Raw genomic sequence first — 62,500 nt, forward strand, 5'->3', positions numbered from 1 at the left:
TTTTATGGAGCAAAAATATATATAAAGTTATTCCCAAATCATTTTTTTTATTTTCTATCCTTCCTATTTTATGTAAGAAATAAATATCTGTTTTAAGGTTAACTATGGTCATTTTGCTATCATCCGAGGGAACTGGGTCACTCATAAAAGCTAAATATTAAGCTGTGATGGCATGGAGAAGGTTGAGCTTCAGTAAATGTAGTAAATGCGTCTCCTTGGTTACTAGTCAAATGTTATATTGTGACTACACCTGGCCATCGACTGAGCTGAGAGGGGTTAGGGGATTGTGTGTGTGTGTGTGTGTGTGTGTGTGTGTGTGTGTGTGTGTGTGTGTGTGTGTGAGAGAGAGAGAAAGAGAGAGAGAGAGAGAGAGAGAGAGGGAGGTAAAAAAAATTAGGCTGAGTATGGCCATTCACTTCTCAAGAGGCATAGAACACTGATGCTTGGGATAGATAGATAGATAGGTAGATAGTTAGATAGACGGATAGACAGGTAGGTAGATAGTTAGGTAGGTAGGTAGATAGATAGACAGATAGGTAGGTAGACAAAAATGTGTGTTGGAGAGAGAGGCGTGGGTGTGGGAAGGAGAGGTATATGAGAGTTTCCTTGCCCCTACCCACACACACCTACTCATTAACCACCTGCCCAACACCTGTTCTTAACGAGGCGTCTTCTCCCACCTGTCCCCTACCTCCCACCTCCCACCTACCTCCCACCTACCTCCATCCACCTCCCACCTACCACCTACTTCTCACTTAACACTACCTACCCCCCATCTAACACCACCCACCTCCACCTAACACTACCTACCTCCACCTAACACCCACCTAACACCTAACACCTCACATTTCCCATCTAACTCCCACCTGTGTTATTTCTCCCACGTAAATAATCGAAAAATGCATTCGTGTTTGTGTGCGTGTGTGAGTCTGAGAGAGAGAGAGAGAGAGAGAGAGAGACAGACAGACAGACAGACAGACAGACAGAGAGAGAGAGAATAACCGCAGTGGGGGGATTAATGAAGGCTGTATCCAACCCCCTGTTCGAATATTTTCTTCCAAGCTGAATAAATCGTCTGGAGATAGCAGGGAGATAGTAATGAGGTCTCCCAGCTGAATAAAAGCGTCTGGAGATAGCAGAGAGATAGCAATAAGGTCCCCCAGATGAATAAAATCGTCTGGAGATAGGAAGGAATAGCAGTGAGGTCTCCCAAGCTGACGAAAATCTGTTCTGTCAATGGCAAGAATGAAAACCCTCTGGATCCGTTTGGCGCCACAATTTGTTTTTTCTTTATCCGCTACCAGACGATTTTATTCAGCTAAGGACTGGCCCCTCGAACTGAAAAGATATTTTTGAGACTGCATTTAACTCCTCTAGTCTGAAATTTATCCCAGTATGAACAAAATCGTCAAATTATAGCAAAAAAAGATAGAAAAAAAAAAGACGTCATCAGGCTGAGATGGTATAAAAAATCGTCATCGTATTGAAGGGGTTAATGAGGACTGTTTCTAAATCCCTCACAACCATACGTCTCCCCTCAGCTGAAGAAAATCACAGCAGAAAAGATATTATTATTATTATTATTAAGGTATCACTGCAGTTGGATCGGTAGCGTATACGTTGACCAGTTATCCTATGTGGGTTCAATCCTAACCAGAGGCGAGCAATCAAGTAGGTGCAGTAGTATATAATTTCATGTGTTCTCACGTGTTTGCACCCTATTTTGGTTTCCCCGATTAAATATACAGACTCTCGAATTATTTACCCTTCAGGACTCGGAAAACACAGCTCCCCGTCCATGTCAGGCGTGTAACATGGGCTGCAACAACAACACATACATTTCAGGCTACGAATGTCTCCTCACAGACCAATAAAAATGACTATCGATATCCTCCTCCAACATTTAGAATTATCTCTTACCTCTCTCCCTCCGAATCCCCTTCATCTCCTTCTCCCCAGCTCAGATAAGCCACCTGCCACACCTGAGGCCCAAAAGGTAATTAATTCCTGCCACTGACAACAATCTCACGGGGCGTCATCTTTTCCCGCCATTTTTTCTTACCGTCACGTCACTAAAATTTTCTAATATAGATATTCAGATAACTCTCATTAGGATTTTCCTGTCCATAATATCCATCGGGGTAACATTACTTCACATATTCGAAGCTTATTTTTGCATGTAGGGTGTTTGAAAATGTGCAATCTGGCCGAAATTGCCCATCCCAGCCCCTATTATAAATACGTCCCGTCCTGCCACGCCCCCGCAGTCGAGTTAGAATTGAAGGAGAGGGTGGGTGTTCCTGTCCTGGTCCGAGTCTGGCAAAAAATGGCCAGATTGAAATATTCCCTGGCTTTACCCGTCTCACTGCTATGTCTGCTCCTGGCTCTGACTTCTGTTGCGCTGGTAAGTATAGCATCGTCTCTTTTTGCAGTCATTTGTCTTCATCTGACGGAACTGAGTCACTCCCTTACCTTGAATATTATAAGTGATGGTTGCGTGAATCTCGATGTCCTTGGTACGAGGGTATGAAATTACGAGTCTCCTTGGTTACTAATCAGATCTATCCTTCAGTCCTACTACCGACTGAAAGGATTGAGGGATTTTTGCCAAGTTAAAGCAAGCACACTATATTTCTTTTGTCTCTAAAATTTTACATATTCTAACCCTTTCAGTGACAAAGGACGTTAGTGAATTATATTACTTTATTGACGATGGAGGAGGTATGCACTATCTGAACGTGAACCCGGTGGACTGCTGGCTTAAGTTTCCCCTTTTCCTGCAGTCCTCCACCTTTTTCGGAGATAGGGAAGTAGTTGAGGGACGTTTGTTTAGCCAGGCAGTGGAGCCGCCCAGTCATATCAGTGCCACCACATGAAGGCGTCCCTCTCTAGCTTACCTTTGAATAACTAGAGGGAAATAAGTGAACTTCCTGTATGGGGGTTTATAATAAGATAGCCCACTTCGAAGTCCCTATCCTAAACTCATTAAAGTTGTATAAAGAGTGAGAATAGAATGTAAGATACGTCCTAGGGGTGACGGGATTTAAAAAAAACATACACATACACATATAAGAACACACACACACACACACACACACACACACACACACACACACATTCTGTACAGTACACACATATACACATACAGTACTACAGTTACTACCACTACTACTACTACTACCAGACGATTTATTCAGCGTAGGAATCTCTCTAGTACCAAAGGGGTTAGTGAAGGCTGTACACACAACCCCTCTAGTTCGAAGTCTCCCACATTGAAAAAAAAAAAATCGTCTGGAAATAAGACATAACAAGAAATGAACGCTATAACATGGTGGCGTAGCACTTCTTCGTGACTAGCACCCGGTGGACTACAGACTAAAATTCCCCATCTTTCCCTGCAGTCCACCATTCTCGTTTGGGGGTATAGGGAGGGAGTTTGGGGACGTTTGTATAACCGGGCAGTGGAGCCGCCTAGTCCTTTCGGTGCCACCACATGAAGGCGTCCCTCTCCAGCAGTCTATAATATATGAATACTAAGCCGCACCTTTCTGTTTACAGGAGAGAGGCAACTTCACAGCAGAGTACAGCAGACAAGGTAATCTCTCTCTCTCTCTCTCTCTCTCTCTCTCTCTCTCTCTCTCTCTCTCTCTCTCTCTCTCTCTCTCGTAAAAGCCGTCTAAAAAGAATCTAGCAACAATGTAATAAAGAATGTGAAGAAAATAGACCTTAATACAGTACTAGGATTTATAAACAGGAAGTTCTGGGACTACTACACTTGAGAAGGGATAGTACAAAATTGAGACTAGGTCAGAGCAAGGCAACTAAATTATTGCTGCCCTATTGGAGTAACAAAATATGCGAACAATAATGAATAAAATAAAATTTCCTTACCAGTTACGAAGAGAATAACTTTACTGGTCCTTTCTTTCCCTCACGAAGCCTTGATTCATGTTTACAGGGATGAGTGGAATGAGAGTGAGGATGGGGAGAGAAGCTGGCGATGGCGGGGATATGAGCGGGAAAATGGATGATAAGGACGTGGTGAAGTCCCTCCGCCTGGCTGTGTTTGCAGACCCCACCCTGCACCACCTGCTGGCCACCTTCCATCCCGACAACCCACCCGCGGCCACACACAAATTCATCACCACCATCATCTCTGCTGTAAGTTACCAGTATCTCATTAACTGCTGTGGTCAGTGAGTAGTCCTTTTATGCATCTAGGACTCTGAATGAATTAACTGAGATGAAAGTCTAATATGTCAGTATCAAATCTTATCTAACATGACCTAATGTAACTGAATCAAATCTAATGCAATGCAGCATATTTAGCTTCCCGTCTCCCTACAGACAGGCATGAATGCAGTAGGTCAACTCTGGAATTGTCATCCTCAGTCTGTATTTCCTTCTGTCTATGTCTCTCTCTCTCTCCGGTCTGTTAACCTCAGTGGATCGTAACATTGGTTTATTTTGTTTTTCATGGAAAAAAATTGCCGGCATTAGACCTTTGGTTCTTTCTTCTCTGCATTTAAAATGATGATTTAACAATACAGTACCAAATCTTATTCAGCATTACATAGCCTAATCTAAACGAATCAGACGACCCAAGCCAACTTATCTTCCTGCCCGCCTGCAGGCAGAGAACGTACTACAGCAGGCTCTACGTGGGTCTGGGTTACAGCTGGAGGTGCAGTTGGTGCAGGTGGGGGTGTGGGCTGAGGAGAAGGTGGTGCCTTTCAGTGGCAGGGCCATGGCCAGTGGCACTCTCAGTGGGTTCTGCCAGTGGGTCAGTGCTCGACGTCCACCGTTTGAGGATCCCGCTCACTGGCACCATGCTATGCTCATCACCGGGTGAGTACCGGGTGTATTCTGGAGGATGAAGGTTGTAGGTGAGGGTAAATTGGAGGGTAATGGGTGTGGGTGGGTGTAAATTGGTAGGTAGTGGGTGCAGATGGGTGTAAATTGGCAGGTAGTGGGTGCAGAGGGGTGTAAATTGGTGGGTGGTGGATGTAGATGGTGTAAATTGTGAACAGTGGATATGAGTGTAAATGGGTGGGTAGTGGGTGTGAGTGGATGTTAATTGGTGGGTAGTGGGTGTAAATGAGTGAACAGCGCTTGTAAAAAGTCAGGAGTTTGGTGTGTGTGGGTATAAATGGGCGGATAGTGGGTAAAAATGAGTAGGCAGTGGGTGTATAGAAGAGTGGGTGTGTGGATTGGACTGAGCTGGCATGTGGGTGGGTGTTGGTTGGTGGGCAGTGGGTGTGAACAGGGTGGGCATGTAGATATGTGGGTGGGTGAAAGTTCAGGGGTAGTGGGTGTTCAGGTAGGTAGGTAGGTGGTAGAAAAAGAGAGAGAGAGTTCAGAAAATAGGATGGGTCTGTTGGTGGGAGGAAGTGAGCATATTACTAAACAAAATATATATATGTAGGTGAGTGGGTGTATATGTAGGTTGGAGCAGAGTCGTAGGTTTATGTGGGTGGAAAAGGAAATGGTATGGGTGGGAGAAAATGTGTATAAATGTTGAAGGATGGGCACAAGGTGGATAGTGGGTGGGCATAGACAAGTGTGGATGCATGTACTGTAGTGTGTGTGTGTGTGTGTGGTTAAGGGTATGGGTGGGAAGGTGTGTCTGGATGACGGTGAGGGTATGTACAGTGTGCTTTGTTGTATATGACTGCTTGAGAGAGCACTGATGAATCGCTCTGCTCTAAATGCATGTATGTGAGAATGTAACCCACACAAATACCAGACTATATAACACGTATACTGTATATGCCTAGGGGAAGTTGTTACTGTATTATTATTATTATTATTATTATTATTACTACTACTACTACTACTACTACTACTGCTGCTGCTGCTGCTATTATACGATATCACTTACTACAAAATAGGCATCACCACGTCTCCCTCATTAACCCTTCCAACTCTGCCACAGGGAGGACGTGTTTGACTCCTCCCCAAGTGCACTGGGAGCGACCTACGTGGGTGGACTGTGTCACCCTCAGGCAGGATGCTCAGTGGTAGAGGGTCACTCCTTCAGGGCAGCGTACATCATTGCCCACGAACTGGCTCACTCCCTCGGTCTGCCTCATGATGGTGACGACATTTCCACACCTGACTGCCCCGCCGAAGGTCACCTCATGGGTTTGGCACTCACCCCTGGCTCTTACAACTGGTCAACTTGCTCCCAGAAAAATCTAGCAGCCATTGTAAGGTATGTATCGGCTGTACCCACTCAGGTTGACATTCCCATTTATGCTAGCACTCATTAACCTTTATTATCACAGCCATCGTTCTTTACCTTCCATAATTTACTCATTTCTGTATTGGATCAATGTACAGTATTTGGCCAATCTTTGCCATATAGCTCAGTCCTACACCCTCTCCGCTGTCAGCCCCTTCTCTCTCAGATCTTCATTCACAAAATCCATCCACCTCCTCTTCCCCTTCTCATTTTCTCCACTTTATCACGGTGATTCATTCCTATAAAGAGTCTCACATGTCAACCACTTATTATACTTAGCCATCGAACCACATCCTGCAGACAACAGTTTCTGCACTTCTCTCTGGGGGAGAATACCATTTAAGTGTGATAGTTAAAACAGATATTCAAATTTGCAACTACTAGTTTGTACCAAATTATAATGATGTACACATTCTGAACACAGCAGTCATCTGCGTTTTATGTAACTATGAGTATTATTTAGTTCTGTGATATTACAATGAAATAACAAAGATACTGAAGCAATAAGATGTAAATCAGGAGGCGTAAAGCTTAGAATATTTTAATTTTGGAATTTTGCCACACAAATAAAGGGATTGTTCTGTATCTGTTCCCATATATGGCAGTGTAGTGTATAGTCTGCACTGTACCTTTTTTATCTTTACGTATTATTATGAAGCGTTTTTTTAATCATTATCATTTCTTTAGCAACAGTGCATAGAAAGGGTTAAAATGTGTTACATCCACAGAAACCACACCTGCCTAGATACCATCGGAGCAACAAAACAAAAGGATGAGGGGATGAATCAAGACAACGAGCAAAGAGAGGAAATAGCAGGTCAAGATGAGATGCAAGAGAGTGCAATGCAAGGACCGCAACGTGTTGTGCCCCCAGAGCTGGATCACACTGCTGGTGGCCTCCCAGGAAAGAGGTTCTCTGCTGACGAGCAGTGTCATTTTGCCTTCGGGACAGAATACAGAGCTGTTGCTACAACCACAGTTAGTAGAGCATTCATTTAACTGTTTCACCCCAATATGAGTTTTCCAACAATAAAATACCATATTCTGCATTATAACTGCCTATAATATTGCCTATAATAGCCTCCCTTCTCAATCAGTTTCCCATCCAGCCATACATAAAGTTACAGCAGGTCTCTTCCTTCGCACTGTATTCAAGCTCCTAGTTGCCCTTCTTTCCTCTTTTGGGGAAATACAGTATCAAAACTTAACAATTTACAGTAAATATATCATCATCTCCATCTACAATATAATTTTCCTGAACTCCACATGTACATTCCAGGATGTGTGTGGATATCTGTGGTGTACAAACGGTATGATTAGCCGAGGGGCCCATCCTGCCCTACCTGGCACCCCCTGTGGACGATCACAGGTGTGTTGGGCAGGTCGGTGCGAGCGAGAGGAAACTGTATCACCCCCATCCACAGCTGCACCACCTAACCAGCCACCTACCAGTCGACCAACCATACCACCCTTCCGACCTAATCAGCCACCCTCCAGACCACCTTACCAGCCACCCTCCAGACCACCTTTCCGGCCACCCTCCAGACCACCTTTCCAGCCACCCTCCAGACCACCTTTCCAGCCACCCTCCAGACCACCTTTCCAGCCACCCTCCAGACCACCTTACCAGCCACCCAACAGACCACCATTTTTGCCTCCCACTGGCCAGCCAACTCGCCCACCCCACCGGCCATCTGCCAGGCCACCAGCTGGCCGACCCACTCTGCCACCATATTTAAGGCCAGAAGAGAAACACAGATTCCCCCCAGCCACAGTCCCTGATGAGGTGAGGCTAAGGAAAGGTGTGGGTAACTTGATAGTCAGGGAGGAGTGGGAATACTAATAGTTATTTTTTGAACAAGTTTTAAAACAAAACACTAGAACAATCCTATTTCTTTATAGTATCTAAATGTGTACAAAACTTCTCTATTCCTCATTAGGTATTCTCCCTTGTAACAGAGTTCTTGTTTGCTCTCCATCACCATCATCATAACCTCCCCCCCCTTTTTATTTATTTATTTATTTACTTATTTTTTTGAGTGTGTGTGAATCCAGCTCTGGGCTTATGTTAGTCAGTCTGTTCATATGGTAAAAGGATATCTTGACTAAAATTCATTGATTTCTCATTGATTTCCAAGGGAACATGAATCAGAAAAATAAGCCCCAGGTTGAACCCCTCCCTCTCCTGTGTAATATGAGATACAGCTCTGTTTGCAATACTGTATTAATGATGAGCAGTGAAGTTCCCTCATAACTGAAGTACTACTGATGAGAGGTAGACTTCCATCCCCCACTGCCACTCATTTTAATCACCTTTTACATAAGCTAGGGAATATACAGACACTATTGTTTAATAATGTATTTATCAACAGTCACTGCCTATATGCTACAATATTGAAAGAAAAAAGTTGTTAAAGTAGTCATTTATTGTCTGTCATCTTTTTTCCTCTTACAGGTGAGCAGCATCCCTGTGCCTCTCCGCTGCCAAATCCTGCCCCCATTCCTTCACCGCTATATTGAGTGTCCATCCGCTGTAATCAACCCAGTCTCACCTGCCCTCCCTCCCTCTCCACAAACTCCAATAACCACAGAGCCCCCAACTACAGCCATACGACCCCAACCATACCTTCCTGAAAGAGATTCTGGAAATACATCTGCTGTGATAAAGAAGATGGAAACTGAGGGTGCAGACATGACATTTAATAATTCCACCATGCCAGTTACATCCTCCTCAGTTAGGTCTTCAGGTGTGGTAAAAACTCTTCGTGATAATTTCAAAGTCTCTCCAAACATCTCTCAAACATCTCCTCCCTCCTCTCTCTCCAACACATCCTCAGTGGTGCCCTCTCAAGCAGACTTTCATGATTCCTCTGCAGGTGAGACAGTGGAACATGCTGCAAGGAGTGATGAATACAATATTAATTCATCAGCAAACACAAGCCACACCTATGAGCTAAAGGAAAATAATGGTAGCGATGACAGTTCACAGAACCATCCTGAAGGACTAAGTGACATAGATGAACCTAGGAAAGGTAAAAAACAGGCCCTGAGTAGTTTTAATACTGAAGAAAAAATGAAAATGGATGAAAATGTGCAGCTGGGTGAGAAAAGGCTCAATTCATCAGACAGCTTTATAACAAAAGATATTCATCAAATTCTTTCCTACATAGAAGACCAAAATTCCAGTAATAACAGTAACGCTTTAGATACTATAATGAAGAACAAGAAGGATGAAGAAGAGAAACCAAGAAACGAAGACAAAAAAGAGAAAGAGAAGAATGGGGAAAGTGTAGAGGGACAAAAAATGAGACTGACAGAAGAAACTACTGATGTTCCCCTTTCTGTCCGAGCCATAAGCATTTCTGGACCTAACCTCCAAAATTCTCTCCACAACCTCATCTACCCTCTCCTACGCTGGATGGCCAGAGAGGAGAAGGAAGGTGTGAAAGAGGGAGAGAAGGAAACACTGACAATGGAAGATATGGAAAGGATGAAAGACGGGGAAAAGGAAGGAGTGAAAGAGAAAGACAAGGATGGGATGAAAGAGGGTGAGAAGGAAAGACAGGGAAACCAGCTTTCATCCACACCTGCCAATACTTCAGCAGCTGTTAATATATTCACACTTGCAGATAGACCCACAATTTCCACACCTGCCTTTACCTACTCTTCCCAGGAGAACCATCTTAAAATGCAGTCTATGTTTGACAGGTAAGGCTGTTCACTGTTTGATTAAAAAGACATTGCAAATATCAATATCTTAGGGCCATCAATGTACAGAAAATGCAATATCCATAAATGAAGTGTAAGATCGGTACTATATAGTTTATGCAACAGAGCACTTTAACTAAGGAGTATTCTCAAAGTATTTTGGACACTCATTTGCAGGTTCAATTTCTTCCAGACAGGTACAGTACCTAGATACTGAGATATTTTATATAAGGTATGTTAGACAAGTTTATTCATTTTGGTGAGAATTATTGGATATAGTTGATTCTACTTCTAAAATATCTGAATTTCTAAACTTCTGTATTCTGTACTCCTGCAGTGAGCTATGTTGGATTTTTCACATATTAGCTGTATGTCTTACTGACCTTCATGCAGTCAATAGGCACAAATCTAAGTCAACTTTTTGTATCTTGTATGTTACTGTGTTGAAAGGCTGGCTGTGGTTAATCTGCGAGAAGGACCTGCAGAGCCGCTCACTCTAGCTGCCACTGCCCCCAGCCACACCCGCGTCTCCACCTACGCCCCCTGCACTCGCTCATGTGGGGGCGGCACCCAGCTTGTCACTCAGGTGGGTATAAGAGGATGGGAAAATGTGGATCAGGGCAAAACACAATGAAGGCTGGTGGGACTGAAAGCAGGTAAAAGAACTGAGTTGGTGGGAATGGTTGGAAGAGGATGATAGAATATGACTAGGGTGAGTATAGAGTTAAGAGAAGTGGGTAAAGGAGCAGTATGCTTTCTGCTCAGTGACATCACAATATATAAGTAGACTGTGCCTGTGTGTGGAAGTGGAACATACATTTATATAAATATATTGTTACTTATGGCAAGTATCAGTTAGATGAGTATGGTTTGGGTGCTGTGTACACCAGTGAATGTCAGGTTATGGGCAATAGTTACCGGTAAGTGACAGATATTGGTATGTATAAAGCTGGGTTTCTGTACAATAGGACTGTGTAATGATAGAAGCATCTGACTATGCATGACATGTGTGGAAATGCATTTGGAAATAACTACATGAACATTTACAGGTGTGTGTGGAGGTGACATCCCCAGAGAAAAAAGTTCCGGAGGAAAAATGTGATGGTTTACCCAACTACCGCTCACCATACACTCGCCCCTGCAACACCTTCTCTTGTGAGCCCCCTCCAAGGTATGGTCATTCTACTTCAATGTTCCTCTATTTCCTTTGAACTCTAAAATATTTTATTTATTTTTTTTTTATGTCTGCCTTTTATCTTGTAGTGTATCACTTCTCCATTTTCACTTTTCTTTCTGTTATTTTTTGCTTCTCTGCTTGTCTGTCTGTCTACCCAAGTTTATTAATATGCCTATTGATTCCTGCCATAAAATGGGATCTCCAGTCTCGTCATCTTTTGTCTACTTTTCCATTCATCTATTTGATACCTAAAACTGTAACCTTTACCTGTTCTCTCCCATTTCCTGTCTGCCTTTAGAGTAAATGAGGAGTGACAAGCACAGTCAGTGAGAGTGGTCACTGGAAGGATAGGTAGACCAAAAATGACATGAAGCATGAAGGAGTAAGCTGACAGAGAATATGAGGAAGGGTACTGTATCATTGAAAAAGGGGTCACTCCAGTACAGAATTTGGAGATAGACCAAGGAGCGAGTTAACAGAAAATGTGAGGGAGGGTAGTGTATCATTGAAAAAGGGGTCACTACAGTGCAGCGTTGGGAGAGAAATGTCTGAATAATATTTTGCCAAAGTCTTTCCTCACAGGATATGTCATCATGTAATAAGGTGATGGATTCTGTTGATTCCATATTTCAAAACACAACCTTCTACCCTGTTCTATGCTTTCTCTTTCTTTGTTTCTGGATCCTTCCTTACCCTGTCGTTTGGTAGAAATAAGAGTTTGGAAAATGATGATGATGTTGATAACTCTCTTTACTTTGCATCAGGTGGATGGAGGGGACTTGGGGTGTGTGTTCCGAGTGGTGTGGTGTGGGCCTGCAACAACGATTGGTTGGCTGTGTCCGCCCACTGCTGCAAGAGCTGCCTGTCCCCAACATCACCCTCACTGCTGCCCTCTTCCTTCCTGCCTCTGCCTGCCCAACCCCTCCTCCTGTTGATGTGAGGGTGTGTGAGGGACCCTGTCTGCCTGGTAAGTTTACACAGATTCAGTTATTTAAATGCCTAGCACCAAACCATACTCCTGATGGGGCAACTAAGGTGTTACATCATAGTACATTTATATTTGTGGTGTGTAATTTAGTTGTCTTATTTTTCCTACTAATCATTTATCATTTTTATGGCTTATATAGAACTGTAGGTGCTTAGGTAGAGTGCAAATCAGAAATGTCACATGTAAATATTTTATGTATGCTACTTCCATAATTTCCATACATAATCAACTTTTTTTTATTTTCTTTGTGCTTTACAATGTTTCTAGCAATGGCGTACAATAAAGACCAGTGAACGTGTAATCATACGTACCTTCCTCTGACCATTCCACTTCTTGTACCATACAGTGAACTGCAGCTTGCCTGACACCACTTTCCACCCAGCCTGCACACACCTTCTGCCAGACCCTCCCCTAGAGAGGGACCATCCACACACACAGCCATCAAGGAATTTTATCAACAACTTTGGCCGCCAGGACTTGTACGGATGAGTGTTGATCACATTAAGTGATTTAAAGGTGACTGTGCAGCTGTAAATTAAGTCAGCTGACACAAGTATTATTAATTTTTAAAGGAATTTTTTTGATAATGAGATGATAAAGGGCAATGACTGCTGTTGCATAGATGGTGTGAATCGTTGGCTTAAAACAAAGAGGTATTATGTGGTTACATTCAGTACAAAGTATTTGTCAGGTCCTACTGAGGTTCTAGGTGTGCTAAACTGTACTCTATAATTACTACCTCATACCTATATTGTTTTATTCATTATTGCATACTCACTACCTTATATACCTGTACTGTACAGTATAATAATTCACTTGCAAAGGTTGAACCAGTCTCTGGGCAACTTGAATAATACTGTCCTAGTGATGACTCTTTTTATAAAGGTGTAATACTGTATACAGTACATGTATTTCTCAGTAAAATCTGTCATTATTCATAAGTGTAAAATTATTTCTGCAAACCTTTAGTACTCTTAGAATGAGGGTGAGATTTGGAAGCTTCCGGTGTTGCTGTTTGCTGATGATACAGTATTGTTGAGTGAAGATGAATGGGAGTTGCAAGGTTTGGTGAATGAATTTGGGACAGTGTGTAGGAGGAGGAAGCTGAAAGTTAATGTAAACAAAAGTAAAGTTATGGTGTTTGAGAGGAATGAAGTCACAGAGTGTGCAGTGAGGTTGGATGGTGAGGATATGGAGAATGTGAGTGCATTCAAGTACTTGGGTAGTGTGATGAGTAAGGATGGAACTTTGGGGGATGAAGTGCGTGAAAGGGTACAGCAGGGAAGGAAGGTTGTAGGCATGCTGAAAGCAGTGATGAGAAATAGGGAAGTGAGTATGGAAGTTAAGAAGTCTCTGCATGATGGTATTGTGATCCCTACCCTGACGTATGGAAGCGAGGCGTGGACCTTGCAAGAGGGGAACAAGTCAAGAGTGAGAGCAGTGGAAATGAGTTACTTGAGAGGAGCATGTGGAGTGACATGGAGGGACAGGTTGACGAATGAAGAAGTGAAGGAACGTTGTGGGGTAGATGTGGATGTGGTTGAAAAGATTAGGAGAAATACACTGAGGTGGTTTGGACATGTGGAGAGGATGGAGAGTGAAAGACTGACTAAGAGTGGGTGAGGTGGAGGGAGGGAGAGGGAGGGGTAGACCGAGGATGAGGTGGAGGGATGGAGTTGAGAGGTATATGAGGGAGGGGGGGGTGAGTTGGGGGGAGGGGAGTCAAATGGTGGGTGACAGAGTGACTTGGAGGCGTTTTGTCTGCGGCCACCCTTTGCGGGATTAGGGCGTCGGGCTATAGATAGATAGATAGATAGAATGCTATACCAATTTCACCACTAATGATCACTATACAAATTTCATATAGTCATGCATATTTCTGTTATAACCCAGACAGCAAAACTTAAATAGGAAGTACAGAAAACAAGATGCCTGTTGGCCCATGATGAGGTTACATGTTGGAAATAAAGCTAATACTACCTGTCATGGAAGGGAGATTAGTTAATTATTGAATCAGTTGTAAAAAAAAAAAAAAAAAAAAATCATAAATGGCTAGTGTTTCACAAGTTTGTATTTTAGTCAGTGGAATATTACAGTAGCCAACTCTTTCTTAGTTTATATCTCTTTAACCAACAGCTTAAAAAAAATACACTAGCATATTTCTGCAGTGCTATATCAAAATTAATTCTTCAGTCTGATCATTCATATTGAAGCAAATAACTCCTATGAAACAAGGTATTCAAACATCTTGAAATATTTCATCTCCTTTAATTCATCATCACAAAGCTGATAAGTTTAACAAGACCTAGCATACACTAAATAGTCCTTTCAAAAGTTCAGGAGAATAACCCATCCTCTCCACCCAACTCTTGACATCAACATAATCAGAGTTCTGTCCTGTCTTATGTTAGGATACTGTACATTCCATACCTTCCAAATCTGGTAAGTGACTCATTAAACCTCATTTCTTTAACTGACCCCACATGAGTGATAATCTAATGTCACATAACCCAACAGCTTAATTTATTAACTCATACATGATATAATGCATCTGCTGTCAACTTGAACTTCTTAGAATTTTTCATCGGAATCTTACACCATACTTAAGAATACCTTGGTTACAGTAATCTTTACCATAAGCTGAGCAAAGAGACTATTCAGTGATATGGAAAAGATGGAGGATGAGAAGAGGAGAAGGAATGGAATGGGAAGATCCAAAAGGAAATGAGATATTGAGAATCAGTCAAAAAGTAAGAAGGTGGAAAGAAGTGATACCTGTAGTAACAAACACAAGTACACAAACGGGAAAAAAAAGGAGGGACAGAGGAGAGAAACAGGGAGAGATGTTAAGATGAATAAAGAGTGTGAAGTTACTGAAGTATGGAAAGGAAAGACGCTACAGAAAGAAGGAGAGAAACTGAGGAGAATACAGTATACATTTTGTGACAGACAGACTGATGAAGCAAGGAAAAAATGGAAATAAGAATGCAAAGATGGGGGGAGAGTTAGTATATGACTACTGGAAACAGAAAACAGGAAAGATGTAAGCAGACAAGAGAAGGAAGAAGAAAATGTGTACAGTACAGAGGATGATGAGAAATGAGGGAAAAAAAGAAGGAAGAGGACAGGGAAGGACAGAAAATATGCACAGAGGTATTCTATTTGCAATCCAATTACAGGAACTACTCATCCAGTATGTTAATATAATCAATATACAGTGGGATTCAAAGTCGTAATCAGCACCCCACTAGTTATTCTATTTGTTCTTACTAACACCAACAGTCCTAGAAAACTGAAAGAAAAACTGCAAGTCAAACACAGTCTACTTAATCTGCTTGCTTGGAAGATGCAGTAAAACAAAAAGACATGAAATTCTACTTACAAACCATGAGGATTATGTACTGATAAAAGCATAATGCATAAAAGACAGTAATCTCATCTTCTCACTGTGGGTATGTATGAACTATTTTCTTACACACACATCTACTGTAGTCTGTATAACACATGGAGAACAACCCTCCCACAATCAGTGCTTTGCTCTATGGTCTTTAAATCATCAACACAACTTCCTTTTCTATGCAAATTCTTTTGCTTCCCACTTTTCCAAGGAATATATAGGAGCATTTCAAAGGGTGCAGATTAGGCAATTTTTAAAAGTACATTCCACTTTGACGCATATGATATGAAACCCTTTTTCGAGATTCATTATCCTATGATTTTGGGACTGTGAGTAATCTAGACAAACAAAAAATTATTTCCTGAAGTCACCTAATTTCTCAATGGTCAACTCAAATCAAGGTGGCAGATTAAGGTTTACATTTTTTGCATTATACAGCAGACATGATTAAATCCTTAACCAACAGAAATGCACAACTTCCACATTTAAAATCTCCAAAATTTTATCATCAGTTTATGAGAATTCCTAATGGCAAACTATCCAAAGAAATTTGTTAAATAGTGCAAGGCATATCATTATACCGTCTGTCAACATCAAAGCTTACTCAGTTTTTCTCGGCCACGGAAAAAGATAGATAATGTTTTCATATTTCCCCATTAACAACAACTCTGAAAAAAAAAACATACAATGTAATCTAGTTTCTCAGAGTACTATAGACGTAACATTTTCCGAAGTTATACCGAATCTGCTGACAATTCTAAAGTTAACCAAGTCCAACAATATTCTGTTCTCAAGGCATGACAATGTGCTGCATTTTCTTTACTCCTTCACTGTACAGAAATCTAAGGTGCACAAAATCATCTGATGGTAGTCATTACAAACAAAGGACATTGGTGTGCTGAAGGAAATAAGAAGATTACATCCTCATAATAACTATAACCAGCATATGTAGCTGGTGATTGTGACTCGTCGTGCCTGTGGCACCAATTTCAAACTGTATCAGTCAACATTTTATCTACGGAAAGAGGATTACATTTACGTTTTACAATTATGTTATACAACCACTGATCGTGCTAGCATGTGTAGGTTCTATCACTTCATGTCAGCTCTACATGTATCACTGTCCAATTTCCTTGTTCTGTACCCTAGCCCAGAGGTCTCCCCTCTACATTAATATGAATATATAATAGTAGAAGAAAAATGAGTACACAAAAATTCATGAACTAAACAGTTGCATGAACCACAGTAAATTACCTTGATTACAATTGCACCATTTAATCACTGTCATAATACAGTACAAAAACAGTAAAGACTCACACAATTGATACCAGTGACTCTGTTGGCAGTCTTTCTTACAACAGACAACAGCTCCAGGAAGTACACACATAACTACACTTATTACAGCACAGGACCACCAAAGTTACCAGCCTCTTGGTGTTGATCAGTCATTACCTCAACACTAAATATTCAAAGCTTAATTAAACAGTCTGCAGTAAACAACCTCTTAACTATGCTTCCTTATAACAGGTGAAGTATATCAGTACCCAGTAACACATTACAATCATCAATGTATTCACAGAGGGTTTTGTGTTGGGTCAGATTTACAATAATTACTATAACTGCATAACTGGGTTGTTATCACTTGGTATATGCATTTGAAAACTTTGAATCTTACATCTACCTAGCTGTTACCTGATGCTATACCCAAATCTCTCAGTCAGGGTGGCTGCATCTAAAATACTCCCATGCAACTATAACCTGACTGATTTGCACTCCTACAGTCCATTCCACTGCACACTTCACATAGATTTTAAACAACATACTTTGGATCTTCCAGGAAAATGTTGTCATGTGATCATACTATTGATATAATAATCCTGTGTAGAAATGCACCATACTGTATGAGCCTCCCTAATCTGAAAAAATGTCTGTAAATAGTACTCAGGCTAATAACAAAATGTGTGAGAGAGGCAAGTGCACAAATTCCATCTGTAGGAATGCTGGGATAGTAAAGGCCTCTGGAGCTCACACCAAATGGTCCTACAACACAAAGGTATAACATCTTTGACCAAAATGAAAGTTCTTTGTGATATACCTTTTCATCACCCTGATTCCTCCTGCGTACACTCTTGACATTCTTCTAATTCCACTGAAACCATTAATTCCATCCCCCTACACCCCTTTCTTAGTACTCCTTAACCTGTTCTCAACTACAATCCTTCATTTCACCCCACATCCCCCTGCTCCCTCAAGCATGCCATAAGCTTCTTAACCTTAACCTTCCATTGTACTCGCAGTCTGTTTGTCTAGCTCCTAACTACACCACAGCCATAATGTACACACCTTAATGACCTGCACTAGTTGCAAATGGGGGATGTATACATATTCAAAGAGTAAAAATAATGACACTTATAATGAGTAAGTGAATAAAAGAGAAACATATATAACGTCCATTTCCTACGATAATTAAATAAATGAACACTGTAACTCATTCGTGAGTATACGGTTATAACAGGGATTTCCAGAGATCCATAATTTGTAAAGAAAAAACAAATTCACACAGTAAATACAGATTTACTGTATAATACCAGTAATTAAGAGAATTCATTTATAGTTATTAACTGAGTAACAAACTGACCAATGACCGATCATAACCATATAATTACTTCTGACTTTAAGTGTCATGCATAGACAAAAAAAAGTAATATTAGTGTAAAGTATTTTATATTGCAAAACACAAAAATAAGGAGCTTTTAGTGTAAAGTATTCTATATTGCAAAACACAAAAATAAGGATCTCTTAAATATTGTGTTTCTTACTATAACAACCATATGTGATTTCCTATGTCCTCATTAATTAAAGCAAAACAGAATCTGACTGAACCTTTAATGACTCAGAATTACCTGACACAGTGAAACATAGGGAGAAGCATTACTTACATTATATAACATTACATGACTGTACTTCTTTTGTTGACTATAAAACTTGCTACAAGAATAGTCAAAAGCCAGTATTCTCTTGGCTAAGAAGCTCCCTAACACCTCTTCCTAAGTGATTTACTTGGATTATTACTCTTTATTATCCTGTTTTATGTCACTTAAATCATTCAAATATCACCATCCTCAGCACAAATAACATACAAATTGATACTATCCATCCATCCATCCATCATCCAATCCTACGTTGCCCCACGAGGAGCGTAGAAGCCCAGGGCTAGGCAGTTGGTCCTGACATTTAAGATGAGAGTGAAGCAATATCCCAAAATCAATTCCTAAGGAAAGGGTGCTAGGGCGCTTCCTTAACTGACGGGAATACGGACCAAAGTGATGAAGAAAATACCTACACTGTTCACCTTCTCTACAAAAGGAACCATATTTGCAGCAGGAAACAAATACATAGCTGACTTATGCCCTACTTGCTAAAATCTGTTATTAAATAAAAACTATACACAGTACTGCATAACGAAATATACAACTTAACTAACTCTAATAGGGATGTACAGTAATGAACACTTAGACATTAGTATCAGTAAAAACTATATAACATACTGAATTAATTAAAAGTAAATTATGAATGTCCATATATTACCTGACTCACTGTTATGCTCAGCCAAATTGTGGAAATATTACGGATGAAGCACCAATATTTTTACCTTTCGAATTTGGTCAATCTTAAGCAAAATTTGTCAGTTTAAATACTGTACTGCCTGAGGGGTTAATTTACGAAAAGGTCTTCTGACATTAATTTGGTGTCCCAACTTAGTACAAGCAATTCTCATTAAATGACTGTTTTCTTTTAGATAAATCACTACAAAGATAATTCAAAAGTTATACCCTTTTCAGAATAATGATTAAAAATTGATCACGATTTCGCAACTACCCACCACCCTCTTTCATACCTTGTCTGCCCCATTTTTGCCCTACTCTTTCTGACCATCCTAACGTTAACTATCTATGGCCAGATGCACTAATCCTGGAGAGGGTGGTCATGAAACTAACATCTCCATGTCACTCTGTTCTCCACCATCAGGCTGCTCTTCCTCCAACTCACATCACTCTCAGTCATATCTCTCCACTCCATCCCTCCACCACACCCTTGGTCTCCCCCTCCCCCTCCAGTTCAAGCCCATAATTTCTCCTGGTCAATCTCTTATTCTCCATCCTCAGTATATGGTCAAACAACCTCAAGGTACTTTTCCTTACACTTCCACCCTCCTAAACAGACTCTCTCTCACCAGGCAGCGTATACTGAAAGCAAGGCATGTGTTCTAAAATATCACAACTCTTTACATACGGTACAACTATGACTCGGGGAAAACTAAGAAATCAGTTCTGCAAGTAACGACAAAGATTTAATAGGGAAATTATCTTTCATTTAATAAGGAATTTACAGACAAAAAAATATTGCCACACGAGCAACTGATAATATAATGAGGGCTTCTTGTATTACATATATGAAGGCTGACTGGTCAGGTAAGTTATGGACACCCTGCACTAACTTCTTTCACAGTTTCCCAGTTCCTACAGAGACTCAATATTAAAGCTTAAGAACACACTATAACCACAAAGAAATTAAAAGACCCTTCAAATTCCCATAAGTTATTATAAAATTTAATTCCACCGTACTCTGACACTTACTGTAAGTTCTCAACAAACTAAAGGAAGCAATTATTAAATTAATAAACCTGACAAAGAATTAAACAAATATGCCTTCACCATCACTCACATTCATATGGTGACATTCACCATACAACTCCTCACTATAAACAATGCACTATCACTTCCTTTTCAATAAATGATATTCTATACAGAAAATACACTGCGCTACAGTACAGTAAATACCTAAGTTGGCCAAGTTAATGTCTGACTGAATTATCACAATCTTTAATTATAATCATAGTGTTGTCTCGCAAACTTGGAATGGGATCAAACTAACATTATGTGCAACATAACTATATGAGTCTATCATATTTTTATAGTACCTGTACAGTATACTATACTTTTCTATAACACTCAAATATTATGAAAAAAAAAATTAACACAGTAAATTTGCTTTTGCAATTTCCTTAGGAATATCCACTTCCCCATAATTAGAAAAAAGTTGTAGGAAATTATATACTGTAAACAATAAATTAATGTAGAAATATGTTCTTCAAACATTACTTTAGTGTTCAAAACTACTGATCAATAATCAGAACAGTAAAATCTACATAATACAAGTTAACCAAAATCTTCAGTACTGTTAACTATCACATGAAACGGCCCAATAAAGATTCTTAGTCTCTGGCCTAACCGTTTGATTGCTGTGATCGTTTGTGGGTGCCTGGTATTTTATTATGGCTACTGCCAAACAAATTCATTTCAGATGAAAGTAACCCTACTCTCAGAACATTTAAAAATTATCTCATTAACCATTTAGATGCTGAACTCAGAGGTATATTATTCTGGCTACCATCAGACAATTTCACTCGGCTAAGGAAGCTTTAATACTCAAAAGGTTAACTTGTTTGGTCTTCCTCTATTTAAAAAAAAATAAAAATAAATACTTAATCCAATGCAGCTCCTTTACATCACTCTTGAATAATTCATCTGTGACTGAACAGGCTTAACATAAGACAATATAATGTGAAAACACAGAACTATATTGAAAAATACAAGATTTATAAAAAACACAGAGAATTAAATGAAGTTATCTCTAACACACTTCACAATTTTCATTAGCTCCTCAAGAATCTCGAGTCATTGATTCATTGTGAGGACCTATGTGACAACTACAAAAATAAAAAAAACTATGTTTCCTCACATTCTTTTATCATTACCATCATAACACAACATGCCATTATCATGAAGGGGTGGTCAGGATCTCCCACTCCCCCTCCCCCTCCCCTCAACCAAAGAAAAAAAAAAAAAAAAAGGGAGGGGGGGTAAAAGGAAAACACAAATAACCTCTTAAATAGGCCGAACGTGTATAATACTAATACTCTTGTAACACCTACAACCACAATAATTTTACTTCAGGTGGCTCATATCACTTGATACACACCAAAATGAACTAATTAATTACAATTAATCTTATTACAAATGTTTACCATAATCCCTGAAACACTGTAAAGACAAAAGAAATGTTAATCACATAGTACCTCATCATAGATGACCTTTTTCTTCTCTAACTGCAGAACCATATATGATACAAAGACATTACCTTTTTACCAACACATAACATTAACTCTAGCTAATTCCAGACCTCCTCAAAGCAGACAACTTCCCATCTTATAACATTCACCAAGCACCAACATGCTGTACTAACTGCAAACCATGGGGAATGGACAAGAATATGCTGGCTATCATGAATAATTCCCCAAACCATAAAGATGAATAGGGATAACATTCATCTGTCTTAGCTTTACTTATGCATGACTATATTGGCCAAAGCTAGCTCTTGCATAGTATTAGCTTAGGTAGTGTATTTTCTGTTGTATAATCACAATTGCATTCCTGACTATCCTATGGGGAAGCTAAGTACAGCACCCTAATGCTAGAGTTAATTCTTTATACAGTACATCTACACTGCTGCTGCATTCCACAAGGATATACGTGCTTGACAATATCATCAACATGCATTTCAATCCATCTCACTTTCCACAAAAACAGAGGTAAATACCGTACTAGTAACTAAATATCAAAATGAACTTGCACTGACCTGAGGCCTAAATGTATCCTGCGAAAAGCAACATCACTAAAAATAATCCTCCCACTATGACGATACTTTATTTTTATTTATTACTGCTACCTCAAGATCATTTTACTTAGCTCAGTAAAGACTTCTTGTATGCATCCGAAAAATCCCACTTAGGCTGAATAAAATCAACACAAATAACTTTCTGTTCTTGGTAATTGCAAGAACAGAACACAAATAACATCCTCATACTGAAGTGACTCATGAACACTACTCCATGAAGTGTGTCCCTTCCACAAGGAAATGAGAGGCATTTTCTCCTTCACCAGCTGACACTCTCCTTCAACTGGTGCCACCTTCCTTCACCTCATTAACTTTGCTTCCTTCACTGACCATGCAAGATGTCCGCAATATGGGCTACGAATCACTGCTGCTTAAGTAATTAGCATGCATTCCTTCAAGTACATCAGAAATATACCATGGACATTACCCACCGATTCTACATGAATACCAGAGATAATATGATTCACATAATAAATGAAAAGAGAACATACTAGTGTCCCAAGAAACACTTTATACAGGACAGAAAGACAATAAAACCAATACAAATAAATATAACTAACCCCCCTAAAACAATCTTCAGTTAGATTTTGTTCCAGAAAAAGAAAATTACAATTACTACTATACTTTTAGTATTTATCACTCTTCTTCCACACTGGGCTATGGTTAACCCTTTGAATTTGGATGACAACCTTTGTAGTTTATTTTTGCCGCTACCAAACAATATCATTCAACTTAAGAAAGGCTCTTGTAACAAGGGGTTTTTATTAATGCTACACCTAACCAATTCAGTTTGAAAGTCTATCCTAAGTGGAATAAAGTAATCAGGAAAGAGCAAAAACAGCAAAAAAAAAATACATCACCAGGCACAATGGGCTAATACTCTTCAATTCCAGCGCTGAACGTTTCTGAGTATTATCAAGGTCCAACACTTGATTCTCGTGCCAGAACTAAACCTGAACAGCATCAGAAATGCTGATGGAAAGAGAATGTGAAAAGCAGCAATACATCAAATACACACTGAAACTTTCTTGTAGGATATTTCTAGATCTACCTAAGGTTATAAACAGTCTATGACTTTAATCTATGCACCCTTGGAGGATATACATTGAAATATATAGATTAATGTACAAAAATGCAGGAGAGACTATGTTATACAAGTGACAAAATTACGGCTTACAGTACTAATAAAAAATTGGCTTGCTAAGTCTATTCTACTATTTTTCAATGTCTGCATTATTTTCTAATATGCCTAACTTTATACAACATTATTAAAGTTCAGCAGTATATAAATTTTAAACTATATACTATATATATATATATACTGTATACTGTATATGTAAACTGCTCAGTAAATCAGACATGTTGCTAAAAGAGAACAGTTATCATGGAGGTGAACTGGAAAATAAGACAAATACATAACCACAACACATTATCATTACCATCCAAACCTCTTTCCCATTCAAAGATGGGGGAGATAGAGTCCAGAAAGCAAAGATATAAAGAAAAGGGGAGAGAAACACAATAACACACTACAATACATGAAACATAGCACGCCATCACATTCACAAAAACATGAAATCAATGATCGGTGATTGGTGGTGATATCCGTCTTTCAAAACGACAACAAAGTTCACATGTCCTCGCTATATGTCAGGGATGCTTTTCAAAATATTACAACTCTTTTCCTTACACCTAGTATTGCAAATTGAGGAAAACGGTAAATTAGCTTTATATGAGACAATGGAACGTTAGTAGGCAAACTTTTCAAACTTCAATGTGGCCTTAAGTGTACGTAAAGGACATGAAAAGGGCAACACATAGCGAGGACTTTATACTGCCTTAAGGCTGATGAGGTGCAATCCAACAAAGTAGAACATGTGCTCCAGTCTCTTCTACCTTTCACTGCTTATATTTCAGTGTCATAATGCATTCTAAGGCATATCAGCAACAACATTACACCAAGATTCTGATGTTTTCATTTGTCAGTTTCTAAAAATTCAATTGAATTATGTGTATGAATATAAAACCTGAATTCAGAATCTTATGCAAAAGTTCATTCTTTTCTCTTTTTTAATCAACATTCAAGTATATACACCTCTAATTAAATTAATTTGTTTCATAACAAACTTGGAGGCAACAGTGGAACATTCTGAAACAACTATTCAAGAAGCAATAAAAAACCTAATCTGTCAAAATAAGTAAACATTACAGGTTTTACAAACTGTGGCACTACTGTAAATGATGCTTGCCAACCAGCTCATGCCAACAAACCTTAAATAACAGCCTCCAACATGAACTTCAAAACACTGGAATTAGGAATATCAGTAAATAGGACACTCTCCCCCCCCCAATTCATAAGACATTTTCCTATATAAACGCACAATACTAGACCCATCTAACACTTTCTATATATCCCTGTGGTGATAAATTCCCCTACATGAAAATTGTGAAAAACCTACTTTTCTCATTACTTGACCATCATGTATCTATGCCTTAGTTTTGTTTTATATAATTCAAAATGATGTTAAATTGCTTAGACTTTGATCATGTTACTGGAGCACCTTTACAGCAAATATAAGCATAAGTTTCTCATGATTATAAGCCTTGGCTACAATTAATCCACATTTTGGGGACCCGCATAGAAAAATGTATACACAAAGAGTTTCAGAAACAGAAAATTCCGGCCTTTTTTGCACCTCCAACAAAATTCTCCACACTTCTAAGCACCTGAAATAGCCTGCCACTTTTACCACACAAAGACTTGCCACAGAACATACCTAGGCCTGTATTCTCACTGAGTAATGAGGCTCCACAGAACCTCCTTCTTACCAATTTATTTCTGTACCTGGTACAACAATATGTTATTTATGTAATCTATATCAATATAATATAGATATACACAACACACAAGTAAATAATAAACTATACCACTCAAAAATAATCGTTAAGAAAGAGGTGTTAGAAAGCCTCCTATGTTTATGAGAATGCGGTGACCCAACGCCTAGCAGGATCTAGATGCGGCACGAGGAGCCCATGCACTCGGTAGCAGTCTTGGGGCGCTGGCTAGCAGCACGGTTGAGCCGGCGCAACGTGGTATCGCCATACTGAATCCCAGACCCAATCCTCTCTGGGTCCAGTTCACCTGTTACAGCAGAAGTAGAAGTGCTCATAACCCTTCAGCTGCTGTTGGTACACTTGGATATTTTATACAGGACATCGCCACAGAATTTTGTTCAGATGATAGAAAGCGTGTTAGTCAAAGATCTAAAAATATCTTAAGTAACCATATCATCCTTCTTGATGCAATAGGGAATTTTATTTAGGTTTACAACAGATTATTTTATTCCAGTCCGAGTCACCAGATCAAGCAGCCACATCACCCCTGCTGATGCACGTACAAATTTTGTTTAGGTTAACATCAGATTATTATATTCCAATGACACAGATCTAACCAGTCAAAAGGGAGTGTTAAGCAAAACCAGGATCCTTCTATCCCACGTTCCCAAATTTACATGGAGCTGGAAGATCCAAAGAATGGCTTTTTTATTTCAATGGATACAATCATAAGAAAAAGTGTGCCTTAAGTTACTTCTGCCCACCTCACCTCCTCTCTTCTGTGCCACATGAGGTACAAGGCTACTAGCAATGTGGTGCTGTGCAAATGGATTCACCATATCTGTACATCAAGACAAAGAGGACAGGTATCTGATGTCCAGCCCCTTACTGTTGTCCATTCTAGTTGTCTTTCTGGTTCTTAATAAATGCAATTAACCCAAAATATATGTCTGCATCACTATCTGAAGGAATATGGGAAAATCCAACAGAACTTTATTTAATATAACCTGAGTGGTATGGATGGACCTACTTGTATACTGACCCACACAGATATGACTGGATGCAAAAGAACCCCAAAACATCTATACAGACTAGAAGAATATGAATAACCTAACCAGATTATGAAGTAGTACGAGCATGTGGAGTGACATAGAAGGACAGGTTGATGAATGAAGAAGTGAAAGAACATTGTGGGGTGGATGTGGATGTGATTGAGAAAATTAGGAAAAATACACTGAGGTGGTCTGGACATGTGGAGAGAATGGAGAATGAAAGACTGACTAAGAGGGTGTGTGTAGATGAAGTGGAGGGAGAGAGAGGGAGGGGCAGACCAAGGATGAGGTGGAGGGAAGGAGTTGACAGGTATATGAGGGAGGGGGGAGTGAGTTGGGGGGAGAGCAGTCAAATGGTGGGTGACAGAGCGACTTGGAGGTGTGTCTGCGGCCACCCTTTGCAGGATTAGGGCATTGGGCTATAGATATACATAGATAGATGAACTGACAAGAATGAATCAGAACTGACTTCACTTGGTCAAATGGATATGTGCATCTTAAACTGAGATAAGTCACCTGAACTATATACACACACATATATACACATGCTTTGCCTGTCTCCCTGCCTTGTTAAAAAAAATAATAATAATAATAATTCCTGTAACAACCTCACCTGTCTCAATCTTGGCGAGGATGCTCTTGGCACACTTGAGGAACGCTTCCTCCACATTTTCACCAGTCAGTGCACTTGCCTCCATGAACATTAATTCTGTAAAACAGTACACTAAACCACTCAAGTGTAGTAAATGGTTTACTGATATGAAGGTTTGATATTCAGTACATGCACACACACACACACACACACACACACACACACACACACACACACATACCAGGTCTACTGCAGGACTAGACCTCTTTGGAGTGAGTGTGATGACCAAAATTTCGCTCTTCCCCATGCTAGTGAAATTCAAATGGAATATGAGGCGTCTGCAATATTATAAAGGCTTATATATAATCATCATCCTGGCCTTTTTTCTCACCTTAATATGGAGTGGGGTACAATCTACAAACAAGAAAGCATACAAAAGGAGAACTATTAAACAGGACACTATGTGAAATGGGCCAAACTATCTTTCACACACCATTCAAGCTTCTGAAATCCCAACTCCAGCTCAACAGAAAAACTACTTCTTTTTTTTACATGTACTACAGTGTACAAGGAAAACAACAAAATCCCATACACTCAACATCCAATGGCTCATAGTATGTAAAGCAACCTACAGTTGTTTGTTATTGTTGTTAATCAACCCCAGTATGTCTGGATGAGGAGACTCATCAACCATGGGGAGATAACCACCCCTGTGGGGCCGTCCCACACAGTGAACTGGTGTTCCCTCACCACAACGAGGCATAGGGAAAAGTATGGAGGTCTGGTTCCTGGGTGGATGCCACATGTATGTCTCTCCACCCAATGAACAGGGGCATCAATGAAGGCTCCACTTCACAATGTGATCTGGGTATATGGCTGCCACCCACCATTGTAAATGGCCACCTGATGTGGAAAGATAAGTAATAAAATGTGACAAGAAGGAAAGATAGAAGTAGAAAGAGAGGGCAGACACAGAAACAGAAAGATATCGGTGAGGGAAGAAGTAGGTAGCACTACATCAAGTGAGTGAATGATGACTGACACCATCTACCACTAGCAACCTATGGTAATTAAAAAATTGGCAAAACTTCTCTTCCTACCATTCTCCTGAGCAAAACGTGAAGCCTCCATGAAGGTGACCTGCCGCTCCTCCTCCAAGTCCCTCTTGTTGCCCACACAGAGGATCATGATGTTGGGTGAGGCCAGGGTTCGAGCATCTCCCAGCCAGTTAGCAAGGGCATTGTAGCTGTCTCGTGAGGTTAGGTCATAGACGAGAAGTGCACCCGCTGCCCCACGGTAATAGGAACGTGTTACAGACCTGGTAGGATGAGTCATGTTGTGAGATGAGAAGGGATGTTGTATCAATATATCATGATCCAGTTATGGGTACAAATTAGAGAAGTGACAGATGCAGTGATACTCAGAATTACATGTACCGGTAGTTAACATAGCTCTGAAAAGTCCTAAAATTCACACATATCTCATTTCAAACAAAAACTAACCAAAAGAAAATACAAGCCATATTTTTGCGTGGTTAGCCAAAACATACAATTCTCAGGTTATCCAGTACATACCATACTTAAGAAACCCCAGAATGTATGAAACCTCTGTGCATGACATTTACTCATGTCAGCAAGTGGGTTGGTGGAGGGTTAGTGTCCCTCCCTGTAAAACAAATAACTCAAAGTCAAATGGCCACCCGTTATGGGATTATGGCGTCTGGCAATAGATAGACAGATAGATAGAAAAAGAGCTCTGATTCAGCTGACACGGTTGCAGCACTGAGAGATATTCAATGACATGGTTTAGAGGAAACAAAAGTATTGACGTAAACCTCCTTAAATCTACAAGTCAGAAACTCATGTAAGTTAGACACAATTTTGGCTCGCTTGAACTTCTGCATGGTCAGTGGTTAACTGTCAGCTGCATCCAGTTGCAGTTTGGCTGCCAACATGAATGTATGCACATCCAGTCCTTTTCATGATATAAAGTGAACTACCAGAGACACATTGTAGCACAAGTGTCAACATACATGTAATTACAGTGTACTGTAAGTTTAATAATATAACAAATACCCGGTACTGGTATTGTATTTTCTTGAAATTTTATAATTAGCATGGTAGGTAACTATTCTATGAGGAAAATATGAATACTGTATACCTTGAGCAGCAACATAGAAGAGATTTAAGTGTTATTTTTTTTCAACATGTTTTTTTCTATTATAGAAAGATTCAAATTTCACCAAGGGAAAGGGTGGTCACAGATACCTGAAAGTTGGCTTTGCAGATAGGTCGGACAGGTTTCAGTCCCAATTAGTCTGAAGACATACGATCACAGTTAGGCACTGACCCACGCATAGTACTGACTAGCCTACTGTACTCTTCATTACCTTCATTGAAAAAAAAAAAAAAAAGTGGGGGGAGGGAGGACTGTTCTTCACTGCCAGTCATAAAGTAAGTTTAACAAAAGTGTCGATCTTGACTAGTCCGTACCCGGATTCCAATAACATCAGTTTCCTGGGGGCATATGATACTTAATATGCCAAAGGCTAAGTTAAGTGTCCAATTGTTGAGCCAGCCACCAACCTGAATCGCTCCTGGCCAGCAGTGTCCCAGATTTGAAGCTTGACTGACTTGCCACCCACATTGACAATTCTGGACCCAAACTCCACCCCGATGGTGTGGTTGCTCTCTGCCTTGACTGTGAACAACAAAACTCACATGGGTATATCACTGAATAAGTACCGTACTGCTGGTGGAAGTAACAAGAAACTAACAAGAAGCTATGTTAGTAACTTCATAAATAACACTAAAATAACCTTGATCAAAAATGTTTTACAGTACACACACTGCAGCTCTGCTGAACATTCAGCTCCTGTGTATATGGGTTTCAGACAAGCAAAACTCATTTTAAGCATGTGGAAATTGCTGACTCTATCTTGAATACCAAGAAAAATCCAACCCTACAAGTTGCTCCACTGCCCAAAATGCTGGTTCACATAGTATGTTCAGTTCAAACAATGTTCTGTCCTATCTTCTTAAGGGAAAAATAAACTCACTCAAACTAACTTACTCCAGATGAATTAAAGGAAGGGCACCAACATGAGAAGGAGGGTGAAGGAGGAGAAGTATCAGTTCAGTTCAGTTGGTATGCAGGAGTAATGCCTTTGCAACAGTATTCCCTGATGTGTCCTTCTTATTATTATTCTTTCCTGCTTTTTCTTCTTTCTATTTTCTTTCCTTCTATGGCCTGTATTTTTTTCAGTTATGTTGCTGAACCCTTCTTTCCCTTATTTTCCAAAAATTGTGTACTGTTCTCTTTGTCTCTTCTATACTGCCATTGTCTTACCCTTTCCTCATTAATAATTCCTTCTTCCATGCTGATTATTCCCCTGTGTACTTTACACCAACAATGCCTATTCCAAACCTTTAAAAACTGACAATTTCTTGGATTGGTAGAAACAGGCTGAAGGACTCTGATAACAATGAGCATATGAATCCTGCTTCATATCAAATGGGTGCTATCCAGCGACCAGAAAGAACTATTTCTATGTAAATACCATTTTTGTACAGTACAGTATGTAGGGTATATAATTAGTCCTATACAGTATACTGATGGCCTACTGATAAGAATACACACAGCAACAAAGTACAGTCTACAGTTCTTTCATCATAATAACCTCATAATATCTGCAGGTCACAAAGAGTACAGGAAAATTAAGGTAAAAATAGTCCATAGTCGAACTAGAACTGTAAATGACAACAGTATAAAATAAACAGCACGAAACTCACATTTCCCCTCAATAAACTGATGAAGAAGGCATGATTTTCCTGTCCCAGCACTTCCGATGACCAAGAACTTGAATAAAAAATCTGACGAATAAAAAAAATAAAATTAGGTGCACATGGTTAATCTGAATGCTTAACATTACTAAAACTGTGCAGGTACAGTATGTGTAAAGAAATGCTGTACTTCTTAGGACATAGAGGATTAGCAGAATTCCTACCACTTACTGCAAACAAAACGTCACCTAACCTCAGTCATTTAAGTTACGGGTTCGACTCTCAGATCAACTGCTATGTTATTTAATATTCTATGAGGACCTGGTATAATAACTGAACTGAAACTTAACAAATTAATCACTGGACTGACCGAGAATCGATCTCAGGCCCTTGCGCCTCAAATGCGTGCACGTTACCACTAAGCCAAAGAGAGGATCTCCACTTTGCCTCCCAGCAACGTGGGCTTTTATAGACCCCATTACACTAGGATAACATATGAACACCACCACTAAAGAAATTTTTAAAAAGAAGAAAATCTTCTCATTTTTTCTTAATGATTCTTCAACTTTCTCATTTTATATATACTCAAAGTATGGCTAAAAATGAGAACAATTATACAGTATCCTAATTTTTTAATGAATTCAAATCCGACCAAAATTTTCATCGTAACGTAATTCATTTCCCATTCCAATTCTGCAGAAATATCTAACATGATACCATGGTTAGGTGCAATAAATGTTGCATTCATGATTAGGATAGGTTCCATTAGGCTTGGTTTCTTTGCATTACTGATGAGGTTCAGTTATTAATACTAGTTTGGTACATACAATTACAAGCTGCAATCTTTTAAGCACACTGCTTTGATACCCTGGTAACATTTTATCACCATCAACGTCCAGATCTCTTTTCCCACCTAAGGATGCAGTGAGGCAATAGTGCAACGTATTAAATGAGTGTGAGCGTTCCAAGATTTCCACCATATTGTGCATGAGTCTGTACATATATCAATGTTAAAGGTAAATCTATGCAAACCTGTACGACCATTTCTTAATGAATTTCATCATTTCTAACAACAGATACATATACAACTCACCAACAGATGAAACTTTTACACCAAACATTTATCTAGCAGCTCAACAAGAACCAACCAAGTCTAACTTATGTATGAAGTTTGAAATGTGGTAAAAATTAGAACAAATGAAGGCCTCAGTGTGGTGTGCCATTTCCAGTGTAAATAAACAAGAATATTCTAAGGTAATCAAAGGCTGAGACAACTGCTTAGATTATAGTGATAATTTTATTGCACAAATACTTTGTACAATACAAAACCTGCAAAATCCATAAATGTACATGCCTGCAGGCTGTCTATAATTTGTGCTGTAATGTTACAACTCAAAGTAATTTCAAAAGAATATGAATTTCATGAATTCCAAAGTGATGCAACTGCTTCTTGTCAAGAATTTTACATTTGTGAGCTATAGCTTCCTTATATTTCGTCAAAATATACGGCAATATAATAAAATAAAGTAACTTTACCTTGTTAACAACAGTCCACTATTATTATTAGATATAAGAATGCATTCATATAATATTCTGCTCCGACCAAACTGGGTTAACGGAACAGAAGCCCCTCTCACCGCTAGACAGAAGAAACTTTGGGAACTGGTGTCTCTGAAGACTACAACAATGCCCTAAGGTACTACATACTTCATATTCAAGCTTACCATACGATTCTGACATAATGAAAGGACAAGAATCCGTACAACCGTCCCACACCAAGAAGGGAAATCTTCTGTCAGAAAATGTAAACAACAGGAACTTTAGGTACGGTTCATAAACTAGTGATTGTAATGAAGTATTTGCTTAGTGTCTACCAAACCACTTAAAGGGATCAGAACTACATATAAGAACGTTATGAAGATATTATTTTCTACAATATTACTGACAGACTGCCACAAAAAGATAGATTTATTTTTAACAACATAGACTTTGTGAATCGTAAAATGAGTTACTAATCGCACCCATATCGTACCAATATCACCGAGAACACCACTGCTTATTCATGTTATATATATATATATATATATATATATATATATATATATATATATATATATATATATATATATATATATATATATAGCTCTCCCCCCTGAGTTTGCGTTAATAAAGATTAATGATTAAACACATGCTATGAAAACTTTATTACAAGGAAAATGCCTGCATAATTCATTGTTCACTAAATCAATTACCGTAAATACACAAGTATTTCCGAACCATACATGTTATTATAAATATGAAAAAAAAAAAAAAAATCCGTAGGGAGGCAATCAATAAATATTTTTTTTCTTTTTTACATCTTGAAAGTGGAAGGGGACTAACTGCACACACACACTCATACACACACACAGTTCCTTCCCGACTACTCTATCAGTTTACTGATTCACCTGATGCGCTTTTTTTGTCCTTTGTATATGTGGCATCAGGTGGTCCTGTTCTCTCACTCTCTCTCTGTCAGTATGTCTGTCTGTCTTCCTATCTGCCTATTTTTGTCTAAATATCTATCTGTCCTCGTCTGTCTGTCTGTCTGTCTCTGTGTCTACCTATCTATCTATCTGTCTATCTATCTATCTATCTCAGCAACCCCATTTTTACTGATGCTTTCCATGTAGCGTCCTTAGTGTACGTGATTCTACCCAACTGCCCTCTTGTACTGATTTATAAGATGTGCCTTGTCCTTGGCCGTGTCCTTGAGCCTCTTCTCCAGCAGGGCAATGGTGGCGCTGCGGCCCTTGAGTTTACTGACGAAGTAGACCAGTAGCATCACGAGTAATATGAGTAGTACACCCAGGAAGGCAAACTCGTCGACAGCGAAGAGTATCCATCTGTTGTGGAGGAAGGTATGGGGGGGTTTAGTGGTGAGAGAGAGAGAGAGAGAGAGAGAGAGAGAGAGAGAGAGAGAGAGAGAGACAGACAGACAGACAGAGAGAGAGAGAGAAGGGTGGGAACGGAAAGAGAAGGGGAGAGAGTCTTCGAGGGAGAGGGGTGAAGTTGTCTGGGAGAATTTCCGAGGTGGGGAGAGAAGGGTGGAGGCTATTTTAGAGAGACAGATGGAAGTGGAGGGAGATGAGAAGGGTGGGGGCACAGGATGAAAGAAGCAGGAGGGGGATGAGAAGACAGAAGTGTGGTGGAGGGAGAGAAAGTGGGTAGGGAGGGAGCGGATGATGGGAGGAGGGAAAAAGATGGCGCATATGAAGAAGTAAGGATAGTGGTGAAACAAAAATTCAAAAATTTCCTTCATATTTGCAAGAAGAGAGACGCTCAAAATACATCGGGATTAAAAGTTAGGTGACGAAAATGGCACTAAGGATAATAGGTCAAGTAAATTGGCACATCGTTTCCTCACCTTAACCATTGTGCATTTCCGTCCATGCGGCAGATGTAGAAGGTGATGACGTCCCAGGTGTCGGCCAGACCCCTGAAGGGCGAGCACGCCTTGGATGGACAGAGGTGGAAGAGGCCAACAGCGCTGGCAGTGCCACACAGTGCCAGTGCCAGACACAGCACTGTCATGAACATGGCGGACGAACTGGACGCGCGGATCACTCGAGTAGATGGAATGCACGTCACTGAGATTGTAAACAACTTTAGCCCGAACAGAACCACGAAGTACAGCCAGCAGACGACAGCCATCAGCGGCGCGTACACCACACTCAGCCATAATATACTCTGCACGTAAACAATATCCAGTACATGACCCGGAACGTAGAACTCCATACTGCTCAACGTCTGACACAAAGAATTCTGATAGCGACCGAGATATTTTCTGATAACATTCACAACGAGGGTCATACCGAGCTGAATCAGTAGGTCGAGAATGAGGACTGAGTAGAGCTGCTGGCCAAGTTGAGTCTCCCAGCAAATGTATCCTGTACCGTACGCATTGCAAGTTGGCGACTGCCTTGATATGAGGTCAATCTTCACCCCAAGCAGGATGGCCAGGGATGTGAGCCTAATGATTACGGAGCGAAACAGGGTCACCAGAAGCTCAGTCCTTCCCCTGTAGTGTTCTAAAGAGACCACGGCGCCGAAGACCAATGGATAAATGAAGTTGATCCCAGACACGACGACGGTTGGTAAATACTGCCACAGGAAACGCTCGAAAAGGCCACCTGATGTGTGAAGTTCCGCCTCTTTGACCAGGAGGTAGATGCCAGTCCAGCCTCCTAAGGTGATCCCGATGACAAACAGGTTAATTACGATCCTCACCGAGTACAGTTTAAACCAGTCTTTCCTTGTCCTTTTCTTCTTGTTGATTAGGAACTCTTCATCGTCGAGGGCCGCCCTGACTTCGCTGATGATCATATTGCGTTGTGTCTTGGCTGCGGCAGACCGTGATGTGGCAAAATCAAACCCAGTGAAGGCAATCCTGGAGTACGTGAGGCCATAGTTACGTGTCAGCTGAGGCGACTGACGCAGGAATTTGGCCACGAAGTAAACAATGGACACGAGGGACACCAGGTAGACAGTCAGCACTGACAGGATGTACGCCAGGCTGATGAGATAGCTGTCACTCTCCACAGACGCTGGGTAGTAACCGGAGAACAGCACCGTCCACTCCAGGAAGCCCGTCCCTCTTAAAAAGTCCTGAATCAATGCCGCCACGTTGCCTCTGTGTTCCTCCTCCACAGAACGCAGGTACTGTGTGTAGTTGTTGTTGCATTCCAGGATCTGTAGGAACAAGGAAGGAGGTTAAGTACATTAAATGCTTGTATAATTCATCTGGGGCAATATACATCTGTTTATATCATATCCTCCTTAATGGTGTATGATTAACTGTATCTCATGATTAATCGAGAAGGGATGTTATGTGGTAAATGAATATGTTAGTAAAATAGTCTGACGCCAATTGGAACAAAATGAAAATCAGCTCCTCGACCCGAAGTGAATTTTTATCTGCATGCATGTCTGTACTGTCAGGCTCATACAAAGAATCCTGAACATACAGTCGCACTACCAAACGAGGAATCACAAGCCAAACCTCTTACTTTGTGTTATTCTGCATGTAGGAGGGAATATACTTGCATTACGAAGTTCTTGTGTGTTACTCCACAGTGGAAGGTTGGTGTAGATGTCTTTGGGCCTGTGTTGATAGTTCTTACCTTGCGTTGTTGTGTATAAGAGCCTTGTAAAGAGGTCCTGGCACTGAATGGGATATAGTTTCATTACAAATCAAGGAATCACAGGCCAAACTATTACTTCTGTGTTGTACTGCCGTGTTAAGCTGGTACGGAGGTCTTCGGTGCTTTGTTGCAACTCTCACGTACATTACAAACTCTCACCTTTGTTCTGTTCTCCGGTGTGAGATCTTGGTCCTGTTCTGTCAGTTCCCCGGGAAAAGAGAGCAGTATTGCATCTCCGTTTTATTCTGCAACGTGAGGCTCATACAAAGGCCGTTGGATATTTTATTGACAGCTCTCACCTCTGTATTAATGTCCTGTGTGAGGTTCGAATACTTGTCTTTGGACCTGTGTTGGCAAACCCCTAAGGAAAACCAATCATATCTTCATTAATATTTTGCAACGCTGACTTTTCATCACCTCTGTGTTGTGCTGCAGTTTGAGGTCGGTGCATATGTCTTTTGACCTATTTTGACATCCTCCCGGGTCAATCCATCCGTAGCCCTGGTAGTTGGCTCCCCCCGCCCAGGCCGCCCCCGGCACCACCACGCCCAGCAGCAGGATGAGCGCCAGCAGCAGGTCCAACTGAATCATGGCGCGAAGGAAGTTGAACACCGCCACCACACTGCTCCCGTGACGACCCTCCAGGGGCTTCAGAATCTTGTCCCAGAACTGAAAGCGAGAGAGAGGGGGAATTCAGAGAGCCTTCAAAGGAGTATTAAGAGTTTGGCCTTCAGAATTTTGTCCAAGAACTGGAAGGGAAAAAGGTGACAAGCATATAAATAAAAGGAGGAGCGATGAAGGGATATGATAAAAATATATAATAATAATAATAATAATAATAAAAGACTCACATAACTACCCTTGATGAAGCTGGAGATTTTGGTGCCGCCTCTTTTCACCGCTGACGTCACTGGTCGAGCCGAATACCACTTCACCTCCATAAACGCCTGGCGGGAAAAAGGGCACCATTTAAATCTCAAAAAATAGTCACGAGGAAGAGCAGAGTATAGCACTTGTATCTACCTCTCTCTTATCTATCTATCTATCCATCTCACCAGTTTCGTCATCAGTTCTCTCCTGGTTTTCCTCCTTCTCTCCATCGGCCACGGCTGCTCCCTCAACCTCTCCAGCGCCTCCACCACCTCACTCTCACTCTCTCTCTCCTCTGCTCACGGGGTACAGTAGAGATAAAAGAGAGAAGGATAGGGTGCGTTAGATAGGGTTAAGGTAGGTCAGACTGGGGTAGATTAGGTTAGATTTGGGTTTGTTTGGTTTGATTTGGTTTATTTGATCTGTGGTAGGTAGAGGAGCCCACCATCCATCTCAATGTAGTTCTGCTTTCAGGTGACTCTACACTGAGCGACATGCCAAATAGTTTCCTGTAACCCAAGAAGGGGTTTGATACGTTGGGTGGTAACCAGATAATTAAACGGCGCCTGGTGGTCTAGTGGATTAAGGTGCTCCAGCTGGATTATTTTTATGCGATTTTATTTGTTTTATTTCATCTGATGTGCGATTTTATTTGGTTTATCTTTAATTTTATATACGATTTCATGTTTTTTATTTTATTTTATTTTATTTCATTTTTTTTTGTTATGGTTTGGTCAGGTGAAAAGCATCGTACTGAAGGGATCAAAGCCGCCAGCCACTAACCCTCCTCTTGGCGGTGGTAGAGTGAGCCCCTCTTAACTTCCTCCTCCTCCTCTTCCTCTTCCTCCTCTTCATAGTAACTCCTGATATCACGCCGCATCGTCCCTCTGAAGCGGATGGTCCCTGAAAGTAAATGTGGCTGTTAATCCAGTTTACTTTTGATTTTGAATTTTGAACTTCAGAGACTTTTTGAAACTGGAGGGTTGGATATAACGACCTTAATCTGAAAGTAGAAATATGGCGACTAATTCAGTTTACGGGATATTATTTATTTATTTACTTATTTATTTTTGAACTGGAGGGGTTGGACATTGCCTTAATTATTTCTTCATCACTAACTTCGAGAAAAGAAGAGAGAAATGTCAGCAAAATGGCTGGCAATCCCAGGCTCCTCCAACTCACCTTCAGCTGAATAAATTCATCTGGCATAAGGAGGATTAGAATATTAAATCGTCTGGGGTTAACTGAATTATAGTAACAGAGTTGTTCCGGTCATGAGAGCGTAAGACATGACTTTTACCTGTGGCGATGTCCACTTGTGAAGGCAGCATGTCCATCACTTCGTCCCATCTCGATTCCCGTCTCCCGTCTGGCTGCATATTTTCCCTCGTGATCGGCGCTCTAAAATTAATATCGTAATTTTGACTGCCACGTCCGTTTGCTTCAGTCTCGTAGGGATTCGTATTGCCTTCAGAGGGCGTCCAGTTAGGCCCTCGTAGCCTTTCGTAAGGGTTAAAGTGGCCTTCGGTTGTCTGCCTTCCTCGTCCTTTATTTAGACGTTCGTAGGGATTAAAATGACCTTCGACTGGCTGCGTTTCTCTTTCGTGGGGATAATTCGTTTCTCCGGTTGTCTCTTTCTTCCGTCCTTTGTCCAGTCTTTCGTAAGGGTTGAAATAGCCTCCCTGTTGGCGGGATTTAAAATTCTGTCGACTTTCTTGTTCCCGCGTCAGGCCAAATCTGCCGCGTCCCTCATTTCGGTAAGCCGCTTCTCCGTCTTCATCCTCCCTCGGCCTGTGTCTTGGGTAACCGTCTGTGTCATCCTGGGAACCGTATTTTCTGGAGGGACGACCATAATCCTCGGACGTATACTCATTTTGCCCGCCATGTTGTGAGCGACCCGGCGGCGGATGCGAACGAGGCATGGGTGTTTGTTTACGTTGAGAGTTTGCGTTTTGGTGATTTCGGTACCTTGCGTCGTCGGGATAGTGATATCTTTGTTGATTTCTTGAATATCCAACTTCACCAGTACCTCGGAGTTCACCATACCGCTCACCGCCAGTGCTAGGGCGAGCAAATTCACCACCTCTGCTATCAACACCACCGCCATCCCAGTTCGTCTCCCTGCCGCCTCCTCCGCCGTGTTCGTATGGTCGTTCTGTCTTCGACCTCTGCCTCATCAAGTAACTTTCTCGCTGCGACTGGCCATAATAATTGTCTCTGGTGTAGCCGTGGTTATCCCTGCCCGAGTACATGCTGAAACGAAAGAAAAGTATTGTTATAAATTCCCATTTATGTTGAAAGTAAGAAAAAGATTGATCAGGGAAATACATGAACTGCTGTGTATTGTCTTCATATATATTTTTTTTTTCCGATAATCATTTGTGGTGTGATTAGTGGAATTTCCAGAGATAAGGACTGTGGTTAATGGCAGCCCGACAGATATGAAAGGAGTGTGATAAGAGAAAATGGTGTCAGTTTGATAAGTAACGGGGAGAGAGAGAGAGAGAGAGAGAGAGAGAGAGAGAGAGAGAGAGAATAATAATTTTAAAATCTGTATTGTGAAGGGATAAAATTTTCAGCACTACTTCTCAATATGTTCCTCAGTATCTATTTCTCTCCGCCGCACTGTTTCACGTTCTGTATATATACTCCTCCGGGCTCTTCTTCTTAACCTAGGCCAGACGCAAACCCTTGACCCCCTGTATTGCAGCATAAGAAGGTAGGTACTGGGCCATCCGAACACTAGACAAGCTCACCTGCACTTTACCTGAAGGCCATTTACCTGTCACACCTGAAGCAGCAGCAGGTATCTCCCTCCTTAACACCTGATAACTCCAAGGTCTGTGAACGCCTCATTTACTTTAAATCTGAGAGGAACACTTTAAGATTGAGAGGTGCACTTTAAGATTGAGAGGAGCACTTTAGGACTGAGACATACTTTCCCACATACTCCCTACCTTCCCGCACACTCCCTACCTTCCCGCACACTCCCTACCTTCCCACACACTCCCTACCTTCCCACACACTCCCTACCTTCCCACACACTCCCTACCTCTCCACACACTCCCTACCTTCCCACACACTCCCTACCTTTCCACACACTCCCTACCTTTTCACACACTCCCTACCTTCTCCCACACACTCCCTACATTCCCGCACGCTCCCTACCTTTTCACACACTCCCTACCTTCCCACACACTCCCTACCTTCCCGCACACTCCCTACCTTCCCACACACTCTCTGCGTCACTGGCCTACTCTCCACGGTGCAGCCTTTATTCCGGAACACTGATAAGAGCTGATAGTGACGTCACATGGGCATTGGGAAGCCTTATCTATGTTATCAGCCCCACCACTTTCTGTAAATGATTAATACAGGATATTGGTTTAAGAGTAAGATAAGTCAAATACAGAACGATGATAAGAATTAAAGTGATTTGGTTAATAATTTCACCTTTGCTTCAATTTCCTGTATTATCGCGGTGGTGACTCAGTCGGTAGACAGGTGGCCTGCGGTCCTACCGGACCCAGGTTCAAATCCCCGCTGGGGCAGGGAACAGTTTAAGGATTTGAATTTCATTAAATCAGACTTTACTGATCTACCAGAAGACCCGCCGACATGTCGTAAAAATACCCCCGCTAATACCAATACACCAGTCCTGTATGAGACAGCCCTAGCACGTGTTCAATATGGACGATGGGTGTTAGCGCCGAAGTGGTGACATGTAGAGGTGTATGGTATGTAGGAGGGTTACTGGGCCTTGGGAGCAGGCTGTGAAGCCTATGCCCAGATTCGGATGCATAAAAAAAAAACAAATAACACCTTTTCCTAAGTGATTTATTTTATTCATTGCACACAGTGTATAAAATATCTGAGCCACAGCGAGTCACTAGAGAGAGAGAGAGAGAGAGAGAGAGAGGAGGGAGTCAAAGCACCATAGACTATTAAAAACTCCTGACACCAGATTCCCTCCCCTAATTCGCGCTTTTTACTGAGGAGATAAGATAAAATTGTTACTTTCCTTATCACCGGGAGCTACACTACTGGCACGGGGACGCTTACCTGCCCCTGTCCTCTGTCTCCCTTATCGGTGTTGCTCTGATTAATCGCTCTGTTGATTTTTAGGTGATGATAAAAATAATGCAGTACTCGAATGCAGAAGGAGGGAGAGATGCATTCGTAAATTGCATAAATAATCACTTCATTGCTTTCCCCTTACCTTTTTATCTATCTGTTTATCTTTTATCTATCTCTTAATCTATTGCAGGTGAAAATTCAGGTGAGGAGTAACGTATTTTTGTTGTTATTTATTTTTTTCATGGAAGAAATAATTTTGCAGACTCGTGGCCTTTGGTTCCTTCTTTCTTGCATAAAAAAAAGAAATGCTTGATGAACTTTTAACTTTCATTTCTCTCTCTCTCTCTCTCTCTCTCTCTCTCTCTCTCTCTCTCTCTCTCTCTCTCTCTCTCTCTTATCTCCGTTATCAGGTCAGAAAAAAGAAAGTTGTGTCTTAAGATTTTTTTAAAGATTACACTGTTCACTGGGTAGCATTGTGTGTGTGTGTGTGTGTGTGTGAGAGAGAGAGAGAGAGAGAGAGAGAGAGAGAGAGAGAGAGAGAGAGAGAGAGTCTCCTTTAGAGCATGACTGCAAAACAAGTCTATTAATATACAAAGTAGTCGATTAAAGAAATATGTTTGTATAGACAGAGAGATAGATAAACAGATAGATAGATGAATAGATAAACAGAGATAGATAGAGAGATAAGCTCATAAATAGACAGATAGACAGATGTGTTATATTATTTACTAGTTTGTTTATCATTATTTCCTTCCTCGTTATCAGTAGAGCAGGAGCCTTGTTATCAGTCCTTATCTTCTTTATTTTGGTATCAGTGGCCCCCAAGCACACGGAAGAGACGGAGGGTGGCAGTGTGGTGGTGTGGGAGCGTGTGGGAAGGCAGGGAGTGTGTGGGAAGGTAGGGAGTGTGGAGGAGGGCAGGGAGTGTGTTGGAAGGTAGAGAGTGTGTGAGAAGGTAAGGAGTGTTTGGGAAGGTAGGAAGTGTGTGGGAAGGTAGGAAGTGTGGAGGAAGGTAAGGAGTGTGTGGGAAGGCAGGGCGTGTGTAGGAAGGTAGAACGTGTGTGGGAAGGTAGGGAGTGTGGGGGACGGTAGGGAGTGTGTGGGAAGGTAGGGAGTGTGTGAGAAATTAGCAAATAATGTAACGTCTTGCCTTGGAGACACACACACACACACACACACACACACACACACACACACACACACACACTACCAATCACCGTGCCTGGGTACCTGAACAATCGCCAGGTAAGCCAAGTATGTGCCTGGAACCAAGACACATATCAGCATTCAAGACGGAACGAGGACAGAATTAGACCCACGTAACTAACAGGCTTCTCTGCTCACTCCCATCTAGAATAAAACACTAGAATAAGATACTAGTAATGTCCCAGCCATGAGGAAGTTAAGGTGCACAAAATCTAGATAAGGTTGTAGTTCTTATCCTTATCTTTTCCATCGTCCCTTGTTCAAGATATACTTTTTACACAACCCACACTTTGCTTTATCACCTCACCACTTTCTTACACTTTCGTATCAGTTATAATGTTGGTATTTCCTGCAGACGGGTGGAAGGTATTGCCAGAGAACGCGTACATCAAGGAGAAGAAGACGAAGAAGAAAAAGAAGAAGAAGAAGGAGGAAGAGGAGGAGGAGGAGGAGGAGGAGAAGAAAAGGAAGACGAAGCAGAAGAGGAAAACTCACACTGTTTACTTCTCTCTTCCTCAGTATGACGTTGGCAGATGATGATGATGATGATAATAACCACGAAAATCAACACGACTCCCCACCCCAGCACACCTTATGCCTGATGGACCCCACATATAACGTCGATGAGGAGGTACAACATGGCGAGGAAGCAGAGAGGGATTCGAAACAACGCGCATGTGTGATGGGGCCCAAGCACGACGTCGATGAGGAGGCACAAAATAGTGGGGAAGAAGATGGGGATTTGGATCTTAAGGGCGCAGGCTCTCAAACGACGCCGCTGTTGATCAAGTGAGTGGATGGTGACGGGTGAATTTGTTTCATTGTCATCATCATACCAACTGTCATCATCATCATCATTATCTTAGTTGTCATCATCATCATCATCATCGTCATATCAGTTGTCATCATTACCATCATCATCATCATTATGTTAATTGTCATCACTATCATTATTATCATCATCATCTTCATATTAATTATCATCATCATCATCTTCATAATTATGTTAACTGTCATCATCATCATCATCATCATCGCATATGAAATACGGAAGAGAATGAGAGCCTTTTATCTTCATGTGTAATTTCAGAATAGAGAATGAGAATAGAGAATAGAGAATAGAGAATAGGGAATGAGAAGACTTTTAGCTCAACGTGTACTTTCAGGGAGCATGAGAGAGGAGGTTTAGAAGAGGACGGCCAGGATGAGAAATCAAGATGGAATGAAGTGATTGAAATAATGTCTCCTCAACCAGGTTCTATCAAACGTAAGAAGCATTTTTATTATTATCATTATTATTATTATTAGTAGTAGTAGTAGTAGTAGTAGTAGTAGTAATAGTAGTAGTAGTATAGTAGTAGTATCATCATCATCATCATCCGGACCTTATTATTCTTATTTTTCTTCTTCTTCTTCTTCTTATTATTATTATTATTATTATTTTTATTATTATTAGCCTGTAAATGCAGTAGGGTTGAGATTTTAGTCATATATAAAGGAGGAACATTCATCATTGTCATATTAACCAGATTTTTCGTAATTTTTCCACTCCACACATCAACGCCATTATTATTATTATTATTATTATTATTATTATTAGATTTTTCGTTATTTTTCCACTCCAAACTGCCCAGAACTTGCTATAGGTGTTAATTTATCGTTGCTGTAATATTCCTGTATGATTAGTGTTGTTATTCAAATCTTCACAAGGACTGGGATCCGGTGGTAATTTCACAGTCTCTCGGTCTCTCCTTTTGGTTTGAGAGAGTTCGGAACATATTTTCTTTTGTGAATTATTCTGTACATTAAACTCGATTTCGTACTGTATGTTAAAGACGAAAACTCAATAATCAAACCAAAAAACAGCCTACAGGATAATGTTAAAGTGTGGTAAGGAGAGTAAATAGCTCAGGAAAAGGTGTTACGAAATGTTAAAATGTAGTAGACAAAATAAATCACTCAGGAAAAGGGGTTACGGAATGTTAAAGTGTGGTAGACAAAGTAAATCACTCAGGAAAAGGTGTTTAGAAGTGTCAAAGTGTGGTAGGCAAAGTAAATCGCTCAGGAAAAGGTGTTACGAAGTGGTAAACTGTGGTACCGAAAGTAAATCGCTAAGGAAAAGGTGTTACGGTGTATTAAAGTTTGGTAGGCAAAATAAATCACTCAGGAAAAGGTGTTACGGAATGTTAAAGTGTAGTAGGCAAAGTAAATCGCTCAGGAAAAGGCGTTACGGTGTATTAAAGTTTGGTAGGCAAAATAAATCACTCAGGAAAAGATGTTACGAATTGTTGAAGTGTAGTAGGCAAAGTAAATCGCTCAGGAGAAGGTGTTACGAAGCGCTGTGAAATTGGTGCTCACTTGTCTCCCCCACAGAGGTGCTCAGGAGGCGAGGCACTGTGCGCAACCACGTGAAGGAGGTGGTGGAGGGGGGGCGGGGCTCGGTGGAGGACTGGCTCAACCTTATCCACACTGGAGATGACGGTGAGGGTGAGACTGGAATTATGCGTTATTATTGTGTGTGGCGTGGTGTTAAGGCTGTCTGTCTGTCTGTCTGTCTCTGTGTGTCTCTCTGTCACTGTCTGTCTGTCTGTTTCTCTCTCTCTCTCTCTCTCTCTCTCTCTCTCTCTCTCTCTCTCTCTCTCTCTCTCTCTCTCTCTCTCACTCGTACATTTGTGTTTTGCCGCTCAGGGTCGAGTGAGGGTGAGCTGGTGGAGGCGATGTCGAGGGTGAGGGAACAGCCTTGGCCTATGGAGAGGAGGAGGACCACCAGGCGGGAACTGATGGCTAACCTGGTGAGAGAGAGAGAGAGAAGAGGAAGAAGGGGGAGGAGGAGGAGGAGGAGGAGGAGGATGGGTGAAAGAAAAACGACAAGGTGGAAAAGGTATCAAATAATCCAAGAGTAATTTGTACACCAGAGAGAGAGAGAGAGAGAGAGAGAGAGAAAGAAAGAGAGAGAGAGAGAAAGAAAGAGAGAGAGAGAGAGAGAGAGAGAAAAGAGAGAGAGAGAGAGATTTTGTGTCACTTTGGCAAGTTAATCAATTCCTCTCATTTACCCCTCCCTTCAGTAATTATATCTTTATTTCTACATTCAGCTTATCTTTATTCCATCAAATAATTCCCTCACGCCTTGTATTACATCTTATTGCTTCGTCCAGCTTTATTTTTTACCTTATATTTTTTTCCTTTATTCATTACATTTAATTTCCACACCTGTCTTTATCTTATTTTATTTTTTATTATTTTTTGTCTTTTTTTTATTCCACCATTACATTTTTTGCTTCTCATACATTTTTCTTTCTTTCTTTCTTTCTTTCGTTATTTTATTATTATTTTTATTTTTATTTTATTTTATTTTATTGCCATTTTCTGTTCCACCATTATACATTTTGCTTCTCGTACATTTTTCTTTCTTTCTTTTCTTTCTTTCTTTCTTTCTTTTTTTTTTACAGGCTAGGATGGAGGTGAGGTGGTACTCGACTCAGCCTGTAGTTACTGTGATCAAGAAGGGAAAAGGCCGCCTGTCGAGTTTACTTAGTGTTGGATACGTGAGTCACCCCTGAAAATTAACTCCCCTTTTTTTGTTTAGGTGTTGGTGAATGGTAGAGGTCTTTTGGTTGAGTGGTTGGTGAATGGTAGAGGTCTTTTGGTTGAGTGGTTGGTGAATGGTAGAGGTCTTTTGGTTGAGTGGTTGGTGAATGGTAGAGGTCTTTTGGTTGAGTGGTTGGTGAATGGTAGAGGTCTTTTGGTTGAGTGGTTGGTGAATGGTAGAGGTCTTTTGGTTGAGTGGTTGGTGAATGATGAAGATTTATTGGTTGTGTGGTTGGTGAATGGTAGAGATTTATTGGTTGTGTGGTTGGTGAATGGTAGAGATTTATTGGTTGTGTGGTTGTTGTATTGATTCCTTTTAATTCATTGGTTATTGAATTGGTCCCTTGTTATTCACTGATTGTTAAATGAATCCCCCTTTCTTTAAGTGGCTGTAGGATAGTAAGCGTTTCTTGACTGAGTAGCCATTGAATAACACAGATCTTATGGTCTGGAGGTTGTTCAGTAATTCAAATCTTTTGGTGGCTTTCAAATATATAGATTACCTGCCAGAGTGACTTAAATGACACTAAACAGATCGCTTTTGTCGAGTTTTTTTTTTTTTTTTTATACTAGGAAGAAGGAACCAAAGGCCAACGAGCCCGCAAAAACTGTTCCTTCCACGAGAAAACAAATTACTAGAGAGTGTGATTGTCAGTCAGTCAAATTTTGCAACACGTATCTTTTACCAACTTTCTGGATGTCTGTGGATCTTAATTATGTTCAGAGACACAAGTATCTTCCCAAAATTATACGAATACATAGCGGAAAAATCGAACCATCCGAAACACACACTAGTAGAGATGGGGTTCTCACTGTATTTCGCCAGTTGTAAGATTTCTTCATACCGAACTGGGAAGATAGTTGTTTCTCTGACTGTGCAACTGTTTTTACCTCCCTCCTTATCTTGTATCTGTTATTTTTATCCCTCCTCATCTTGTATCTGGTATTTCGATCCCTCCTCCATGACACTGTACTCCTCCTCTTCCCCATCAGATGTGGAGGAGGATTCTGAAGCCCCTGGAGGGTCGTCACGGGAGCAGTGTGGTGGCGGTGTTCAACTTCCTTCGCGCCATGATTCAGTTGGACCTGCTGCTGGGGCTCATCCTGCTGCTGGGCGTGGTGGTGCCTGGGGCGGCCTGGGCGGGGGAAGCCAACTACCAGGGCTACGGATGGACTGACCCGGGAGGATGTCAAAATAGGTCAAAGGACATATGCACCGACCTCAAACTGCAGCACAACACGGAGGTAATGAAAAGTCAACGTTGCAAAATAATACTAAGATATTACTAGCATTCCCTGTTGGTTTGCCAGCACAAGTTCAAAGACATAAATACGAACCTCGCACTGGGCAGTAACACAGAGGTAGGAACTGTCAACAAATGCCAACAATCTCTTGTATGAGCCTCACTTCTCAGGATAACACAGAGTACGGTACGACTCACTCTTCCAGGGGACACACTGAATAGGTCCAGAGACATACGTATGGACCTCACAGTGGAGAATAATATAGAGGTGAGAACTGTTAGTAAAGGATGAAGGAATACAGTTAATATATCGTTGTTCTCTCACTGGGATTCTGCTAACAGAGGCCCAGAGACCTTAAACTGCTGATAATACAGAGGTAAGAACTCCCAACACCGACTCCATGACCTCTGTACGAACCTCACACTGCAGTACAATACACAGGACGTAAGTACAGTATATCTAATTCTGTACGGATCTCGCTGTACAGAACTACACACAGGTAAAAACAGTCAACGCAGACGACAGTATTCTTTGCCCAGACTTCACACTGCAGGATAACACAGAGCTGAGAGTTTGACCTGTGATTCATCGTTTGATAATGTAAGTATATTTCACTTATCTTCAAGACTTCTCTGGGGCCTCTCACTTCACAATACCAGCCAAGTGAGTTGCTGTGTTGTGAGGAGGTACTCTAAACCAGGTGGCGTGGCAAGGCAATTGACTTTTTTTTTACGTAATGGTATTTACTCCTTAGCACTTTTTTATTTAGCAATCATCACTTATTTCCTACTTTAAGATATAGAAACTTAATTCCTGTGTGGACCCATCATACAGTGTAAAGTGTAACCCTGACTCTCCGCAGTTTTTTTTTTTCTTTCTTTTTTCAGGACAAGTCTGGAAAGGCTGACACTAAGAGTTCGTGTGCCCAGAGTACAATGTTTATCCTATAATTTATTGCATAAGAATTGATCTAAACTCATTATTTTTCCAGGTATGGGAGTGCAACAACAAGTACGTGCAACACCTAAACTCCCTGCAAGAGAAGAGACACGGTGTGGTACATGTGATTCAGGACTTCTTACGAGGGACGGGCTTCCTGGAGTGGACGGTGCTGTTCTCCGGTTACTACCCAGCGTCTGTGGAGAGTGACAGCTATCTCATCAGCCTGGCGTACATCCTGTCAGTGCTGGCTGTCTACCTGCTGTCCCTCGTGTCCATTGTTTACTTCGTGGCCAAATTCCTGCGTCAGTCGCCTCAGTTGAAACTCGGCTGTGGGTTCACATACTCCAGGATTGCCTTCACCGGATGGGACTTTGCCGTGTCACAGCCTGCAGCGGCGAGGACACAACAGAACCTAACAGTGAATGAGATTAGGGCGGCATTCGATGATGAAAAATATATGGAAGAGGAAAAGAAAAGAACAAGGAGAGATTGGATCAGGCTGTATTTAGTTAGGATCATGATTAATCTGTTTGTTATTTTTATCATAATAGGTGGTTGGCTGGTTATATATTATGTGGTCAAAGATAAAGGGAGACGTGAGTCAGATGGTTTCTTTTCGAAATACATTGACACCATCATTATTTCCGCCATTGATTTCATTTACCCGATGATCTTCAGTGCCGTGGTGTCGTTGGAATATTACAGAGGACGGACTGAGCTTCATGTCACTCTGTTTCGTTGTGTTGTCATTCGCCTCACGTCCTTGGCCGTCCTTATCATATCTGAACTCAGTGTTGTCTCTGGAGAGTCAGCATCCTGTGACGTACACGGTGAGGGATACATCTGCTGGGAGACACACATAGGCCAGGAGCTCTACTCTTTACTGATTCTTGAACACTTTTTGATGCAGCTCTTTATGACCTTTGTTGTGAACGTGGGCTTCAAGAAACTGGAACGATTTGAAAATCCCAGACTTAAAAGTTTGAGTCGCATGGAGTTCTACGTGCCAGACCACGTGCTGGACATTATCCACGTCCAGAGTATATTATGGCTGAGTGTGGTGTACGCGCCGCTGTTGGCTGTCGTCTGCTGGCTGTACTTCGTGGTTCTGTTCGGGCTAAAGTTGTTTACAATCTCAGTGACGTGCATTCCATCTACTCGAGTGATTCGCGCGTCCAGTTCGTCCGCCATGTTCATGACAGTGCTGTGTCTGGCACTGGCACTGTGTGGCACTGCCAGCGCTGTTGGCCTCTTCCACCTCTGTCCATCCAAGGCGTGCTCGCCCTTCAGGGGTCTGGCCGACACCTGGGACGTCATCACCTTCTACATCTGCCGCATGGACGGACACGCTCAGTGGTTAAGGTGAGGAAACTGTTCCCAGTACTGATAAAATATGTACATTTGAGAGACAGAACTTCTTGTAATATTTCGCCTCCACTACTTCTCGCTTTCCTCAGCTGATTACTTCTCTTAAGCTGAGAGAGATAATACCTTTCTCTGTCCATAGATGATTATCTTTTACATGATGCATCACGGACGAAAATGGCGGATATGCCTTAAGCGTACGTGGACACAGTGGAATAATGCACGAACCCTTGTCCTTGACTGTACGTACCGTGGTGGCCAGTTCATGATTTGTTGAGTTACAATATATGTCTTTCTCTGTCAGTCTCACCAGTACCAGTGCATCAAAGGGAACTATATACATCTGCTGCTGTTCCCTCCAGGCGTGTTCATATATTTCACAATGCAGTCAGGCCTTCAGCTCTCATCTTACAGCCTCAGTCTCTTCCCTAAAGCTTCCCTCCACACACACATTCCCAAAGTAAACCCATTCAAACCTAACCACACTTATTTTAGACGCATGTGATGACAGTATAATACGTTGGACTGTTTTGTATCATTGTCAGTTACACTCTGCAATACGGAACACAAACCGAGTACATTTAGCAGTTACAGGGGTTTCAGAAATAGCGATAAATAATTAGGGAGCGTGCTAACACCTTCACGCAATCAGTTATAAAAAGGATCTCAGGCTCAGGCCACACTACACCGTACTGTCCCGTGTCGTGCAGGTGGATGCTGTGGCGTGTGGCTGACGTGGTGGTGCTGGGTGTGGCGGTGGTGGTGGCGGCAATGTCTCTCACCTACTACGTCATCAGGCTGAAGGGACAAGCCGCCATGTTGAAACGCTTGGAGAAGAAGCTGCAACAGACGGCCAGGGAGAATGCCTTCCTGATCGCCAAAGTACAAGAGGGAAAATGGGGCGAAGAAGACATAGCGATCTAGGATTAAAGATGAGTTGCTTCCTTTTGCCTAGGCGGATACGACGAATAAGCGAATGAGCACAGAATCGGCACTTGTAACTGGAAAATATTATAATTTTTATCAACATATAGGTTCATACACACCTAATCATCTGAAATCCATTAAAAAAAAAAATGTAGATTCGTACACACCTAATTATCTAAAATCCTGTAAAAAAAAAAATAAATGTGTTTAATTTAACCATTCATTTTAAAAATCAGGATTCAGAGCAAAAATGTGCAAAAGTTTGAGGAAATATTTTGCTTTTAGATCACCAACTCGCCTTGATAGACTTCTGTTTTGCATTAATATTGATTTAAAATGCAAATAAATGTACTGACAGGCATATTCTAATCAATTTACCGATATTTTTATAATTATCCTTACTTATTTTCCACACACACACACACACACACACACACACACACACACACGTACACACACACATACATGGGCGCACGCACACACGTACACGTACAAATACATGCATGAGCCTGTTGAGAAGAATCCTCTCGAAGAACCTGCAGGGACAAGGGCCGGTTAAGGAAGCCCCCTAACACCTTTGCCTGGGTGATTTATTTTGCTTATTACACCTTGCTGTCCCCTGCTGTTACATAAATCCTTCCAGTATCATCATATACTGTACTAAAGACGTTCCAAAGGACATTAACGAGTCATATTCAAAAATAAATCGCTTAGGAAAAGATGTTAGGGAGCTTTCTTCACCGACGAGAGCTCTGTCTGTATCTTGCAGGCTTTAGGGGTGGATCCGTATAGGCGTAGTATGGGATTTTCACTGATCGTAGCAAGAAACTTCATAACATTACTTTATGCAAGGAAAAAGGAACCCAAGGCCAGAAGCCCGCAAAGAAAGAATTGAAAAGAAAGAAAGAAAAGTGAAGAAAGTTGCTACAAGCTAAGAAAATTTGCACGAGAGAGAGAGAGAGAGAGAGAGAGAGAGAGAGAGAGAGAGAGAGAGAGAGACTTATATTCACATTCTAAGTAATAGGACGCTTTATTCCCTGTCCGATTAAGCAGTGAAGAGGTCATTTGAGGTGATTAGGGTCGGCTGTTAACCAGGGGGGACGGTTGTTAGTGAGTTAATGACCTAGTAAACACAAGTTGATTCAGTTTAACTCTCTCTCTCTCTCTCTCTCTCTCTCTCTCTCTCTCTCTCTCGTGTACTAATCATTCTTGGATTTTTTTAATACCATCTCCACTTCTTTGTCTACATTTCTTTCACCCATTTCACCTCCTCTCTCTCTCTCTCTCTCTCTCTCTCCCTCTCTCTCTCTCTTTATGGGCACGCCACCACCCCGGTATTCAATTACTGGGTCGTACCTAAGCTTCACGACCCTTCAACATGGACATCATTTTAGGACATCAGTTTAGGACACCATTTTAGGACATTTTTTTCTTGACAATTTTAGGATATTTTTTCTTGGACATAATTTTAGGACCTTATTTCTTGGACATAATTTCTTGGACATCGTTTTAGGACATCATTTTTGGACATTATTTTAGGACATCATTTTTGGACATTATTTCTTGGACATCATTTCTTGGACATCATTTTAGGACATCATTTCTTGGACATCATTTTAGGACATCATTTCTTGGACATCATTTTAGGACATCATTTCTTGGACATCAGATAATTTTAGGATATTTTAGGACATTCCTGGGACATTATCATTAGGACATCATTTTTAGGATATTACGTCGGCATTTATAAGACATTATTTGGAACACGTTATTTTCTAAGCCTCATTACTTGGACATTATTGATTTTAGTGGACATTTTTGGACATTATTTCCAGGACACTAATCAGTAGGTCCTAGATAGTCAGGTCCTGGGTTCACAGATTTACGATTAATTCTCTGTCGTAAGTTAAGCCAGGAAATCATTTACAACGCTGGGTGGTAACCATATAACCAACCCATATGTGTTCCCTACGTGTCGGGTTGGCAGAGGGTTAGTGCCCCTCCCCGTAAAACAACTAACTCAGAGACTAACGGCCACCCCTTACGGGATTATGGCGTCTGGCAATAGATAGATAGATAGATAGAAGTTATATATTTCCCGATTCTCTTCTTTTTAAAATAAATAAATCAATAATCTTAGTTACGTTGGAAAAATGATCGTGAGCTACGGTTGCGCGTTGTGGTCCGTTATTGTTAGTTTTTTTCCGTTATCGTCCGTTACTGTTGGTTATTTTCCCGTTATCGTCCGTTATTGTTCGTGTTTTTAAAGTTATCGTCCGTTATTGTTCGCTTTTTCCGTTATCGTCCTTTATTGTTCGTTTTTTTTTAAGTTACTCGTATCGTCCGTTATTGTTCGTTTTTTTAAAATTATCGTTTTTTTTCGTTATCGTCCGTTATTGTCCGTTTTTTTCCGTTATCGTCCGTTATTGTTCGCTATTTTCCGTTATCGTCCGTTATTGTTCGATTTTTTTCTTCCGTTAAAGTCCGTTAGAGTTTAAATTTGAATCTCATAACGACTCCATATTGCCGGCAGCGATAATAGGCTGAACTGCACAACGATCACGTCCCCGCATCGCCAGAATACCAATGAGTCGCCATTTTAATTAGACAGTATGAAACGCGGCGCCAAAATTTGAAATCCTAAAGTTGACCGGTTCGAGAGAGAGAGAGAGAGAGAGAGAGAGATTAGAGAAAGGGAAGGTGCCTTAACAGTGAATGAGTTTATGTAAGCTGGATGTAACTCCCTCAGAAAAAAATATATAAATAGAAATCTGAATTGAAAAAAAAAAATCGTCAGGAAACAGCAAGAGAGAGAGAGAGAGAGAGAGAGAGAGAGAGAGAGAGAGAGAGAGAGAGAGAGTTACATTTCTTTCAATCACATCCATAAAAGTTCATCGCCTAGATTTATGAACCTTGTCGACACTGCCTGCGTAGCCAGACAGTCCCATAAATATCAACATTGGCAACGCTGCTCTGGGGAATGCGCTAATCTTTCAAATTTTTCCATATATTTCGACGGTCATCATATCGACATTCGGCGCCGTAAAAAGAAGAGAAGAGCACCGGGAATATTAGTAACATTAAGAATTCACGGCATGTAAATTCGAAAATATGGCGTGCGTATTGGTCGTTATCCTTGGCGGGAAATTCGAGTTTGAAAATGGAAAGTGGAACCGGGAAAAATAAATTAGGCTTATTAGTAGTTAGAAATATATGTTAGTTAAAATGAAAAAGATAGTTTGTTGATGTTAGGATCGTATTGTTTATTTAGGCTCCACCATCCTCGCATATATCGGCCTTGGTCACTTCATGGCGGCTCTCCACGGTGCTCGATCTCTGGCAGTCAGTTTATTGTTATCAGTATGGCTAATAATATAGATAACCAAGAAAAATGTGAGTGTAAAATTAAAGATATTAGAAGCGTCAAGAATGTGTATAATAAAAAAGTAAATAGTATATGAAAAAGATAATATTTGGAGATATGTGTAGCGTTACCAATGCCAGAAAAAAACTAGAAAAAAAAATATTTGAATGATTTGAAACGGAATATTCGAGGCAGGCAGATTTTTTCCTCCTTCCCTCCCTCTCTCTCTCTCTCTCTCTCTCTCTCTCTCTCTCTCTCTCTCTCGTCTGCTTCCTCCTTCGTTTCCCTCTCCTCTTCTCCCACTCCCCTCAGTTTCCTCACTATCCTCCCTCTCTCCCTCAGTCTGTTCCCCCTCTCCCTCTCCCCTCTATTTCCCCCCTCCCTCTCTCTCCCCTCTGCTCCCCTCTCTTTCCCTCCCCCTCCTCCCTCTCTCCCCTCTTTTCCCTCTACTCTCCCTCCCCTTCTCCTGGGAAATTTCAGGCCTGTAGTTAACTAAAGCCTCCCTATCAAAAATGGACCTCGCTTCACCCATTGTTATTGTGACTGATGAAATTCGGATGCTGAGAGAGAGAGAGAGAGAGAGAGAGAGAGAGAGAGAGAGAGAGAGAGAGAGAGAGAGAGAGAGACAGACAGATAAAGTTCTCAATCAATGTTAAAATCTCGGAAAAACAATGTAAACTTTATGCAGCTTTGAAAATCTGGGTGAGAAAGGAGGGAAGGAATACTGAAGACTGAACACCAGGCATAATAAAGCTGAATGACACTGATGGAGTAGAGGGAATGGAAAGGAGGGAAGAAACAGGGTAAATATCAAGAAGAGAGGCAGGAAAAAAATATACCAGGAAGAGAGGTAGGAGAGAAGAACAGAAGAGGAAAGGAGAGAGAGATGTAGCGGCCTCTCTCCTCAAGGCAGTTCTGGGTAGGGTAAGATGGCTACGTTGATGATGATGATGATAATGATGGATCTGTGGAGTAGTGAGGCTTCGGGTCACAGTGGAGGGAAGCTCACGTGAAGCCTTGGTTAGACAGTAAGCTTCATTCCCTTCACTGTTATGGGTAGGATTATTATTATTATTATTATTATTATTATTATTATTATTATATCTGTTTTATTTTTTACATTACGCATTCATTTTTACCGAGAAGGCGTCGTTCTAGCTCCCAGGTCTTGTGTTCTGTCTATCTATCCATCTATACATATCTATCTACCTACCCACTTATCTACATATCTACCTACTTACCCACCTACCTACCTACCTGCCTCCCCTCCTGCCTATCTATATTTATCTATCTTTTTATCTATCTACCTACCTACTTACCTATCCACCTTCCTACATCCCTCCCTCCCTATCTATCTATGTTTACCTACCTGCCTAGCTACTCACATATCTAACTACCTACCTATCTGCCTACCTACCTACTACCTCCCTCCCTAAATATCTGCCTACCTACCTACCTACCTATTTATCTATCTGTCTATCTATCGAGTCTACAAACACACACACACATTTCATCACAAAATATGCATGGCCCATCCACACTCATAAACTTATGCATTATTTATATTCATTTAGCGACCCCTGCCCCTCGGCATATATATAAATCACGGGAAAATGACAGCCATAGACAGACAGACAGCCACATTGCTCTCAATAGCTGTCATTAAGAGCTCATTTGAAGTTAATTTGGCGTTTCGAAAAAAAAAAAAAGCGAGATTGGCAGTACTGGATTTCTCTCTCTCTCTCTCTCTCTCTCTCTCTCTCTCTCTCTCTCTCTCTCCGTTTACTGTTACTGTTTACTCACACTTACGAATTTTGAGCTACAAGGAAGTTCAAAATATCGACATTGATAATTCTCGTAATATCAACATAAATCACGCTTTAAATACATAAATATCGCGTGAAAATATCTATAACGTAATACCAAGGAAATGCTGATCCATCTTATCCTTCGTCTTAGCCGGAAATAAGGAAAGTACAAAATCCAAGACGGTCCACACGTTTACCGTGTTTGAGAAATAACGTACACCTCTTCCATAACGATTTATTTTCCTTACTGCTCATTAATATCCCCTGGTTTGCTTCTTATGTCTTTTCATTATCGACATAGATTACATGAATAACGCAGGAGTACAACAACGGAGTAGAATCAGACATAAATCAGTAAGGAAGATGTGTTACTAATTTTCCTAACCGTACTAGAATACCGCCTCTCTTATCGTCGTTATTTACAGCTAAATCTAAGCGTAATATTATTCAACAAGCGCTAGGTATTATTCAACGTTATTTTCAAACAGTATTTTTCTGTTTATGCGATTTTTTTTGCTGATACAACGAAAATGATCAGTGTCAATTTTAAACGTTCCGTCACCCGAATCTCGCCAGTGGCCGTTAAAATTCGCTTCTGGTTGCTTTATTATGTTGTTTGTTTGTATGTGTTTTATTGGCACTTGTATATTTTTTTTAGTGATGTATGGTGTAGTTAGAGACAAACATTTGGCTAATACATCACCTCTTCACTTTCCTCCACTGGTTGATTTTCGTATGTTGAAAGTGGCGGTTGCTATTTTCTCTGCACACACACACACACACACACACACACCTTGGAAGTGACCAGGCTTGTGTATAGTGGAGTCAGGATTGCGGGGGATTAAATAGGGAGTGAATGAGTGTGTGGCCCATTGATTTAGGCCTTTTTTTTTTAAGTTTCTCCTGGCAGTTTTTTCTTTCCTGCTCCCTGGACCCTACCTCATCTCTTCCTTAGGTGAGAAAAGATGATGATGATGATGATGATGGTGGTGGTTGAGGTGGTTTATTATTATTATTATTATTATTATTATTATTATTGTTGTTGTTGCTGCTGCCACTACTACTCTTACTACTACTACTATCACTGCCCAAGATTCTTAGAGAGAGAGAGAGAGAGAGAGAGAGAGAGAGAGACAGACAGACAGAGGTCACGTCCACGAGTCATTTTAGAATAATCCTTTAATTCTGTTCGATTTTATTAAGTTCTTGAGGCCTCCCCTCCTCTCTCTACATCCCCCTCTTCTTCCCCCTTCCTCTTTGTTACCTCCCTCCCCTCTTCCTTCCCTACCTCCCACTCTCATTCTACCTTTCTCTACCTAATTCACTTCTTTTCCTACCATTTCCTTCCCTGTCTCTCTCTCTTCCTGCTCATCCTCTCCTCCTTACTTATCGTCTCCCTTTCCTTCCTAATTACCCTTCCCATACCTTTCCCCTCCTCTCCCCCCTCCCTGTTCCTTCCTAAATCCTCCCCTGCCCCACCCCCTGTTCCTCCTCCCCCGCGTCCCGCCCTTGGTCCCACTCAGCAGTCAGTCGGGCTTTGGCAGTGAGAGGTGGAGGTTGCGCGTCCTTGAGCTCCGCCATATTCCAACCAAGCATCACTCGCACGCTCTCAAATTCCAGACGCCCAACCACCCACATGGATTATATGCCCCCCATAGTACTTACGCCCTACTGACCACTCACGGAAGTAAGTTTTGTGCATGTATTTTTCACCTTTTGGCCCAAGTTTGGCGTGGAGAAAAAGTTTGAAGCAGGTTTTGTGTTGGAAGTGACGCATTTTGGGGGATGCGGAAAAAGTGATCGTTTGTCCTCTGTTTTTCTGTTTATTTTTTCCGTTTTTTGAGGGGGAAAAGGGGTGACTATGGTAACCAGTGTTTGTTTTGGTGGTATGGACGTTTGTTATTGCTTTTGTGGGTCTAGTTTTGTGAATAATTTGAGTTTGAAAATTGTGTACAAGTGTTTGTTTACCTTTTCGGATATTTATCGGTTGGATTTTAAAGTTCAGATTCTTACGCGTCAGAAATTTAAAATCCTTCTCAGTCTCTTTAATGGGGTGAAGTAACGTTGCTTCATGAGAATAATTTAGCAAGTTTGTGATGTGATTCTGTCTTTGGAGAACTAGATTACGGTAGTTTGTGGAATGGTGATGGTAGTAAGGTAGATAGGAGACAGTTGGCGTCATTATCGTGGTCTAATTACAGTTATGCTAATTAAGAGATTCCCTGTTTTTCTCAGTGCTGTCTCTCCCTCTTAGTCTTTATTTTAATTCTTTCTTCTTCCCTTCGTCGTGGTTTCCTCTGAGTTTTTTCTTTTTTTCTTTTTTTTTTTTTTCATGCCTTCGTGACTTTCATTTTTCAGTCTGACATATTCGTTAATTTTTTCCCCATCTTTTGTCTTCCTGTTTCCCATGTATCCTTTCACCTCGAGGACATTTTTTGTGGATATTACCGGTATTTTTACTACAGTCGATTATTATTCAGTTTAAGGGAGATTTAGTGAACGGATTAATTACAACTAGTATAAAATCTCTCTCTCTCTCTCTCTCTCTCTCTCTCTCTCTCTATCTCTCTCAACTGAAGATAGCAAAATTTGTGAGTACGTTATCGGACTGAAAGAGTTATTTATTTATTTATATATTGGTAATCTTTCTTATCTCCCTCATGTCCTTGTCGTTATCATTTCTTATACTTTTTGGTGGATTTCTCATTGCATCTTACCTTCCGTGTGTGTGTGTGTGTGTGTGTGTGTGATTTTTTCGATTCAGCTTCTCCCTTTATCTTCCTTCACTTCTACATTGTGTCCATATCTCTTCCTCTTTATCATGGCTTGTCTTCCTCCTCTCTTATCTTCATCGATTCATTTTCCTTGTATTGCTGCATTGCTTTGTCTGATAGTCTTTGTTCCTTGTCTCCTTCCATCTTTATTCCCCCTCTTCTTCCTTTTTTATCACCCCTCCTTCCTGCCTGTCATCTTGGTTTCCTATTTCCTCTTTATCTGTAATTTATTTCATCGTTCTTTATGCTCTCTCTCTCTCTCTCTCTCTCTCTCTCTCTCTCTCTCAGACAGGTTGGCGTGTTCTAGGGTGTGTGTGGTGAAGCGAGTCTGGCGGGTACTCCTCCTTCTCCTCCTCCTCCTCCTCCTCCTTCATCCCTCCTCTTTTCTTTCTCCATTTTCCTCCTCTCCTCTTCTTTTCAATCCTCTTCTTTCTTGCCTTACCTGTGCTTTCTTCTTTCTTCCATTTCTCATCTTTCCTAGCCTATTCTTTCCTCCCCTCTCGACATGCCTTTCCTCCATGTCTCCCTCCCTTCATTCCTCGTCTCCCCTCCCCCGCGTCCCACTCTTCCTCTGTATCCCCGGCCTTCCCTCCCCCTCTCACCTTCGTGTCACTCTTCCCAACCTTCTTTCTCTCTCTCTCTCTCTCTCTCTCTCTCTCTCTCTCTCTCTCTCTCCTCGTACATTTCCTTCCTCCATTTCTCCCCTCCCTCCCTCCTTCACCTTCTCCTGTACCCTCCACCTCTTCATGTGTCTCCATTTCCTCCACCTTTCCTCCCTGCAGTTCTTCAGCTTATGTAATTATTTTTTTTTCTTTTAACGCCAGACCACCTATAAAAGAAAAAATGTGCGGTCTGTAACTCTGTGTAACATCTTTATCTCATACCTCCCTGCCTACACCCCTCTATTACATGTTTTTCTCCCCACCCTTCTTTCCCCCAACATTCTTCCTTCCCTCTTTCCTGATTCTACTGTACATTACTTCCCTCCCTCCCCTATTCTCCTCCCTGCCTTCCCTCTTTTCCTTATTCTTCCTCCCTCCAGGTTCTTCCTCCTTTCCTTCCCTCAAGATTCTGCTTCCCTTCCACCTTTCCTAATTCTCCTTTCCATCCCACTACTTCCCCCCCCCATGTACTCCCTTTCCTCCCTCCCTAACAAGACTCCTCCGTCACTCTTCCTATCACCTCCCCCTACGTCCTCCTTCTTAATCTCTATCCAACATGCATCCCTCCATTCTTGCTTTCCTGCCCTCACTTCCTTCTCCCTTCCTTCCTTCCTCATGTTCTCTTTTCTAGTTTCTATTTTTCTCCTCCTCCTCCTCTTTTCGTTTATTATATGAACTATACATAGGGTCCCTCTCATTTTCTTGCCCTTTATTCCATTTGCATTCCTTCTCTTCTCAGTCTTTCCTTTTTTATTCCTCATCTTCTGTCTTTCCTCTTGCATTCCTCCTCCTCTCTCTTTCCCCTTGCATTCCTCCTGCTCTCATTCCTCTTGCATTCCTCCTTTGCTCTCTTTTTTCCTCCTGCATTCCTCCTCTTCTCTCCTTCCTCTCCTGCATCCTACTGTCTCCTTTGCATCCGGTACTGGTGTGTTTATTTTTTCTTTCCTCAGTTACCTCTGTTTCACCTTTCTCTCTCTCTCTCTCTCTCTCTCTCTCTCTCTCTCTCTCTCTCTCTCTCTCTCTCTCTCTCTGTCGCTTGTTTTATCTCTTATCTTCCTCAGTGATATCTCATGTAATATTTTCTGTCTGCCTGTATCTTTCTCCGTCCGTCTGTTTATCTCTCTCTCTCTCTCTCTCTAAACAGACGTAAGCAACCCCCACAAAGGTAAACACAATGCACTAATGAACAGGTATCGATACATGAGCATGCTGATACACACACACATGGTCAGGAAGACGTAAGGTGAATAAAGAATGTGTGTGTGTGTGTGTGTGTGTGTGTGTGTGTGTGTGTGTGGAGGGGGTGATGGTACTTGGTTAGGGATAGGACAGGTGCTTATTGTGAGTACAGTATGTATGTATGTGTGTGTGTGTGTGTGTGTGTGTGTGGCGATACGAAGGCCAGGCAGCTATTACAAAAGATGCATAATTTACAGCAATTAACAAGGACTACAAGGCATTCATAAACAGTGTAAGTATCGTCATAAAATACAGAGGAATTACAGAGGTCGCGGAGGCTTAGTTTTGGATTCAAGTGCAGTCATTTTGCTGGGAATTCAAAACCATATGGAATACAAACTTAGGATCTCGCATTAGGGGAGAGCTTGCTGATAAGAATATTAAAGGAATTGGAAAGTAAGCAGATCTGTTCCGCACCTATAGATATTAAAGGTGCTGTACCGTACTTGCATAGCTAAAGTGTAGTGAAGCGTACCGTTCTTGCATAGCTAAAGGGAAGTGAAGTGTACCGTACTTGCATAGCTAAAGGGAGGTTGAGTGTACCGTACTTGCATAGCTAGCCTAAAGGGAAATGAAGTGTAACGTATTTACAAAGCTAAAGGGTAGTGAAATGTACCGTATTTTCAAAGCTAAAGGGTAGTGAAATGTACCGTCCTTGCATAGCTAAAGGGTACCGAAGTATAAAAGGTTGCACGATCATGGTATAAAGGTGACAGAATAAGCGTGGAAAGGTCCGTACAGGTGACACTTCCCGGTCAAAGGGCAGGTAATACTGTACGTGAGACGCAGGTACCTATTTGGATGTATATATACCGTATTTCATTACCCGTGTAGCCTAGCTTCTTGGGGTCATAGGCTATACAGTAGATCATCTGGACCCGTCTATCTATCTATCTGTTTATCTATCTGTCTCACTTGGCTGCCGAGTTAGATGCCCGTCTTTATCTGTCGTGTCTATCTGTTCATTCATCCATCCACCCACCCACCTGTCTGTTTGTCTGTCTGTCGATCTATCTTTCTGTTTACGGTGTTTATAGCTAGTCAGATACCTCGGGGGGTGACAATGGACAGATCGCCTCCATGTCCTCCACTGTCAGAATGCCCTTCCTCCAGATCACACCGCCTGATTTGTATAACCCCATCCTTATCCCTCTACCTTGTCTTCACTTTTAATTTATTTTTGACTAACCAAGGCCTCATTAGTAATTGAAGATAGATATTTGTCTCTACTCAGTTCACTTTAACTTGGCTTAATATTGTCGTCTCATGATCTTAAATGTTGAGTTGGCGCAAGAGATTAACACTAGAATATGGTGATAGTCATGAAGAAGTGCTCTGCAACAGGGTGTAGAACCATAGCAGACCAACGTTAAATATGCAGAAAAAAAAATATAAGGGCAAAAGAAAGAAAAACTCTAGATAAAAACACACGAACTATAACTCTCAATTGGCCATTTAGTCGACGGGATTGGTTGTTAGCTGATAATTAAACCAACTTACCGATCACCTAATTAGTTCCTGGTACGGTAGATGTCATTAGGGGTACCGTTTTGCAAGGCCACTCCAATTAGCCAAGTAATAAAGCAGACGAGCAGTGTAATTAAAGCCCTTTAAGCCCGAGAACACATTTTGCCACCGTCATCTGAAAAAAGCCTGTAAAAAGGTGAAGAAATGTCAGGTTAACCCCTTTAGATTTTATTCTTACTACCTACAGATGGTTTTATTAGACTTGTTAAGGTTGTCTATGTGTGTGAAATTGGTAGTGAAGGCTTTCTCTCAACCTGTCCCTCCTCCCTGTTTAAAGAATTTATCATAGGGTAAAAAAATCGTCCGGCAGGAAATAGTAAAAATAACTAACGGAGAGTACCGATACTTGGAAGGAAGATGGACGGACGTAGGAACCAGATTCAATTACGTCTTCATACCCTTCACTGGCTTTGTGTACCTTACTTCCTTGGTGGTAGTAGTAGTAGTAGCAGCAGTGTAGTTGAAGTTGTTGTAACCCAAGATGCAAGTGAATGTCAACCCAGTAGACTGCAGGATGAAGTTGCCCCCTCCTGCAGTCCTACATCCCACTTTCAGGGGTTAGGGAAGGAGTTGATATGCGTTTGTAACTAGGCAGCGGAACCTTCCAGCTATGCCAGTGCCACCGCGCGAAGGGGCCCCTCGACAGCACCCACTTTATTTAGCAAAGGAGGGGATTGGCAAACGAGAATTAGCGTGACAAAAAAGGGCATGAAAGTTGACACCCACTGATCGCCACTGTGTTTAATGGAAGAGTTAATTGGTATTCTTCGTCCTTTATGTAACGGTGTTCAAGTTTTACATTCTGGACCAGTCTTCGCCCTATCTTTCCCCCCGCCTACGACCTTCCATCCTACCAACTCGGTGTGTAAAGCATCATTTAATCATTCCTTTGATGGTCTGACCTTTTCTGTAGGTTACCCCATAAGTGATTTCATTGTTTTGTTAGTCTTCATTCTTGGTCTTAAGACTGAAGTAGGTCTCTCTTGGATTTAGTCTATCCCTATTTTACCGTCTGTTTTCAGGGATAGTTTGCCCAGGACGGACTTAATGGATAGGCTGTGAATAGAAAGGGTTATGGAGGTCTTGTTAGGGTGGGAAAGACATGAGAGTAGGAAAACAGTCATAGTTGTGTGAGAATATATGAACTGATTTGTTGAGAGAATTATGAGGTTAAGAGAGAGAGAGAGAGAGAGAGAGACAAAGAAATACA

The 62,500-nt window shown here is 41.1% G+C and overlaps 4 protein-coding genes across 4 annotated transcripts; 2 read left to right on the top strand and 2 right to left on the bottom strand.

The window, feature by feature from the left end:
- The first annotated feature begins 3,981 nt into the window (after positions 1-3,981).
- Positions 3,982-12,606, top strand: LOC145415928 (uncharacterized). Its single transcript, XM_080285038.1, has 12 exons — positions 3,982-4,161; positions 4,634-4,848; positions 5,936-6,214; positions 6,973-7,222; positions 7,524-8,030; positions 8,700-8,991; positions 9,121-9,276; positions 9,874-9,952; positions 10,403-10,538; positions 11,002-11,123; positions 11,894-12,096; positions 12,464-12,606. Exons 1-12 carry the CDS (start codon positions 3,982-3,984, stop codon positions 12,604-12,606), a joined length of 2,562 nt encoding a protein of 853 aa, XP_080141164.1.
- A 12,644-nt stretch (positions 12,607-25,250) lies between these two features.
- On the bottom strand, positions 25,251-32,295 carry Rab4 (RAS oncogene family member Rab4). The gene is made up of 6 exons (XM_080285417.1): positions 32,238-32,295; positions 30,523-30,603; positions 29,317-29,431; positions 27,832-28,049; positions 26,753-26,848; positions 25,251-25,394 (listed from the first exon to the last, which is right to left on the bottom strand). The coding sequence occupies exons 1-6, from the start codon at positions 32,251-32,253 to the stop codon at positions 25,264-25,266; spliced, it is 657 nt and encodes a 218-aa protein (XP_080141543.1). The 5' UTR covers positions 32,254-32,295; the 3' UTR covers positions 25,251-25,263.
- A 910-nt stretch (positions 32,296-33,205) lies between these two features.
- LOC145415937 (transmembrane channel-like protein 7) lies at positions 33,206-38,818 on the bottom strand. The gene is made up of 7 exons (XM_080285046.1): positions 37,867-38,818; positions 37,350-37,469; positions 36,752-36,861; positions 36,548-36,643; positions 36,114-36,365; positions 33,920-35,244; positions 33,206-33,398 (listed from the first exon to the last, which is right to left on the bottom strand). The coding sequence occupies exons 1-7, from the start codon at positions 38,816-38,818 to the stop codon at positions 33,206-33,208; spliced, it is 3,048 nt and encodes a 1,015-aa protein (XP_080141172.1).
- Positions 38,819-42,450: 3,632 nt separating this feature from the next.
- Positions 42,451-49,913, top strand: LOC145415949 (transmembrane channel-like protein 7). The gene is made up of 8 exons (XM_080285057.1): positions 42,451-42,638; positions 43,016-43,116; positions 44,223-44,336; positions 44,538-44,641; positions 46,431-46,682; positions 47,170-47,253; positions 47,674-48,986; positions 49,700-49,913. Exons 1-8 carry the CDS (start codon positions 42,451-42,453, stop codon positions 49,911-49,913), a joined length of 2,370 nt encoding a protein of 789 aa, XP_080141183.1.
- Positions 49,914-62,500: the final 12,587 nt, after the last annotated feature.

The sequence above is a fragment of the Coenobita brevimanus genome, chromosome 13 (genome assembly GCF_032717465.1).
Source record: "Coenobita brevimanus isolate Jiangsu-jjx chromosome 13, ASM3271746v2, whole genome shotgun sequence".
Classification (NCBI taxonomy): Eukaryota; Metazoa; Arthropoda; class Malacostraca; order Decapoda; family Coenobitidae; genus Coenobita; species Coenobita brevimanus.

Coding starts and splice junctions, on each gene's coding strand:
- LOC145415928 (XM_080285038.1), top strand. CDS start 3,982: ATGGGGAGAGAAGCTGGCGATGGCGGGGATATGAGCGGGAAAATGGAT. Junction 8,992..9,120: donor CTCCTCAGTTAGGTCTTCAG/GTGTGGTAAAAA, acceptor ATTCCTCTGCAG/GTGAGACAGTGGAACATGCT. Junction 9,277..9,873: donor CATAGATGAACCTAGGAAAG/GTAAAAAACAGG, acceptor TCACACTTGCAG/ATAGACCCACAATTTCCACA.
- Rab4 (XM_080285417.1), bottom strand. Junction 29,432..30,522: donor TCAGTTTATTGAGGGGAAAT/GTGAGTTTCGTG, acceptor TGTTGTTCACAG/TCAAGGCAGAGAGCAACCAC. Junction 28,050..29,316: donor GCTGGCCAGGAGCGATTCAG/GTTGGTGGCTGG, acceptor TCATCCTACCAG/GTCTGTAACACGTTCCTATT.
- LOC145415937 (XM_080285046.1), bottom strand. CDS start 38,818: ATGTACTCGGGCAGGGATAACCACGGCTACACCAGAGACAATTATTAT. Junction 37,470..37,866: donor ACAAGTGGACATCGCCACAG/GTAAAAGTCATG, acceptor ATTTACTTTCAG/GGACCATCCGCTTCAGAGGG. Junction 36,862..37,349: donor CTACCACCGCCAAGAGGAGG/GTTAGTGGCTGG, acceptor CCCCGTGAGCAG/AGGAGAGAGAGAGTGAGAGT.
- LOC145415949 (XM_080285057.1), top strand. CDS start 42,451: ATGGACCCCACATATAACGTCGATGAGGAGGTACAACATGGCGAGGAA. Junction 44,642..46,430: donor GGGAACTGATGGCTAACCTG/GTGAGAGAGAGA, acceptor CTTCCCCATCAG/ATGTGGAGGAGGATTCTGAA. Junction 48,987..49,699: donor GGACACGCTCAGTGGTTAAG/GTGAGGAAACTG, acceptor CGTGTCGTGCAG/GTGGATGCTGTGGCGTGTGG.